Source organism: Carassius carassius, chromosome 22 (genome assembly GCF_963082965.1).
Source record: "Carassius carassius chromosome 22, fCarCar2.1, whole genome shotgun sequence".
Classification (NCBI taxonomy): Eukaryota; Metazoa; Chordata; class Actinopteri; order Cypriniformes; family Cyprinidae; genus Carassius; species Carassius carassius.
In genome coordinates, this window is record NC_081776.1 from 11,179,806 (window position 1) to 11,251,894 (window position 72,089).

Below are 72,089 nucleotides of genomic sequence, written 5' to 3' on the forward strand. Positions count from 1 at the left end.
GCACACAAGTCTACAGAGACGAAAAAAGATACCGTGCAAATTACGCATGGGAGTGTCTCTAAATTCAACTTCTGTCCCATTCTAAAAACTCACCACTTTCTCTAAACTCCCTTATTCGTTTTCATTCTGCAATGCAATCTTTTCTGTTCTGTTAGTAAGTCCCAAAATGATCCAAATTCGAGCCTATTCTAAGAAACGGATGACGTTATTTGACAGGGTGCCCAAAATCCTTAATGAGTAACTTAGCAAGAGGAGAAGGCAAATGCTGCCCCAGCTGTTTCCTGTTGAAAATGTCTCTGTAATGTAGATAAATGTGAGGGATTTTCTCTCCAAATCCGTCTCCTGTTCGCTAAATCTCACTTCTCCACAACGAGCCTGCGCAATGGAACAAAGTCGGAATATTGAGATGTGACATTGCCCGCATCTCATCCTCTTTCTTGCTTTTTAATGACTTCAAATAAGTTCATTTTTGCTGGGCTTTTGCTGGAGACCCAAGGGGATGTCTAGCATTCATTTCTTCCAGGGGCATTGGAGTGATGTCTTTAAGGTAACTTAACCTATTTCCTTTCAAAGGATCCATGGACTAACAATTATTGATTTCTCACTGAAGCAATAGATAATATAGATTATATAGGGACTGAATATTTTAAGACAATTTGCACTCGATTTTAAATAGGATCCATGATCAATCTGCATCTTTAGGCAATTTGCATAACATTAGACTGTGCATGCAAAAGTATTTCACATTAAAGATCTGACAGCTGTAATATGGCAAACTTTTGAGACTTACGACAGATTGCATGATGTGCATGGTGAGTCATATCACCAGGGAGTTCATTTGCGCAGTGCACAAGTCACCAACTTGTATATCACGACCCCCTAAAAGTAAATATTGCTGAGTCGACACGAAAAAGGCTTGGGCAGAAGGTTTTGAAGCACTTGTGCGTTGTGTGGTTGCGCATTACATTATCTTTATTATGTAAAGTGCTTCCTCTTTTGGGTTTGGTGGCTTTGCAGCTTTCCAGTTCCACCTCACGTATCTGTAGGTGAACCACAATGTTTTATCCAAGCAACCCAAAATGCAGGGTTTACAAAAGCGCTCCTCTTTTACCGGACAATGGGTTCAAGCAGCAGTATCCTATTGGCACGGGCAAGAACTAGGCGCTTCAAAGCGCGCGCTGGATACATTTCCACGCGCATTTGTGGAGTAGTGCCTAACAATAACGCGCTCTGGTTTAGCGAGATTGTGTGCGGTGAGAGGAAGGACATTAACTTGTAAAGGCATCACAGAAACGGAGTTCTACATCTGAATGGGAGTAAATATTCAAGTAAATGCACGCGCGCAAAAGTATCCTCGATGTATAGACAGGTGCATTGAACTTATGATTGCATTCTATAGTTTTTTATTTATTTATGTATTTATTTTTGTCAGTTTTCTTGTGTGCAAGTAGAAAATGCTTTTAAGTGTATCCTCACTATCCAGGCACCTGTCTCTGCAGGCTGTTTGATATTCAAAAGAAGATGTTAGAAACATGAATAAGTAAAATCTGTGCAGACAGGCAGATGATAGATAGATAGATAGATAGATAGATAGATAGATAGATAGATAGATAGATAGATAGATAGATAGATAGATAGATAGATAGATAGATAGATAGATAGATAGACGCTCATTTTCATTAGTTATTTTTCTGTGCATAGATGTAATGCATTCTGGTTTCCTTCTCTTTGGGATGCAGTGTACCATGCGCTGTCTCTCGTGCACCCACACCCTCTCACTGTTGCTGTGCGTCCTCGCGTTGACTCCCGCGACACTGGAGGCGGGGCCGGAGACGCTGTGCGGGGCGGAGCTTGTAGACACGCTGCAGTTTGTGTGTGGAGACAGGGGGTTTTATTTCAGTAAGTGCACATTTTATTTATTCATCAACTGCTGCTCTTCCTCTTCCTCTTCCTCTCTCTTTCTTCCTCTCTTTCTCTTTCCCAATGCACTAATGCGCCACTCATAAATAAGAAAAGCACCAGTTTTCATTTAGGCTATTGCTGTGCAATTTTCCAAAATGTTCCCCCCTTTCTGCTTTTGCTTAATTTGTCTCAGTTATATCGGATAGAACGTTTATCATATATGTAATCTAATCGTGCTAAACACTACTTACTTGTCAATGCATGTTTCGGGTCATTTTATGCATGATTGATTGGTGCATGCTATTCTAAATATAACTGCTAATAAGCTTTGTCAAAATGTATGAAATTGCTCTGCCTCTAAAATGACTTCACTTACCAAACCTTCCCTTCAATCACACTGGTCCATTCTGGTATCACATGTAACGCCCACTTGTCATGATCCAATCAATTTTCAAAGGAATTAAAACATCGTATTACATATCCTATTTTGTAAAATAGGCTGAGAATGCCGCTTCACGTTAGAATATTTTAAGGTGAGCTCTTGCAATTCCAAAGAGCCAGCTGAATAAATTCTGTGCCTGATGGTCATGTATTACATTTACAGAAGATAAGCCAATTGCTTTGCCCCCAAAAATGAGGTTGCTGGAATTTGGCAGACACGAGTAGGCAGGGCAAATAAATGTAGTGTACATCCAACTGAAAACGGGGAACTACCCAAAGAAAACCGTTTTGAATCCTAGACTTAAATCTCTCTTTTTCCACAAGCCATGAGAACTGCTGAGTCTGGGGATGTCCCAGTCAGCAGAAGGCAGTAGGTTTGTTCATACACTTTATGGACTAATTTGTCCTTTGTTGAGCATGCAGTTAATTGAAATTTATTCTGTAATGTTTATTTGTCAATTTGTTTGACTGGGTGATCTATTTTGCGTTCTAATAATGACAATATGAATCGTTTTTAATTACCTTTTTTCATATTCAAGGTGAAATCACTCAACCAACCAATCAACCAACCAATCAGTCAATCAATCAATCAATCAATCAATCAATGGATTCATGCAATTTAGGATTAACAGAATTTTTCACCCCAAAATTTAAATTTTTTCATTATTTAATGACCCTCAGGTCACTCAAATCCTATATATATATATATATTTTTTTTTTTCAATTGCAAAAAAATAAGATATTTAGCAAAATGTTCAGACTGCTTATCAGTATAATTGGTAATTTGTACTGTCAAGCTCTAAACAAACAATTAGTTATTAAAATAAAATCTTTTCTTCATCCCAATCACACAGCAGAACTTTCATAGTTGGCATTTCAACTTTTATTCATGAGTGAATCATCGAATAATTTTTGCATATTATCTAGACATTGATATTTCAGAATTGTTTTGAAGTTAATTTTGAAGTATTTTGTTAAGCTTATTACAACTATTTTAATATTAAACGTAATTTCAACAATATAAAATGTTTCATACTGCATGGTTGTACAACTGACATTACTTCATCAACATTTCATTGCAACATGCCAAATAACACATGAGTACCAAACAACACGGGTAAGTAAATGATAAAAAGCCAGGCAGCCTGGACTCAAACAGCATAACTATTTAGCAATGTCAGTAGTAACTGGATCAAAAAAGTTTCTAATCTATTGGTATTTTCCTGAAAAATCAATTGTCCTGTCTATGACATTGGATTTCAGTGTAACAGTTACATCACAATGTGCAGCTATGATGTTTTAAACTTGTGCACATATATTGTTATCTATTTGAATTACCCGATGAGATATTTACAACGTGCAAATGGCTCAAGGAAGTATGAGCGTCTCGGGCCACTGATGATGACATATGAAGTGATTATTTTGACAAGTGGACAGAACCCACTGATTCTGTGGAGACCCATTTTATTCACTTACTTTAAAAGCGAAGCGAGATTGAACTTGAAGTTAGATTTGACATTTTAAGTTTCCAGTCAACAACATTTGAGCTTTTAGTGGTCACAAAGGAGCTGGCTGGATCGCTCATGGCTGTCAATGGCCATGTGTTTGTTTTGTCAGTACAGAGACCAAAATAAATACGTTTATGCTAATCTGAAGTTTCCATGAAATTATTGCATCAGTGTGACAGATTCGGTGAAGAACAAATAGACGATTTTATACAGATCATTTGACTTTGACCTAGTAAGTAGTATTAAACTTAAAGGAATATGTACCCCAATAACCCTGTTTGCTTTTGTTATTCTAAACCTGTGTTTTTGCTTGTTTTGTGGTATAAAAACCTGTGTGGACTGGCCTCAAACACACGTATCCATACACAAATAAACTGAATTCATATATGCGGCAATTAGCATTGTGTTCACTGTCCGTAGCAGTGCAGCCCATCTTGCCAGTGCCCTTACTGCCAGAGGAACTCCACTCACATTTCAAAACTTCAGATTTCATTATGTTGATAGAAAGGCCTACTACTCGGAAAATACTACTTGGTGGAACTTTTTTTTATTTTACTGATTTTTGAACACAGAAGAAAAAGAAACTGATGGTGCAGTCTTTTTTCAGTTGTTAGCCTGACTTCCTTAGTTGTATTTGAAATGACTGTCTCAGTCTCATTCCACATTGTCCTCACTTCTAAAGGGTTATTGGAGAGGGGCTCCGAAACAAGTGATGCAGAGCTAGAGCACATCATTCTGTTTATTCCAAAGGACACCTCATGTTCAGGGGTGTTTGTGTTGACACAAAGCTGCCCTTTCCCTCCGTGGTTGTGTAGTCTTTTCCAGCAAAGAATCCCTGATGTCTGCCAACAGGCTGAGCATGCACCTCATGATGCATTCCCGTTCCCCAGACACAAACACAACTAGAATGCGGGAAGTTTTGGCTCAGTATGCACTGTAAAATCAATTTTGTCCCAACGTGGGTGCAAGTCTCCTCTCACACATTTGGAAGGATGATCTGGCACCTCAGGATGACAGGTGAACCTCTGCTGAAGGTTGCCGCAATCAGAATTATGTGAATCTTGAAAGGAATTATGTTGCATTCACGTCACTTCTGGACATTCTTACTTTGATTTGGGCTGAATAAAATGTACTTTGTGGACTATTTCATATATCGTTTTCACTTCCTGACAAAACAGGAAGCTTTTTAGTGCAAATGCAAGACAATTAAGAGCAAATAATGCACATTAGGTGTGTAATTGATGCTTTTAGCTGTATATTTTATCATTCTTATGCTGCCTTGGAGAATCATAGGAAGTATATTTTGGATGCACAAGCATGTGGCCCAATACATCAGCTAACTGAGTACCATTTCTGGCCAGCTTTATTGCTGTTCTTCTTCAACAGTCCACGAAATGCCTGCAAAGTAAATTGTACTGCCAACATTTACAATTACAGCATATTATGATCAATACCAAGAATATTTGTCCATAATTCTGTAATTGACACCAACTCAACTTGGAAACTCTGGCCATCACAACTCTATCATGGTGTTCATGTGCCCTTAAAATTGCAAATATGATAATTCCAAAATTATTAAGCATTAATAATATCAATGATAAAAGGATTGCAGGTCACCTACTCTCAGTAGCAAAGGCAGCAAAACAAAAGTTCTGTCACAAACATCACTGATAGGGCTTCTTTTCAATGTCGTTTGTCTGGTTTCATTGTGTTTGAAGCAGCTGTAGAGAACAACACATCAACAGCACACAGTCAGGCTTGGCTCTTGTCCTAGAGCAGCACCGGATTAAGGGGGATTACAGGATGATCAGGATGCCCCTGCCCCCTCCCTCCCGCTCCGTTGATCTACTGGACATGAACATGTTGCAGAGGGCACTGGGTGTCCTGGGTTCAGCACTTTTCTGATGAAAAGGTTGCGGGTTTTTTTTTTTTTTTTTACCACAAGGTCTAATATTTAAGATATGTCTGATTTACAGGACACACAAACAAAAAGACTTCTCTCCAAACCCAAGACATTCACATGTCTTAATTTGGTCAGTCCAATTGAGTTTTACCTGTAGATCATTTGCTCTGAAAGGAAACTTCTTTCATCATATTCCCACCTTCATGTTGCTTGACCCTCACATGACTTTTAGAGAATGCAATTTCTTTAACAAAATGTCAAGTTATAAAACTGATGTAAACCTTTTAAATACACTGAACAAAATTATAAATGCAACACTTTGATTTTTGTCCCCATTTTTCATGAGCTGAACTCAAAGATCTAAGCCTTTTTCTATGTACACAAAAGGCCTATTTCTCTCAAATATTGTTCACAAATCTGTCTAAATCTGTGTTAGTGAGCACTTCTCCTTTGCCGAGATAATCCATCCACCTCACAGGTGTGGCATATCAAGATGCTGATTAGACAGCATGATTATTACACAGGTGTGCCTTAGGCTGGCCACAATAAAAGGCAACTCTACAATGTGCAGTTTTACTGTATTGGGGCGTGTGGGGGGTCCGAAATCCAGTCAGTATCTGGTGTGACAACAATTTGCCTCACGCAGTGCAACACATCTCGTTCACATATATTATGTTATTACGGAGCTGTCATGAAATGACATTCAGGAAAAAATAGTAGGTTAAATCGTGTGCACGATTTACTAATTCGTTCCCTCAATGTACTAAAATGTGCACACGATTACTATTGCGTTCCCTCGATTTACTATTGCGTTCATGCGATTTATAAATTGTGCGCACGATTTACTAATACGTTCCCTTGATTTGCTAAATCGTGCGCACAATTTAGCAACTCGACTGAACGCAATAGTAAATCGAGGGAACGCAATAGTAATCGTGTGCACGTTTAAGTACATTGAGGGAACTAATTAGTAAATAGTGCTTACAATTTATTTATTTTTTCTTGCATGTCATATGCGGTGCTATGTATGTTGTTGATTGTGGCCTCTGGAATGTTTGTCCACTCCACTTTAATGGCTTTGTGAAGTTGCTGGATATTGGCAGGAACTGGAACACGCTGTCATATACAGTATGCCGATCCAGAGCATCTCAAACATGCTCAATGGGTGACATGCTCAATGTCCAGGGAGCATACTGTCCATGCAAGAACTTGGATGTTTTCAGCTTCCAGGAATTGTGTACAGATTCTTGCAACATGTGGCTGTGCATTATCGTGCTGCAACATGAGGTGATGGTCGCAGATGAATGGCACAACAATGGGCCACAGGATCTCGTCACGGTATCTCTGTGCATTCAAAATGCCATCAATAAAATGCACCTGTGTTCGTTGTCCATAACAAATGCCTGCCCGTAACATAACCTCATAGCCACCACGGGCCACTCGATTCACAACGTTGATATCAGCATACTGCTCACCCACACAACGCCATACACGCTCTCTGCCATCTTCCTTGTATCCGTGAAGAGGACACCTCCCCAAAGTGCCAGATGCCATCGAATGTGAGCATTTGTCCACTCAAGTTGGTTACGATGACGAACTGCAGTCAGGTCGAGACCCCGATGAAGATGACTAGTATGCAGATGAGCTTCCCTGAGACGGTTTCTGACAGTTTGTGCAGAAATTCTTTGGTTATGCAAACCAATTGTTACAGCAGCTGTCCATCTTGTAGGTGAAGATCCTGGATGTGGAGGTCCTGGGCTGGTGTTGTTACACGTGGTCTGTGGTTGTGAGGCTGGTTGGATGTACTGGCAAATTCTCTGAAATGCCTTTGAAGACAGCTTATGGTAGAGAAATGAACATTCAATTCACGGGCAACAGTCCTTGTAGACATTCTTGTAGTCAGCATGCCAATTCCTTCCTTCCTTCTTTCCTTCCTTCTTTCCTTCCTTCCTTCCTTCCTTCCTTCCTTCTTTCCTTCCTTCTTTCCTTCCTTCTTTCCTTCCTTCTTTCCTTCCTTCCTTCCTTCCTTCCTTCCTTCCTTCCTTCCTTCTATAATCAGTCTAATTATTTATAACAGCAAAACACACTAGTTAAAACATTTCAAAACATTCTTACAAACATCAAACTATTAACTGGCTGTTGCAACATTAAAATACCACAAAGAGTTTCTATTCAGTCATTAATGTCTGCAAGAACCAACATCTCTTTGCATAATAAACAGTGTCAAAAAGAGCCAGGAAACAAAACAAAAAAAGTATTTGGAAGGAATCTTCATCTTACCATAAACTCTTTGTGATACCATTGATAAAGAGGTAGTTTCCACTACTATAGCAGTTTTCATAGTCCCTAGTGCACAGTAAACTTCCTGACACTAGGCAGCGTATTGCAGCAGCTCCAAGAACCTGAGCATGGCTATAAAAGTCAGCTTCTTTCCAGAGGTGTTCCTCATTGGAATGCACATGTTCTGATGTGTGATGATGTTTACTTGGAAGCAAAGTTGTATACCCAAAGGTGCAGGACACAGTTGTGTTTTAACGTTTGCGTTTTTGCAACACTGAATCATGAGGCACATGACCTTAATCACAGAAATGGAGATGTGCATTGCTCAGGTTTCACAGCTCCCTCACAACGTCATGAATAAGTTGATTGTTTTACTATAGGAGGAGATGAAAGACTATCATCTGAGCTGATAGATAATCCATCCTACAATGCAACGATCTTCAATAGATGCATGACCTAATCTGTGGACAATTTATATGGATTATGAAAAAAACTTAAAACTGTTACTAATCTGCCTTTTTTACTGATAAAAGAACAAAACATGAAAACAGGCATGCAGAACAGTGTTGGTCCATAGCTGATCTAACAATAATACCTTATTTTAGGATAACAACTGTGACCTCTTAAAATTCAACAATTCAGATCTCTGAAAAGTCATACGATCTTAAGAGCTATTTTGAAGAAAACAGCAGATCTTAATTTTGGTGATTTTTTTTTTTCTGGATTAGAAAATCATCCAGAAATTTTTTTGACCAGTTTGTAACAAATAGACTGACCGGTTTACTGCAAGATAATTTTTTTTTATGTCACTTGGACTGCTTTTTATGCCAAATACAAATAGACCTGAGATTTAGAAAGAAACATTTTATATTTTTTGTTCATGTCAACATATATGCTACTATGCTAGCATATAGTATATATGGCTTTAGATATGGAATAAAAGCCACAAAACTCTAAATGAATTCTAATTAAGCTCAAATCTATGAGCATCTAAGCAAACTATTTAAATGAGGCATCTTGAAGGCTATCAAAAGTGTCCAAAATGAGTGTTTGAATACAACTCTACAATGACAGTGTCCTACATAAAATTCTCAATTTTATTTAAAGATAACAGCGCCCCCAATCTCCCAGAAGTGTTAGGCACCCAAGAGTCATGCAGTCTGCAGGGATGCATGTTTGTCAGAATAAGAACACCTCTCTTTCCAAAACAATGCTGTCAGAGTGCAGCAAGTGCAAGGCAGAAGTTAATGCATTTTGTCAGCACTGGCAGCCCTGCGAGCCAAGAGCTATTAACTCTGAAAGGGAAAGGCATTTCTTCCTTGTAAATGCCATATTAAATTATTATTGTTATTTCATTTGGTAACAGGGAAAAGCCTATCGGAGCTATATTGCCGTAGGTGAGTGGCGATTTTTTTAAGGCCACCGGGAGATTGGCGACATGGAGAAAGAAACATTAACTTAGTCAGGTGTCTTAGTGCTACCTTAAACATAAATCCATTTGGGATCAGACAACCCAAATCCCAAATTCTACACATGTAAGTAAACAACCTCATCGTTAAATGTAATGTCTATGACATAATAGTGCATTGACCTCATTGACAGCACACAAAATTTATACCCACAAGGCAGTTTCATGTTCTTTCACATGAGTAATTATCACCTAGATCAGCAGCGGCATTAACAAGCACTCTGGGAAAAGCTCATGGTTCATCCCCATTTTCTAGCTACATCATTCTTCTCATCAGTGGTGCTGAGCAGGGTTTTTCTCTATAGGTTAATTTGACCCCCACAAGGAACGAAGGCAGGCTAGTTTAAAGAGATCAGGTTTGAAACTGCAAAACGTGATATTCTCAACATTTGGGACAGAGTGACCTCTATTTAACTGGGGGGGCTTGCCAAGAAGAGTCCGCTCTGTGCAAAGCAATACCCTGTAAATTTCACGCTGAAGAAATTCATGTCATTAACGCGTCCATATATCTGAAGAATCACAGCTACGATCTGGCTGCTATGCTAAGCTATTATATCGCTCATGACCGGGCTTTCAGCCACAGGTTACTACCAAAAAATTTTGAGATTTAGCATTTCAGAGCGTAACCTTGTAGGTTCGTAATTGCTCCTTATGAGCTGGTAGCTTGCCAAGAATAAAATGGATAAAGGGCTTGAACTCAAATGTGATGACAGGGTTTATTTAACATACCCAAGGACAAAATTTGGAGACAAAAATTGCTTTTAAGTGCAGGCCTTTCATCACAGCAGAGAATTAAAAGTGCTTTTGCTTTTTGTATTCATGTCTTGCTATACAAAAGGTTATTTAGAAATGATATTTCTATGCATCCAACAGGCAAACCAACAGGATATGGGCCTAGTTCAAGACGATCGCACAACCGTGGCATCGTGGACGAATGCTGCTTTCAGAGTTGTGAGCTGAGGCGCCTCGAGATGTATTGTGCGCCTGTAAAGCCCGGAAAAAGTCCACGATCCCTAAGAGCGCAACGGCATACAGATACTCCAAAGACACCAAAGGTGTGCAGCCATGCTGCTGATGCCAGAACTAACCCTTTGCTAAGCTCCGCTCTCTTGGTTATTGTCATTTGCACTAAAAAAAATACTATGTGCAAAAAAAAAAAAAAAAATGCGTAACAGTCTCACCAAGATTTACGCAAAGAGTTTCAAAAGAGAAAAAAAAACCTTTATATATTCTTTCTAGGCTACTTGTGTCGATATTATAAGTGTCCCAGCAACAACGTTTACCATATTTTTGAATAGAATTCTGCTAAATACTTTACAATGCACTGGATTTCTTCCAGTTTGGGATTAAAAAAGGGGCAAAAATGGTGGATGGTTGCTAAAGTATCTTCGGTCAATCATGCTTTTAAAGGCGGGGCTTAGTAAAGGGTCAGTTGAATGTTTGACACAATTGTACACCTTGTGACAGATAAAAATTTGTGAATACATAATGGGGATGGCAGTATTAGTTGATTAATTTGGTTGATAAATGTCGTATGAGTTTTATTGATTGTGTTCCCCTGCAGAAACCTTCCTCTGGACATAGCCACTCTTCCTGTAAGGTAAGTCTTCACCAACATAAAAATGTACTTACCCTTATGTCATTTTTAAACCTGTTTGACTGACTTTCTGCTGTAGTACAAATAAAAAAGTTGACTTTTGAGATCCAAAATGACAAAAAGGACCGACGACATACCATAAATGTGGTTTACAACTCATACTCTATGTTCCCGGTCTCCTGAAACCATACAATAGTTTTGTTTGGAAAAAATAGACCAACATTTAAGCCATTATTCACTCAAAATCTTGCCCGTCTGCACTAATTCTCCTAGGAAGGAAATACGGATGTCCAAACAAAGCATTCTTTTTTGGAATATAGCACATAAGTTATATGGACCACTTTTAAGATGCTTAAATATCCTTTTTGAAGCTTGAAAGCTCCAGTCCCCATTGACTGCAATTTTATGGAAAAAACTGACCGGCACAGTGTTCCACTTAAAAAAGAAGGTCATACAGGCTTGAAGCAAGTTAGTAAAAATGATGACAGAATTTACATTTTTGGGTGAGCTGTCCATTTACTTCATCTCATAGCCAAGCAAATAATACTGATACATTGTGCTGTGATACATACGCAAGGAAAAAGCAACTCTTCCCTCACCCCCACTGCTCAAATGTGGGCCATCCTTTTAAGTGCTCTCAGTCGTCCTCTCTCGAAAAAGAAAACCATAAGCAAGTGAACTGCCTAAGTGGTTTTTGTGGTAGACCTGCATGTGCTCTCCACAGACATATTTCTGCACCCATACGTCACGCGCTGGAAGCCGAATCTAAGGTCACCTTAGATGTCTGCACGCTGAGTTTAGAGTTTGGCCCCTCGCACCGGCCTTTCTCCTCCATTCCTTGCATGCGGTTTCATTCCCAGCTCGTGAATTACACTTATTAATCTTTCTATGGTGAAACCTTTGATGTGCTGCTTTGACAGTAGATTTCCTCAGCATTATGAAATAACACTCCGTTCACCAAACAGCTGTGTTGTTATGGGCAGCAACAGCCATTCTACTCTTGTTGGGTCGGCTTACTGCGTTACTTTTCATCGTCTGAACTGAAACTTACTGCCTTGCTCTTTCTTATTTTCAGGAGGTTCATCAGAAGAACTCGAGCAGAGGAAACCCAGGGGGCAGAAACTATCGAAGTTAGAGGACAGTAAGGCGAATGGCTGAGAGAGACAAGTGAAACTGTTGGACAGCGGGAAATAGGATGAAAAAAAGACTGTGGTCTTCCATGGATGTGCTCCACTGTAAAAAAAAAACTAACAAAAAAACGAAATACTAAAAAAATATATAAAAAATAAAACCCAACAGGATACTGGATACTGTTAAAGCCCCATGTTAAGACAAACACAATCTGATGATTTCCATACACTGCTCCATTCCATACTGGGGGAAAATCATAAATTAGCTGCTAAAAAAGTCAAATGATAACTGTTTATCCTCCTTGTGTGAACGGTTGCATGTAATGGATGCCGAAAGCTTTTTATAGTGGTAAAAAACAACATTTTTGCAGGCACAAGAGAGGCACGAGAAAGGAGTTCGCAGTGAGATCACGGACCGCGTTGACAAGAAAGGCTGTCTACAGTTTATACCAGATGGAACCCTTGTAAAACTGAACTACGGCTGCACAGAGAGATGCCATAAAATACAAATCAATCTTTTCTTGTTTGATTCATTGTGCAAGACCAGATCAAGGGGATTATACAAGAACCTTATGCAGATGTGCTGAGGTGCTCTAGAGAACACATCTAGGATCGATGGAACCTGACCTACATTTTGCAAAACACTTTGTGTTTTTTTTTTTTTTTTTTTTTTATTGTGTGAGGGATCTTTGCTTCTCTTTTAATCATTTTAACTGCATGGTTTACCTTCTTTAGAAAATAGGGGGTGAAAGCCATTCACTCGAACAGTTATCCGCATGCATTTACAACCAGTGTATCAGCCAGCAAAGGAAAGACAGAGGGACGACAACAGAAGCAAAGAATTACTAGCAATTGTAACATATAGCATCAAGAAGAACATAATCTGGTTTAGCAGCCACTGTTTATCAAATAGGAAGTTGCTGGTTTGCAATCTTTACAGCGATAGAATGGTGACATGACTGCAACTCACTAGCTGTATTAAAGGGATATTTCGCCCCAAAATTAATATTGTGTCATTTACTCATTGTACTTTACCTTCTCATGGGTTTCCTTAAAATATGACTTTGAAGTCCATTTTTGATGCGTGTTTCTTCTAGGAAAAAAAAGAAAAGGCAATTGCATTGTTATTTTGCATAATACAACCGTCATAAGTGATTATTTTAAACTTTATCAAACAATTACCCTTTTTATTTATTTTCTCTGAAGCAGAAATTGGCTTATGTAATGGCAGAGCACCAGTCATTTGGATTAATGTTTCTATTGCGTTTAAGTTTTGTCCTATTTGAAGCTTTAAAGACCATGGTCATTGTACAGCAAATACTGGAAACAAATTTAATTCTGAAAAAAAAAGAAGAAAATAAATCAATACCAGAAAACAGGTTAAAAATGACAGAGGGGTGCCTAAACAATGACACAATGTCTGTTTTTGGGTGAACTATCCCTCTACACCCCACGTTAAGCTCCTGTCACAGGGGTTGTGAGGTGTGACCCGGCCGTTTCCACAGTTCCTCTGCATGGTGATTTCCTCTTTTCTGACCCCAATGGACCACGTCAAACCCACACTGTTTGCTCTGTATCTATAGTCAACCTATATTAACCTTTGCATTCTCTAATCATAACCATATGTGATGGCATTATATAATGGAACCATATAAAAGATCGACCCACTGTATAATGGTGCTATTTTGTAGTTTGTTACTTGCAGGGGTTGGCTGAAAACATGAAGCTCATTGTTGGAAGTCTTCCCTTTTGCACAGCCTTGTGGCCACTATTGTAATAATATTCTCTTAGTTTTATTTTTAAGCTATTTCAATAAGGTTACAGTGTAAACAAAGCAAAAGTATTTTTGTGAGAGCTGTGAATGCATAAAAAAAAAGAAAAAAAAAAAAATGTGGCCAGAGATGGTTAATTACTTTTTTTTTTCTCTATTGTTTTTAAATTATTCTTTTTGAAACAATAACCTCCCAATGCCAAATAACTTGACAGAGGACTGTAAACTGCAAATCTCCAATATTACCAAAATGTTGCCCATCACAAAATAGCTTTTCATGCACACTACATTCATTTAGACATATTGGCACTGATTCTACAACTAAAGTATTTGTAACTGGCGAGGAAATGGTGCAAAAAAAAGTCTTCAGTGTACTACGGAGATGAGAAAGAAAAGGTTGCAGAACAATTCCAGTTAGTAACAGTGTAATTTGGCTAACACTGTACAGGCCCATTGTTTTGACTGTTTTTACATCTCGATATGTCTAGGGAGGTTTAATAGGAAAATTGCACCAGGATTAAGTAAATTACACCATCAGTGCAATTAAGAAAGGTTATGTTTTAACTAGCAGCACCTTAACTATTAAAAGAAAAAACTTCATCTATAAACAAGAACATGCAGATGTTTAACATTTTCGAAAAGGTAACCATCCATTTATGGACAACCTAAATTCGGGTTTTAGAGTGTTTGTACTTTTGAACTGGGCTGTATGCGTTTTATATAATCTTCTCAATCTGAATCTCAATCTGAAACAGAAAAATGTAGAGTCATATGCAATAGCCACCCATATAATGTGCTCAAGTTCGATGTAATAGATCTCCAGCAAAAGGTCCTCACATAACACCAAAGACTTTTTTTGGTTTGTTGGTTATAGCTTTGTGGCAAATATCATGGGCAGCACTAAAAATAATTATTGAATCTTCAATTAGACACATTAAGGAACACATTTTAACAAAAATATTGTGCTTATTTTGAAGTTGTTCTGTTTCCTATTACACTGAATGTAGGATTATGGCTGCTGTGCAGATTTACGGCACTTTGCTTGAGTTTGATGGTTTTCATCAGAACATAAATCCAGAGACAGAAGCAGCATGGAAGGAAAAATGTTAGAGGATTACGGGCATTGATCATTAAAGCATTCTTTTGATTGTAAGGCTTTCATTAGGCTACTGGTGCTCAATTGCTTTCTGTACAAATATGAAAAAACTGACAGATTGTTCACCGTTCCTGCTGAATAAACCACTTGTCAATATCTGAAGTCTCAAAGAGTGATTATTACAAATACAGGAACTATACTTTTTAGTAGTAACAGCTATGAACAAAGAATTGCTGCTTGCTAGCCCATTTCAGGGGGAGGGGCTTTTTGCTTATTGAGAGCATTTGATTGGAAAAAAATCTGTTAGTACAGGATGAGTCATCTATACTTTTGGTTTGTTTACCCAGAAGAAAAAGGCTGTCAATTCAAAGCTAAAATCCCCAAACTCTCATTCTTTCAAGCAGAGAAGCTATGTTCCTGCCCCTTGCAAAGCAGCTCGAAAACTGAAAAGTAATAAAAGTACAGCATTTGCCAAACTGTACATTAATGCTCTAAGCCTGCACATTCACCGCATGACAAAGTGATACTTCCTAAAATATGACATGTTCCGCCAAGACAAACAAATCAGTCTGTGGCTGTACTGACAAACGAAACTGCACATTCAGCTCTTTCTAGGAGATACTAGTAATCTGTCAGCACTTTTTAATGGATATATAGTGTGAAACAATCAAGCCTTTTAATAGATAAATTGGCCACCTGGCATAGGTTCAGCGGACATTATTTGAAATGTGGAGCATGCGGCTGGCAGGCATTGTCTCTTGTTATTAGTTTTTTTTTTTTTTTATCCACTTTTCCTGTTAATACCAATCAATTATTATGCCCAATTAGATAAATTGCAGTCTGCAAATTATTCTGGATTCTCAGTAAACCTGAAAAATCACTGAATAAACTGTTTAAGAATTATAGTAGATTATTCATGCCTGACTTCAAGCTAATTGGTCAGAACAAAAGATAGATACATACATTACAAATATCTGCTAATTACATAAATTAATATAACACATGTTTGTTAAAAATAATGCTTCTTCAGAGTTTTTTAGGCAGAATGCTCACACTGCTTTTATATATTTTTTTCCATAAGTACTTCAAAGCAAAACAACAGGACTGTGCAAAAAACTGACTAAAATTTAAGTAATTTTTCACTAAAATGATCTTTCTATTTTGCAACACTCGTATCTCAATTTTGTTGTGATTTTAATATGCACACATTAAAATTTGCCAAGACTAGTGTTTTTAATTTGAAACTAAATTATTAGAAATTATTTACATTAATTGAAATAAAATGAAATTCCAAATATTAGATGAAAAACTTACTTTAAAAATAGAAATGTGGCCTTGGAAACTGAAAGAAAAGTTGAAGTTGAAGTAATAAAATAATTATTATTAATAAATTAAAGATAAACAGCAGAAATTTCAAAAGATATGCAAATTCAAAAGTGCCTTAAAACCCACGCTAAGCTCGTGCCAGGCTTCGGCCTTGACTATTCATTCATCAAGATCCTCTAATGCGAACTGGCCTCATAAACTCACTTCAGCAGAGACCAACTGGAGCCCCAAAATGCATCAGGACTCTTTTTCAAACAGGCGAGATGTGCAAGTATCAAATTTAGTCTTATTAATTGGTACATTAAGTATCATATGCACCTTTTACAAAGGTGTGTTTGAACTAAGAAATCTACTGAGGTTTCTTTCAGGCTGTAGATCTGCTGAATATCAAATTGTACCATAGCTTCATGTCTTTATTTCTCTTCTCTTTACTGCTTAAGCGTTAACCACTCTTCCCATGCCAACTGTATGTGTGTGTATGTTAGACTAGTTTAAGTGTTTATGTAGTTAATAAAGTCTTATTTGCATCACACTTGAGGTTGTTCATTGTTTGCTGATAACTGAAGTCCCTAATCATAAAGATTTTAGCTACATGCTCTGAGTATTGTATAGTAAGAAAGTTATTTTCCTTAAACAGGAATGTAACATTCTTAGAATTGACAGACAGTTGACACTGAGAGGTCAAGTAAATACTTACAGCAGATCTAAATATTATAATTGATCATAACTTATAGTTATGATAAACACTGGTCTGTCAGTCAAGTCCAAATCTCCTTTTGTGTTCCCTTAATTACATGTTTGGAACAAAATGACAGTTTTTATTATAATTTTTTTTAATTATTATTATTTTAATAAGGGTCACTATTAAAAAACCTTCTTTTTTGGTAAGTCACTTTTGTAAAGAAAAAAACTAAAACAAAGAACAGGAACAAACAAATCAGATGATGATGCACTTCCAAACCACACTCCACGGAAACACTCAGTGTACTTTCACTCCTAATAAATCTCGCAATGTTCCAATGACCTTTTATTCTATTGTAACAACAGCAATGCACATTTCTCACACATACAACACACCAGTACCACCATTCCATATGCCATCTAGCTAATGGGAACCAAAGACAGCTGTTTGAAGGCAGCAGCTTCCCATCTGCTGGTCAGTTTCAGAGGGATTCTAGCTAAAAACCAAGCTTGTTTTATTTTCCCCAGACTGGGCCTACAGTAGCTCTCTGAGTGCCGAGTGCATCCAAGGACACAGTTCCTGGACCTAACTCTGAAACTGAAGCTTCGAGCCCATTCAACTTACGTGTGCTATTGTCTTCTCAATGACCTTGTGGTCTGATTCAGTTCTTTCTACCATTTCCCAACTTTCCCCACAGTAGTTTCAGAAGAAAAATAATTAATGTAGGGCTGAAAAGCCATGTTTTCACTGCTAATGAATACAAGGAATCAGTTAGCCTGCTGCAACGGATGGTGCATAAAGATTTAGAATAATAAATTATTAATTTAAGCATTCATGAGGGAGCAGCAACTATTTAAACACCATCTTGATAGGTTTCTCTCTCTCTTTCTCTCGCTCACTTCCTTTTTTTTTTTGGACAGGTGCAATGCAACATCTGGCACCTTTACAATACGAGCTTGAACAACCATTGATGAAATGCATTCATTCCAAACACCATGTGTTCAGAAATCATGATCAGATTCAGGTGTTTACTGGAACTTGACTGCTTTCTGTTGTTTTGTTCACTAGACAAATACAAATACAACTGACAGACTGTCAGTTCCACAATCAAGCACAAGCTGTAATAATTTTGAATAAATGCACCTGTGCTGTTGATGAAAGGAGGATGAATATATTGAAAACAGACATTCTGTTGTGTTATCTATAGTCGTACAAGGTGACATGCCCTGGTAAAGACAGCTTATAATACAATGCCTACTGAAATCCTCAAACCACGACAATCCTCCCATATTCTTCCATGGTGTCTCTTACTATTTGATTACCGGTATATACTGTACACAACATATCCAGGCATTTAAAATGACAACATGAAATCAATTCAATTGACTTTCCCAATACCAGTGCTGTTATTGTTAATTAAAACTAAAATTGATTTTTTAAATAGAAATAAATCTGAAATCAAACATTAGATGAACAACAAACTTATTTCAGTTGGAAGCTTTTTTCAGTTTCTAATTTTTTAATTGAAGTAGTAAAATTTATGAAACTGAAATATAAACTAAAAAAAACTACTGTAAAGTAAAAATTAAAAAAAAATCTAAATATTAATAATAATATAACCATGCATAAGTACTAAAATAACACCACATAATGCATGCACCTGATACAACAAACATACAAAATAAATAAAAATAAAAATAAAATATTCATCCAATTTCCTCTGCCTTTGAAATTACTTTGTGCAAGTGGAAGATCAAAACACTCCATCCATTTGTCCAACCAACAAACAGTCCTACAGCAAACTAAATAAATAAGTTCAGTCCGACTCAAACTATTTGCAATAGCATTTTTATGTAATGTAAAAATTACACATTTCTAACTGACTTTTCACAATAGAATCAAATCCTGGTCCTCAAGTGCTACATTATTTCATGCTACATATCGATAAAATTTTATTAACAGCTAAATCAATTCCATGCATTTAAAAATATATGTATGAGTATAAATTAAAGCAAACAAAATACAGATTTCAAAACCAAACTTTTTATGTATGATCTATAAATATCACAATATAACATACATTCAGCATACAACACTACTCATGTACAAGAGTTAGCAGGCAACATCCATGCCCCAACATGCTCCCTTTCACCCTCTACCTCTAGATCACTCCCTCCCTCAGCAGTGGAAATACACTGGGAGCTGATTGTGGCAAGAGAGTGTTGGCTCAGCTGCGAGCTTTAAGAACCCATGATGTCAGACCCATATTTTCCTTGGAGAGTTTCTCATCAGCTGCATTGTTCCTGGAAACCATGGTCTGTTCTCTGGGCAACAAAGAAGCCAACCCCATCTCAGTCCACCATGGTCCCGCTTGAGCCCCCATTGGCCCCTTCTTCCCTGAACCCATCATTTACTACACCACCAAACAACAGACAAGTAAAGAAAATAATCTGGTAATATGATCAATGGGGAGACCATCTTGGAATTGCGACCATAAATTCTCTTGGTTTCCCAAAGGATGATCAAAAGCAGCTTTTTAACATCTTTGGAAAATGGAAACGTATGGTTTGTGATGATGTGTGTAACAAAATAGGACAGAGTAACATGCCCAGTCTTTTTGGCATCAAATAGGGAATATGGTGATGTCATCTAGCCAAGCATCTCTGTTGACCACAAGACACGTTTGACCACTTTACGGCAGTGCCCCCTGATATGAGAAGCAAAGGAACTAAATGTTCCTGCGAGATGCTCCCTGACATACAGTAGTGCTTCGTTCATCAGTCCCACAGCTTAAATCTTTCAGTCCATTTCCGCAGTACTCTTTTTCGTTGCATTGTTTCAAACTTATTACGCAGCTCTAGTTGTTGAAGAATTAATGCTTTTCCTCGAAAGTGAAGCATCCACGTGTGATTTTTAATTCAAACTGGCAATGAGTGGAATATATTCGAGTGAGTGGCCATAACTGTATGTAACTTTAACCCATACACACACACAAAAAAAAAAAAAAAAAAAAAAAACGCTGTCATTCAGACCACTCTCTCTTTTCCATTACTGGGTATTTCAGCTGCCCATTCTGGAGTGGATACATGATCCATCAATGGCAAAGACCGTGAGGTGAGTGATAGGGCAAGATGGGGCCGTGACAGAATCCAGGGCCAAAGCGTGATTTTGTGCAACAGGAAAAATAGCAAGGAGCAAATCAACTGTCCCAGTCAGTCTGTACTCTCAAAGCACATACTACAAACTGCTGAGAGCTTTTGCAGTAGTATGAAAGTGGATAGCGGACATGAGACACTTTTCGAAAGATGACATGTCCTGCAGTGAGATGTGCTAAATGCCATTTAAAACTATTTTGATGGGGGAACTGGTCACAGAACCTATAATATACGCTTTCATTTATTGAAGAAATAAAATGCAATAAACCAACATTAGCATTTTAAATTCTCATTCTCATATGACTGAATCACTCTTCATTCAAAATAATTAAACCGAACCTTTGTGACTTTGAGGAGCTTACATGTACATTAATAAAGCAGTATCTTCCCATCTAGTGGAATATATAGCTAACATGTCAGCTACACAGAGGTGGAAGCTTCAAAAACTTTTAAAAAGCATTTTACCATGGTGGCAATTGAGTCATGAAAGGGGATCTATGATTATTAGTTTGAAATTGCAAATCAAAACATTAGATTATCGTTGTAAGGGTAATCAAAGGTGGTAAGAGGTTGCTCTGGAGGGTGAGACACATCAGAACGTGAAGTGGCAACATAGAGGGGTTACAATAACAAAATGTCAAACTCTGAAGTTCAGTTGCACTCTTGCTGGAACAGTCATGTCTCCATAGACCAGCTGAGTCCTTCAGTAGAAGCTTTCTCACTCCAACACAAATACTCACTAAATAAAGGCTGAGTGTTCCAAGTAAAATCACTTCAGCCGAGTTCAATAAGTATTATTCATGTTCCATTTCTTCTTGCCTGTGCAACAGTCACCATGATATTAATAAGGAAAGTCTTTATGTTTTCATAAGAACTGAAGAGGAGCCTTGAGGAGCACATTTCTGATTTCTTATGAAGTGGCCTACAGGACTCAGGCTGTGACTAGAACAAAAAGGGATTACCTAAAATTGGGGGAAAAAACACCTCTGTGCATCTGCAATGCAGGTTTGTCAGATACCACTTTAGATGCCGTTAGTTAGTTACTTCTTGAGAGTGTGTACTGGTATTTAGTGTGAGCCCTAATCTGTGAGCACATGGCTTTTACGAGCTGGTTCATTTCAATGAATCAGTAAAAAGACTGAAAAAATATAGTCTTGAGTCTGAAATTGTCCTGATATGACACATTTACCACTGCTCTTCTAAATTTCACAGGCCAAATCCTGAAATTTCAATAAGGTCATAACATTTTCCCATGCAAATTTTGCACCGACCTCCAGGAGCACTTGTGACGGATGTGTTGGACAGAGTTAGAACTGAACTCTACAAGTAGGTAGACCTTCAATAACAAGATTGGGCACTCCTGATCTAATGAAATTACTAATAATCCGGCTCTGACCTGCAAACAACAACAGAAAATAAGTACATGAAGATAATAGACAATACGATGATGAGGCGGCACCAAGGGAATAGGAGTCATTTGATGGATGACGATGTATCACAACAGGTATTCTTCCTTCTTTGAGACTCATTACTTTCATATTGTAACCATTTGAACTGGATTACTACTACTGCTTAGACAAAATGTGACCTCAACGTACAAACTTTGACCTTCTGCATGAGCTTGACAAACTAAGTATGGCATGGGGTACGAACACTATATTGAAAGGGCATGCCCTTTTCTCCAGATTCACAATGAAAAGCTCACAGATGTTATTTGGCCTTTTAGAAAAACGAAAACCATTCAAAATATAATCTTCCTGCTTTAAAACATGTCTCAATATCCTCCCTGTGGAATGGCATCCACCTTTTATCAAGGTGAACAACAGGTTTTGCCCAAAGGAGAGCCACGGAAATCATCAAAACCCAAATAATAGATCAAAACGGACAACTCATCATCATCATCATCATCATCAGGCACTATAAAAAAAGCACACATTTGATACTCTGTGGATATGCGAGTGCAAAGGCAGGTTACTGCAAGCAAATCAACCATCACCCTTGATCATGGCATCATCTTACATAGTAATCTTTGCGCTTGCAGTTTTAGTTGAGTTGACTACTCGCACAACAACAGCTTTGCCCAAAGTTAAGATGGATGGAGAAAATACAGACCAAGATAGAGCGGTGTCGACAGAAGGAGAAGATGACTTAAGTGAAATGGGACCCGGGCGGCTCATCTTCAGAAGACAACCCATCATAGAGGGCAGACTGGTAGACGAAGATGGGACAAACCGCATCTTCATACTTGCTGTAAGTGTTTGTATGTTAATTTCTTGACAAAGTAAGTAATCTGTTGTATTTTACATTCTGTTAGATCAGATAAAAACCAGAGATTACATGATTGTAGTTGCCAACATTTACATGCACGCTTTAGTCAGGTTAAAGAAATCATACCAGTCCGACTTCGCTGGTGTGGTAAGAATCAGAGGACCTTTCTATGGGTATCAAACGGAGCTTTCTGAATTTAAGGCTGAATTGTCCTCACATTGCTACAATTATCAGTGCAGTAATGGAACAGTCAGAGAGGACTATGGGAAGGACACGGTCACAAGAGGGAAATGGAATCTATGGATAAAAGGTCCCACGGTGATATTGTGAAAATTGGCTAAGCGAGGCATAGGAAACTTTGTCGCAAATTGACAGATTTCTTCCATGTGGGGCTCCATGCGCCGGCTTTGCTCCAGTAGTTTGGGAGCAGTTATGGAGAGGGATCTTGAGGTTGCCCTTGGGCGTGTGTTGTTTGAATTAACTTAAACATCTCCAAGTGTTGTTTCAGATTTTAATGCAGCAGGAAAAATGCCTGTAGAGGGAGCAGTGTTTTGGGGTGAGCTTGGGCTGCTTCTGTTCAAGTGGCTGTCCCACATTCTGAAGTTCTGACTAAAAATGCCTTTCCCTTTTCCACCAGGACACAGGAATAAAAGGGTCTCTTGGGAGGGAAACAAACCTTGCCTTTTCGAGAACCTTCCCTGTGCTGCCGCCAAGTGGGATGGATCATATTCTGGATGGATTCAACATGAGGGATGAGAGACGTAGCACAGATAATGCCATTCCCATGGGCAGGAGCGACAGTAAGCACTGCAAAGTTTCTCATCTTCTTCAGCAATATTTTTACATAGCCATGAAAGGAGCCTGATATGCTTGAGGAAACTGAAAGACTAAGTTGTAAATAATTTGACATATTTATAGTTTTAGTCATTTTTATAGTTAACATTCTAAAAACAATTTACCCAGTGATGGACTGGTCATCCATCCAGGCCATTTCCCTGCCTATGGCCCAAGATGCTGGGATATGCTCCAGTAATCACTGCAGTTTGAAAAAGGAATGGACAGATAAAAAAATAAAAAATAAAAAAGGCACATTACCATACTGAGAAGAAACTTTATTGGAAAACAAGGGGTTAAAAAACTGACATCCCTATCTTTCTGAAAAACAAAACAGATTACCAGAAATCGAGCCAGACTAAGATGGTTTGCTGGTCTTACATTGTTCAAGCTTGTCTCCCAACTGAAGAGTGTCCAAAGCTCCTCTACAACTGGCAAATCAGACCAGAAAAGCAGCTTAGGTTGATTTAATCTTCGTTTCAGCAGGGAATATACCAGTGAATAAACAAGTAGCCTTCCAGTTACATTTAATGCTAAATTTATTTGCTCTTCCTGTTCTTTTCACAGTACTGAGGTGCATGATAGGGAGAGTATACAGGCCCTGCTGGCAAGCTTGAAAACAGAGCAGCTGACAAAGCACCTGCATGATTTTCCCAGCTCTGATCCTCCAAGACACTCCTAATATAAAAGATAACAAACATACTTGTATGATTTAAAAAGAACTGAAATAAAAATTTATTACAATCTGCAAAGTATGAGTCAAGTTTCAGGGGAACAGAATGCATTCATGAAAGGTACTATGGTCACACAATCCTCAACTAAAATGACAACAGTTCTTTCTCTGCCAACTCATGATCCTTTCCCTTGCATCTCAAACACGCACACACACAAATAGATTCGAACACATGCCGTCTGGAGTAGAGTAACATGACTTGTGTTAAAGAGACAATAAAAAGCATTCAAAGGACTATTTCACCTAAAAATAAAAGGTTTAGAACAACATGAGGGTGAATAAATTACTAATTTCAGGAAAGTTATCACTTTAAATGCATTTAGAGAGTACTAATACATAAAACCTAACTTCGTTGCCAAAGCAGAACATCATAATTGACAAGAGATTGGTCAGTAAATTACAGTCTGAAAAAGCCGGTGAGTTTGCCCTGACCAGCAATAAGCTTCTTGCTGGCAGCTTTAACGTTCCTTTTCCCCATCTCTCCAGCGGGAGTCTTGGTAGGGGGTCTTTTCTGAGGGGGCTGGTTCTCTTCTCTTCCTTGCTCAGTGCACTCTCTATTGGAGAGCTTTCTCTTTGAGGTCCCGGTTGCTCTTCTGAGCTGTTCTGGCTGAGTACCCTTCCCACCTGCTCGGTTCCAAGCATTTCCACTATGTTCCCCCAGAGCGGATTGGCCAGGAACTTCATGCCTTAAGTTAGTGGCCTCTAGATACATATACACAGAAAAACAAGAAAGGAGGGACACAATAAAAGCTTTGGTGAAACATTGAGCAGGAACAAAAAAGGAGGGTGGGCTGAGGACGGGAGTGTAGAAAAGGTTACGATGAAATTGCTGACGTTAGTCTGCACTTTAACAGGCGGTGTGTTTATTTTACAGCCCTGAAACTGAACATTTGTCATGTAACCTGTTAGAGCGAAGCACGCATTCCCACAAAAAGTGAGGGGGGGGGGTGTTGGGGGAACGTGTGTTGCGGGGGCAGCCAGGTTTTACGGGATGGGGAATCATTTAAAGGTTGATCTTAAGTACCAGTCCCCTAGCAGGGACTGGGCAGGGATCAAGCCCTGGGCTGTGGAGGTAGACTTGGGCATCTTTCCGACCATGTGTCATCAGAAAAAGGGAGTACTTCTGCATGTGTGTGCGCAGCGAACAGACCAAGCATGAAGGTTATTCAGTACATTAAGAACTGAGCCCCAAAAGAAGAAGCCAAAAAAACACTTAAGACCCCATGAAATGACTTAATGACCACTGATTTTTTTACGATCGGTTGCAGTGGGTGGGATATTCTCATTCTAGAGAGCCCGTGAAAGGACATTACCTGTGGCATCATCATTAATTAATAAAAGCATTACGTTTCATTCTGTGATCTTTTCAAAGGACACAAGAGCATCTTAAATGGTCTCAAAGCTAATACACAAGGACAACGAGTACCAAAACTACTTTTGGATGGTGTTTTGAAATGTGGCAGAGGCACTACCTTTAAGGCTGATGTCCATCCCACTGGGCTCAGGTTCTTCCTCCAGAGTCACATGTAAAGAGACCGTTTTTTTGGGTGCAGGGTGCACACAGGTAGGAAGTTGGCTGGTGCTGGGAAACTCCAACACCCGGTTGAGGGGCATCTCATCCTTGTATGTACATGCAAACTGAGAGCGGACAGTTGGCCGCGCAACCTTTTAAATGAAAAAAAAAAGAAGTCAATTTGCTTTTAAAATTAATACTTTTCTAAAACTTTATAGCGATTCAGATTTTTAATCCAAATGTATGTTCATAAAACAAAAATAGTATAAAAAAAATGAAGTATTGCACAGTAGCCCTACAGCACTGGTAGAACAGGACAAATGACAATCCAATCAACTGTCCGGAAACTCTCTCACACTGGCCTCAGGACATTAGGCCGTTCTTATTTTTGAGCCCTACTGATAGAACTGGATGGAGATGAAAACATCTAATCTTATGAGAATGACTACAGAAAAATAGGATAAATATTGCGGTCCGGAGGACGCCGTGAGGTGCATGAAAAAGAAATGGTATCTCGCACAGGCGTAGTGAACCTCTAAGGTCTCAAGGGTCTCAGAGAAGTGCTGATCCACCTCTTTCAGGGCCTTTGATCCATCCCTGCTATGGATTATCAGGATTCAACGCTCTCTCCCTCAGGCTAGCTGGCCACAGTAGGAGAGTGGAATTCAGGAAAGTTCAAGAAAAAAAACTGCAGGCATAGTTGGGTGGGACTGCAAAAGTGTAGAGAAAATGGGGTAGTGGGTGTATCAGGGATCAGTGGGTGGGGGTGGGGGGGTGGGGAATCAAAGCTTGAGTGCAGCTTTTTCAAAAGAGCACCTAAAACAACAGTATCACTCAGATTGGGCGCTTTCGTATGGGAGGCTTATACGGTACATTGGGCAGCCCCGACTGTACGCCAATAAAGAGCCCAAGAAAAACTGCGACAGGCTGGGTCCACCAGCTACTTCCTCTGATATGAACGTCATCATTAAGCCCTCAGTAACACGAGGGGGTGTGTCTGGCTGTTTGTAAAGCACACAATGAAATGACGCATGGTTGAATAACACCTGTTTTGGGACAAACCCACTGAGCCAGCTGACACAGCACCAGTAGCAGTGATATTATGACCCCATTTACAGGTGGTATTAACATCAGATCAAATTATAAGTAGCCGGTTGAGACACATTAGTGGTCACGGTTTTCACTTAGTAGTAAATCTGTATCGAATGAGCTGAATCAGAATGAGGGGAGGGTTTCTGATCTTGTATTACTGTCTGTGTCACGGTTTTATTGTACAATGATTAATAACTTATTATCATTATTATTTTAATAATAAATTATAAAAATAGTCATTATGCACACATATCCAAGGTGTTTCCCTGCCTTTTCCAGCCCACATTGGGATAGGCTTCAGGATCTCTGCCACAACATAGAGCCTAAGTGGTTTGGAGAATGGATGGATGGATGGATGATTATTTAAATCATTAGGTTTAAAGGTGCTGTATTGTAGGATTGACACTGAGTGGTTGAACTAGGTATTGCAGTCCAAATAAAAAAATATTGGAGAGGGTTTTTTCACCTGGCCCCTCCTCCCCAGACTTGATGCAAATGCAGGTTGCCAGATTGCTGACACCAAAAGGAAAGAGCACACTTGACAATAAATGAAATGTATGTGCTGTTTTCCACCAACTGGAAACCCGGGGTGATGAAATACAATTGGGTAAACTGGCAGTGGCTGGGTGGGTTTCACAAAGCAAAACAGAAAATGACATTCCGGCCCAGAACGCACATTTTCAAAGGAGAATAACTGACTATAGCATTGTTTTTCAGATAAACGAGTACGTTAACTTAGCATGTTTCTTAAATATCTATACAAAATACCATAACATGTTTGTGTTTTAGTAAAAGTCAAAAATTTACTTACACAACCTTTTAATTTTTATATATATATATATATATATATATATATATATATATATATATATATATATATATATATATATATACACATTATTACAGGTTTATTGTATTTTAAAGGGGTTATATGACATTGCTAAAAATTACTTTATTTTGTGTTTTTGGTGGAATGAAATGCGTTTATGCGGTTTAAGGTTCAAATAACACATTTGTTGATGTATTTCCTCAGCGACCAGCACGGAAGACATGATAAAGCGGATATTGTGTGCTTTTGGAAGGGCAAACAAAGTATTTTCGCTTTCACAATGAAACACACAGCTTCTCCATGACATGGCGCCAGCGAGAATAAAAGGTATGTCTTCATTCTTTGCGTTAACATTTGGGAGGCGTTACGCAAATCTTCCCACATAGTTACGTAGACATATGGGGGCATGTTAAAGCGAGCCATTTCAGGAGGGCGTGGACAATTCGTAACTTTTATAAAGAATATCTCTTTGGGTAAGAGACTTTAGTCTTCACAACTTTACAGATCTTCTTTATGCAACAAGAGCTTGTAACACTCCAAAGAGAATGGAAGAACTGAAATCAGATCATATGACCCCTTTAACAGTTTATAATAAATAAAATTATTCTTTCATATTATTACTATTATTAATAATACTACTAATCCTAATACTAATATTTTTAATCAATTGTTAATACCTAGAATAAACCTTCACTCACTATTAATTAATTTACTTGAATACTTTTCAATAAATAATATTAATATCACATATTTATGACAACCAAAAATAAATATTCTTGGGAATGTGACACTTTGAAATTAAATATAATGTTTTGAGCAGAATTGTGTGTTATTTTAGAGGAGTACCTGTATTAAAAAGAAAAATGCAGTTTTCAGTTCAGTTCGCTGTCTAACATCAACTTGTAGTGACGCTTGTGCTTTCCCCAAATTTCCACATCACAAATTTTGGACCCCATTTAAACCTGTACTTAGGACCATCCACTTAGGATTGCGTTATAAGATACAGACATTAATACCAGAGGCCTGTTTTGAGGGTGTTTTTAAATGAACATTCTTAGCAGGAAATGTACTAACATTATTTAAAAATGTACTACCATCTTTTTATATGTATAATAGTGGCCCTCAGTGTATCAATTGGGGTTCATTACGAGTTCATTAAACCTTACTACATGACCGTTCTCACAATAATCTCTCTCTGCAGTCTTAATGTTGGAGGAACCTCTTGATCTTTCCCCTTGTGCCAATCGACGTCAGTTTGTGATGAAACTATTGGAGTACAACTGGATAAAGTCATTCTGCAGACAACAGGAAACAATAACCTTTCAAGTTCCCCTTGCTAGCTGAGTCACGCCACTGATATGGCATGTTCAAAGTGAAATTGATGCAGAAAGCTTCCGCCCGTCCAGTTCAGGAAGCGGTGAGCTGTCCGGGGACCATTACTGCTCACTAACACAGGAAGGCGGCCAGAGAGTGGAGGTCTAAAGAGACATCTGCTAGAGCAATCAAATAAAGAAACCTTTTAACCAAATGTGCCTAGCATAAATGTTCACAGAGCGCTCACCCTTTCTCGTTGGTGAAGATGCCCAGTACTAAAAAAAATAAACTCATTTCCCATTCTCATTTAAAATGCGCTAGCAATCCAAAGACTAGTTAAGGTTGGTTTCAGAAACAAGCTTCTTGACAAACATCATTTAGCTGCTATTCAGGCCGTCCTTTTTATATTAAGGGATTTATAGCTTTCAGGTATTTTATGACCGAATAGTAAAATAAATCCTTTTAAGGCCAAAAGATAATTAGGACATACAAATGTAATCTTTCTTCTCGCAGCCCAACAGCACATTTTTTTTTTTTTTTAATAAGATAGGCTTTAAGTGTGTAAGCGTGCATCACTGCCAGAGGTTATTGGTTATTGTCTGGAGTGTACTGTGCGACACTAAATTTCACACTCAGTGGTTGTTTTATATAACAGGAAACCTGCTGCACAAGCACAGTGCATTAAAACAAAACAAAACCAGTATAAATTTGTACATTACAAAACAGAGCAAGCAGATGATATAGCTTGTGAATGTGCATTACTTGCTGTCTCAGTGTCACATTAAATTTGTATTTGACCGGTATTTGAGATTGGGGTCTCTGCTTACATCCCCAGTGATTCTTTACCTTGGACTTGATGTGTTCTTGTTGGCTCAAGACACGGTTCCGTAAAGGCTCTGGAGAAGATCCTGTGGGAGCTTCTGGAGATCTATAGACACAAAGTGGAAAACGAGCTGAATATTTAAGGATTAAAACAAGGTGTTTAAATGCAAATCAAAATTAATCGCAACATACAACAGTTTAATTGGGCAAATTAACAAATTAACTGTGTCACACCTTTTAAAGGTAAGTGAATTACAGGAAAATCTACCTTTTTTTTTTTTACAGACTATATTTTTGCATATATATATATATATATATATATATATATATATATATATATATATATATATATATATATATATATATATATATAAAATAAATTATAATACAATATTTGTAGCATTTTAAATTCATAAATTAGGATTTATTTTTGTCCTATGGCAACAGTTACATAAAAAAAAAAATATATATATATATAACACCAAGGTGGAGTTACTTGTAAAGGGCAAGAAGGCAAATGAATTGAGAAAACAGACAACAAAATAAATGTTTCTTACTGACTGTATTAAAGCATTACATTTGTTATTATTATAATTATTATTATTAAAGTGAATGAAATAAATGAAGCATCAAATTAAGCATTGTTATTTTTTTATTTACTTAAATTCATAAAACAAAACAAAAATTAGCATACATTTTTGTCCTATGACAACAGTTAACGGTTTTACATGAAAACACTAATACAGCAATGTGGAGTGACTCACTTGTAAAGGTTAAGCAGACAAGCTCCAGAGCTGCCATTAAGAACTGCATGATCTTCAGAGAGCAGTTCTGCCTTGTTCCTGCAGGGCGGTGCTAGTGCTTCTTCATCCAAAAGAGTCATTAGAACCTTCACGGTCTCTCGGCCCCCATAGGCAGTAGAGTGGTTAATAGCATATGCTTTGGGCTAAAACAGAAACATTGTTTGTCTTACTAATGAGGATGGAAAAAAAGATTTGGAGAAGATAGGGTAAATCCACTAAGTTTTACCCTTGCTGGACTGATTCCTGTGCCAACAGTTGAATGCGTCTGCATGGTGTGTATTTGACTGATTCTTTCCTTGAGACTTTTGGCTGTATCCTCTGCTGCAAGGTACACTGGGTCTCCATTACTGCGGCCTTTGACCAGAGCAGCTCTAATACTAGATACCAGCTTGAATCCAGCTTCTCTGTTGGGAAAAAAAACAATGCAACATACACTTTTAGCAGTTCTAAAGGTGTGGTCACAAACTTTAAATATTCTTCCATTCATACACATGCAAAACATAACAGCAAGTACACAAATACATACATCATGTTTTTTATGTTAAAGGAAAGGTCAAATGCCATTTCATGCATTCTGACTTTACAACGTTAAAGAGTTGGATACTCATGCTAAACAGAGGGTTGTGGGAACTCGCTGATTATTTAACATTCTGAACACATTATTCAGGGATCCCTCCCACACATCTTGACCAATGAATTTCCATGATTTTTCCATAACCACTTGGTGATTACTATATTTTTTTTAAAGATTTGCTAATGAATCATTCAAACCGATTTGTGAACTGCTTTGGCTTTAAAAACAATTATGCACGCACAAATAACTAGCTTGCTAGCATGTTTCCAGATCTCTGCGCATGTTTTTAGATCAAAGTCTATAAATTTCCTACTACTACTACTAACAGATTATAATTATTATTATTATTACTACTATTATTAACAACAATAATATTTCCATAATTGAACTTAATGAATAGCTAATATTTATTTAATATTTACACTGTTTCCAGGTTTCCCATGACTGTCAGACTCCTGATTATTAATTATTTCTTAAAGTGGTTTGTTGCAGAAAAATGGTTTGGCTTGATTAAAATCTAGTGTGATCACTCCATAATTCACATAAAAATGCAGTCTAGGAGGGTCCAAGAGGTTTTCGTGCCAGACCAGCGTTATTGCTGTACTCCACCTCACTCTGTGTGTGAATATATGAAGAGATTAATAAATGTAAACATTTGGGCTGCAGCAGGAAAGAGGCCGCCCTGAATCCCTGACCTTGCTTTTGTGAAAGGGAATTACAGTAACCGAATCATCTGGGAAAACAGATGTTAGCTGTACGAGAGACCCCGATTCCCCCGTAAGGAGTGTTTGTGTGTGGTAATACAGTACTCCATAAGGTGCTGGGAGGTGGAGAACTGCACAGGCAGGGAAGCAGGCCGATGAAAGACCCCTTTTGGCTCAGCGCTCACAGTCTCTCATCAGAGAAAAGAGACGTGGTGGTGAACAGGACCACATGCAGCAGGTTCAAGGCACTTCCATCAAAAATGAAGTTGATGCACATGATGCACTGCGGAAAATAACCTTGCGTCCTCTCTGAATAACTCAATCATCCATTCAATTCAGCTCCATGTGTTGTGCTGCCAAACGTCTAGAGGAGATTTGCTTGGACGGTTTGAAGTGCGAGTTATCATGGCATAAATCTCACCGTTATGACGTTTAATCATAGTTATCAAACTAAGGAGGGACAAAGCCGCCATTTGCTGTTCGGTACAACACACTTTGATGTTCCTCAGATAAACATGCTTGAACAATTCAGGCGATTTCATTAATACTGGTGCAGACGTCATTAAAGGTTGCTTTTGAGAAGAGGACCATACATCGATACATGGCAGCAGGTAAAAGACGAGAGAATTCGTTTTTAAGATAGGACGAGACCAACAGATCTACAAATACAGATAGCAAGTACAATTTCTCTGGGCAAAGCAAGGAGATACAAAATCTTTTGTATAAATCAAAGGCTTCTCTACACTTAGCTGGGGTCGTGCAATAGTCAAGGCTAGGTCATGGCTGTCCTGGCTTTTAACTCAAAGCAATGGCCGTTCATACGATAACATAATACTCATACTACTGCTTAGGTTAATATTTAGCATGTGCAACATACAGTGCGTCAATTTGTTGAATGCATACTTGAATGACCTGCAACATCAGGCAAAGAGAGCAATATACAACAGACATGCATGACTCCAAATGACCTTCCATTTCTAGTGTTATCAATTAGTAGCAATGAATATCAGTGTTTATTTTTGGCTGACCTGACTCAAAAAAAAAAAAAAAAAAAAAAAAAGTTATCTTGGTTTCAAACACAGTTAATTTGTGACCAACAAGAAACTTTTATCAGGACATTAATAATAATAATAATGCCTAAATCTTTACTTAAAAATATTAGAATTTGTTATAAGAGTGCTTAAATAAATGCTTATAGGTACACATCTTTTTTGTGGGGCCAAGCATAAATGAATGAATGAATAAAATCATAGGAAAATACATAAAATAATAAATTACTTTCTAAAAACACTTACTTTTTTTAACCTGTATTGGAACTCTGCTGGAACAACTGCTATGTAGACTTAAGACGTTTGTTGTGTTCAGAATGGAATACTATGGATGATATGTATTTCTAATACAGGATTTTTTTTTTAAAGCATGAAAATGTACCTGGGATTAGAGGTTTCTCCCAAAACTTCTTGACACTGGTCGATAAAATTGAGAAACTCTGATAAGCCCTTTATGTGCTTCCTTAAGGGGTGAGACTCAGGTGGGGCATAGCCCTTTCCTCCCAGCTGTATGGCCCTGACAAATGATGTAACTGTCTGAATAAACAAAATCTGCAATTAATTAGCATTCACATTATGGTTAAAAAGATGAAGACTTGATAATGATAACTCATTTATATTTGAAAAGTATAAGTCATTGTAAAATCACCAGGAAGAGAGATGAGGTGCTGTCGCAGGCAGCATGCCTAAGGTCAGTGAAGGCGATGTGACCCAGAGAGCGATTTGGGTTGTCCAGAGTGTATGCGAGAGCCAAATCATTCTTAGAGTTCACCAGAAGGCCCAAATAAGAACAGAAAACTCTCCTGACAACTCTCTGTATCTGAAAGAAAAGTTGAACAACACGTTAGTGGGATAATTGGACTAAAAACACATTAACAAATGTTAACTGAAAGGGTAAAATCAATGGTTTGTTTTTACTAGGAAAGGTTCATACTCTTCCGTTCTGCAATACTGATGAGTCAAGTTAGCGGACTTGGACGCATATTGTATATTGAGGACGGGCTTTTTCCACAGCCCCTTAAGCTTGAACAGGCCAGGCTCATAAACTTCATCACCAGTATTACAGTGGCAAAGCCCAGCGTCTACTCACACATAAATCAGAACCCAGCAGAGCAGCTGTGAACAGAACTGGGCCAGAGCAGCAGTAGTTTCAACACACTATACAAAGTGCTTTTAAAACATCCCGTTCTCATTCCACGTTTCTGAGAGTATGATATGATTTATATGATATTCACATTCTTCCGAATAAGAGGCACATGCAAGGGGGTGAAATTTAACAGAAAAGGGTAATAAACAGCCAGCAAAAGAAAACTAGAGTAAGATTCCCAACAAATGTCACAGAATCAGATTCTTTGCTTAACTCTACCTTCTTTAGTTACTGTTGCCAGGTGCAATAAGCTTTAAAATGTCACACAGGGCAATGCCTTCAATTAATTATATTATAAATATTTATAGCAAAATTATATCAATAATAAATGCTATACATTAAACACTTTAGCACATTATACAGTACAGACCAAAAGTTTGGAAACATTACTATTTTTAATGTTTTTGAAAGAAGAAGTTTCTTCTGCTCATCAAGCCTGCATTTATTTGATCAAAAATACAGAAAAAAACTGTAATATTGTGAAATATTATTACAACTTAAAATAATAGTTTTCTATTTGAATATACTTTAAAAAAATTATTTATTCCTGTGATGCAAAGCTGAATTTTCAGCATCATTACTCCAGCCTTCAGTGTCACATGTAACATCCGGTCTATCACATGATCATTTAGAAATCATTCTAATATTCTGATTTATTATGAGTGTTGGAAACAGTTCTGCTGTCTAATATATTTGATGAATAAAAGGTTAAAAAGAACTGCATTTTTTCAACAACAAAAAAAATCATTATAATAATATATATTCTAATAATATATTTTCTTTACTATCACTTTTTATCAACTTAACACATCCTTGCTGAATAAAAGTATTGATTTTATTTAAAAAGAAAAAAAAATTACTGACCCCAAATTACTGACCAGTAGTGTATATTGTTATTACAAAATATTTATATTTTAAAAACATAGCTTCTTTTTTTTATTTTTATTTTTTTACTTTTTATTCAAAGTATCTTAAAAAAGTTTCACATGTTCTGAAAAAATATTAAGCAGCAGAACTGTTTCCAACTTTGATAATGAATCATCATATTAGAATGATTTCTAAAGGATATCATGTGATAATGATCCTAAAAATTCAGCTTTGCATCACAGAAATAAATTATAATTTAAGTATAATAAATTTAAAAACAATTATTTTAAATTGTAATAACATATCACAATATTACATTTTTTTCTGTATTTTTGATCAATAAATGCAGGCTCGATGAGCAGAAGAAACTTCTTTCAAAAACATTAAAAATAGTAATGTTTCCAAACTTATATATAATATATATATATATATATATATATATATATAATATATATATAATATATATATAATATATATATAATATATATATAATATATATATATATATATAATATATATATATATATATATATATATATAATATATATATATATATATATATATATATATATATATATATATATATATATATATATATATATATATATATATATATATATATAGAATTAAGGGTCATTAACTTAAAGTAAAAAATTTAAATTGTTTACACATATGTTATTCAGTACATACAGTAAAAGTGTTAAGTGCTTTGTTGAAATGTTTGCGTCCATCCCATTTGCTGTCATTAAATTGTATGGTCATTAAGAGCCACACAACAATAAAAAAAACGTATTCCAGTCTCATGCTAATCCATCATCATTTACCTGTGGACTGCAGATTCCAGCCTTGTTGGATGGAGTTGCGGGACACACAGTAAGTGGATCCATTTTCTCTAAACTCTCCTTTTCACCAATGAAAAACTGAAAAAGTTGCATCTAGATAGAGAGAAGACCGAGAATATGCCACAGATTAAATATCTTTCAGATGGATAACTGAAAGAAAAACCAAATCTGAGGCCCTCTGGCAGCACTCACCGCGGTTAGGGGCTCCTCAGGGTGCTCATTTATCCGAAGCTCCTTGAACGTAATGAAGACGTCAATCAAGTCCACAGTATTGGTGCGTTTCAAAAAGCAGTCATACTCTTTTCGGATGAGGTCATAGTTTTGTGGAAGCGGGATATCGTTGTGGGATAGCTGGAGCTTATCCAGAAGGAAGTATTTCCAGGCAGCCAAGACTTCACTCAAAGCAACACCAAAGTCCCCATGTTCCTGTCAGGAGCGGAGCAAACACAGGGACGAGCATATTACGCACAACTGTTCCACAGAAAATGTACAGATATGGAACAAAATGAATGATTCAAACTTGCGTGACTCATTCTTTTTCCTACCACTGCATGTATAAACTGCAAGCAAGCATGTATATTGAAATTCAAAGTGGAGATCCTACAGGTTTAAATAACGGTAATGTGAATTTAAAATGCTGTTCAGAAGTCCACCTGTGAAAATGTGTTTTTCATCCTATTTTTTTTAAATAAAATTATCAGCAGAAGAATTACAGTAAAAATGTGGAGGAAAAAATCTTCTAAAGATCAGTTGACCATCTGTACAAAGTTCACATGATCAGTGTCACATATTTGACTTTTAATTAGTGCTTTTAAACCATGCTTTGCATATTTATGACGTCCAAAAAAATAAAAAAAATAAAAAAAAAATAATGAAATTTAAAAGTGTCATTTTTGATGTACCAGAAAATAAATAAATAAATAAAATGTAATTTATCCATATGATGGCAAAGCTGTATTTTCAGCAGCCATTACTCCAGTCTTCAATGTCACATGATCCTACAGAAATCATTATAATATGCTGATTTTGTGCTTCAGGAACTCTTTTTTTTTTATTATCAATGTTGAAAATGTTTTGTGGAAACTGTGATAATGTGGCTGTGGTTGTTTTCAGGTTACTTTGATTAATAAGAAGTTTAAAAGTGCAGCATTTATTTCAAATAGAAAATGTTTTAATTAATTATATTGTGGAATAAGTCTTAAGCAACATTACCTGCTTGTTGACCCCAGCCATAGCAAGTTGTAGGACCATTAGCATCCCATCAGCCCCTTGGATGGTGGTCCTCTCAGAGTCTAACACCCTGTGACATTCTCTCCTGAAGACTCCGATCATTGTTCTCAGGCTTTCCTCCATAACCACCATTATTCAACCCTACAAAATGAACAGCAGGGCCAGATAATAAGCAGATCAGCACTGAAATGATTTTGAGCAGACAGTAGTTCATACATGCAACCCAGCCAGCATCACATATACCTTTCCAAGTCTACCACTGAGCCAGAACAGAAAGTCCGAAGACATCAAGCAAAATCACAATAATAGGAACAAGAAGCCCTTTGCACTTTATTAGGAACAGAACCTTCAAACTTCTTATGTCAACTTACCAACACTGATATTTAGACGCGTACTAGATCTCTAATGTGAAACACATGGGAAAACAGACGCCAGTAGATGTAAGTTATTATAAACTGAACCGACCGCTGCCTGTAAATTTAAATCCACATGCCAGGACGCCTGGACCAATCACAGGGGGCGATTTGTTAGCCACGCCCCCACCAAAACGGGAAGTCAATAGTGCAAACAGAAGGGTCCCGTTTTGTTTCAAACCACAACGCGTTTCACGATTGTTGACATGAAAAGAAATAAAACTCATGCGGTGATTTAAAGAAATATGAGAGGTATACCATCCGTTTTTAAAAATCAGTTTATATGACTGCAGGGGCAGTACATTTGCCCAGGACTATAATTTGTTTCAGTTCATCTAGGAAAATTAGCTCTAAACTAAACCATTAATTAGTGTATTTTACAATTGTTTATAGTGTTTACATATTATTATGTATATCCCCCATTATAATAAGAAACAATACTCAGTATCTCCGAATTTATGTGTTTTCATAGCTCACAAACGATAAAATATATATAAAAAATTGTTCCGAAAATTAAAATTTACAATAAATTAAAGAACTGCATCAATGCGTATTAAGTTTTTTGTTTTTTTGGCCTCTCTTCTTTACTGATATTCCTTTTTGCTAGCATCATGATTGCGTCACTCACCTGGAAGTAAACAAACGCGATCACGTGATCAGAGCGCGCTGAGAACAACCACCAGAACCCAGACGATCTCAACGAGTTCACAAAATTATCATATATTCGTCATTTAAAGTTTGTATGCATTTTTTTATATGCATTACTCGTTGCACATCAGCCTGATGTCTGTGATCTAAGTGTAACGTTAGTTGTTCATTCATAACTTCGAACTGTTTATAAATATAAACAGTTATATATTTATTATATCATAACACGTGAGTTACAGTAGTTATAGGGTTTATTTTATTTAAAAAAAATTACATTCTCTGAACATGAAACTTTCTTCATGTAACCAAATCAATTTCAATTTTTGTAACCAAGTCTGGACAGCACACATCCTATTATCATGTCAGAACATTTTTGCACTTTTGTTAACCATTATGATGGCATTCTCCTCCACTAAAATGCATTTCGATTGCTATTTAGGATATTTTGGAGGGTATGTGAATTGGGATGCCTTGTGGACTGAGTTCTCTCTGGCAGGCTAAAGTAATCACACTTTTTATCAACAAAACATCCATTCTTACATGAAACTCAAGGACTGTGTTCGGAAAGGATTACTAGCATAGGTAATGTGCAGTATACACTTTAAATTCATTCAGAAGTGGTTTGTAAAACCAAGGGGTCAAGGTTTGTCTTGTTAGCCATACCAGAACACTTTCGGGTTCCTAAAAGAATTGTTTCCTATTGAACACCATACAAAATTAGTTGTATATATATATACAACTAATTGAAACACATTTGGACAAACTCCCTCCGTTAATACAGCTTTTAGCATGTTCTGCTTTTAAATGCAGGGGAGTAACCATATCAAACTGATGGATTATGATGTGACTTTATGTGTGTAACAGAAGATGTGGAATTATGATGACGCATGGAAGGAACACAGGTCTTGATGCCAGACGGCGCCATACAGTTCTTCATCTAAGACCGGGTTCCTACTCTTAATGCTCAGACACAGTATATGATAAGTGATTTATTTCACTGCACAAATTGTGATATTCTTTTAAATGTTAGATAAATATGCTTTTTTCCCCATATTGCACTATTGAATTTCCCTCCCTAATTGATGTCTGAGTCAATTGGGATATTTGAGAGTTGAGATATTTTACCACACACGTACAAACATACCCATTTCTGTTCAAACAAATGTGCTTTCTCAGAACTTGTTTTTATCACTGAGAGACCCCTTTTCCAGGGATCGATTCATTACCAAGATTTGTATGTTCATGTCAAGAAGTGGAAAGTGTCTGTCACTGCTGTAGTTGGATCTGGTTTGTATCAAAAGTCTAATAAGATGTTGTCATTCTGACATATTCTTCATTAAGCTGTGAACTTGGGAGGGTTCTGCTGCCCGTAGGGAAGTTTCCTGTAGGTTTAGCAGCATGGGAAGGGCAGAGTTATTTCCTGGCCATGCTGTGGTCAGGGAGGGAAGGTGTAGCATGCTCAATTGTGTGTGCTGCCCTTAATTTGGGTTTATTTCTTCTTCACTGTAGGTGTACCTTTTGGGAACAGAGTACTAGAGATCTTATTAAGGTTTCCTCGGCATGTGGGTTGACATGAAGTCAGAGGTTATTGACAGGTTGACTCGTTGCCTGCTGGTACTGCTGGCATGTAAATCGTTGGAACTGTTGTGGTGTTATGCCATCCGCGCAACAATCTAGCCAAAGACAACTCACAAATGAACATGTTGATAGAACTGTGTGGTGGTAATTGGACCTTTTGTGGCAAGAACTTTTGTGATTTTTTTTTTTTTGTTTTGTTATCAGATGGAAGATGATTTTGTGTCTGTGTGTGGTATGGTAACATAAAAATGTGCGTGCGACTCTCTAACTAAAAGTGTTTTTCTTGTCAGAGGTGAGCTAGTGTAATTGTGTGAATAATTGCTGCTGCTGATTAGTGGCACAGCTGTTTTATGAGGCTGGTTGGATTTTGATCAGAAAATGTGAAAATGGCATGATGAAATTCTGACTTTGGTTGTTCGTGTTTAACGTTTGTTGGCATGATGGTGACTAAATGCATTTTTTTTATTTTCACTTTTTTTGTTTTGCTCTTTTCAGGTTTTGCACTGCAGCCGCTGACAGAAAAATCAGGCTGTGGACATCTGATCTTCAAAACAATTATGATGCAAAGGTAACTGTCTCTTCTCCGGTATACTCACAAAATATTTGCTATGATTTTGCTGGTGTTATAAAATTAAGCAATGTGTAAATATCAAAATGATCTGAAAATTGATGCTGTAATCGGGTCCCGCTGCATCTACCAACCCAGGAAACGTAAACAAGATTAACCCAGTAACTTTGTTTTGGTAAGCCTTTTTCTCCAAGCATCTTAAAAAACGAGCGTTTCAGATTTCGCTCATTTTGTGACATGGCAAAAGGATCTTAATATAATAACACCTCCAGCCCCTCTGCATGTTTCCACCCACTGCACACCATTCTGTTTTCGCACAGCCCTATTCTGGAAAAGGGGGCGGGGAGCAGCAGCTCATTTGCATTTAAAGATACTACATGCACTTAAACGGTGCTGTTTCTGCTTCCTCTCAAAATAGGCATTTTCAAAATGATATAATAAATTATCTGTTGGATATTTTGAGCTGAAACTTACCAGACACATTCTGGGGACACCTGAGACTTATATTATACTTATATTAATAGCATAATAGGTCACTTTTAATGTGCTTTTAATTGGCTGTTCAAAAATGGCGATGGAGGAAAATTTTGTGAATCAGTTTAAAAGGTCCAAATCAATTCAAATTATGTTTGATCGGACTGTCCATGAGCATCATTCACTTTAAAAAGGTTAAAAAATATTGGGAACATCTGTATAATAACATTTCTTTTTGTCCTTGGCTGACTTGTATGAACGTGTTCGATGAATGTATTCGATTTCTTGTGTTGCCTAGCCTAGGTCACACTAACTACATCAATCATCGAGTGTTTGAGCCTGCAGAAGGAAAGCAAATAGCCTCTGTCAGCGATGACCACACTTGCAGGTTAGTTGCACTGCAGTCCGAGTGAATGAGTGTGAGAAAGTGAAATATATGTGTGTGTGTTCTGTTCTCTGTTAATGATGCATAAAGTCTTGACCAAATTTCCACACTGAAACTCGACACTAAACAAAACACGGTTCGCCGTTGCTCTGCGTCAACCGCCACTTGCTCGCAGAGTTTTTCTAAGTAATTGGTTAAATGTGGAAATCCAATCAGAAGCCTTGGCTTTTCCTCTTCACGGCCACAGTTAACGAGCTTCTCGACTGTGGCTCCACCAATCAGCCACTGAGGTAAGTGCGGTTTCCTGGCAGTCAGAGGTAATGTAAGAGAGCACTCCTGGAGTCTCGGGTCTTCCCTTTTGCGTCAGAACCGTGTAACTGACACACCTGGATGTTGCAGTGCTGTGGCCTGCCACAACTCAATGTCCCGGCCTTTCTCTTCCATCTTGCAAACCCTAATGGCTTCAAGGTGGATGAGGACCAAGACAGTAGTTTTCCTTATAGACATCCAAAATTCAGCAATTTGATCCTTTATGCAGACCATGCCATGACAGTTTTATGATAAACTTCTCAAAATTCGGATAGTGTAACCATGTTTTCTCAACATGATCAGGTGCAGGTCCTTTTCTGTGCCATTCATTGGCGTATAGATATTAAATCCCTTTCTTGATATTGACCTTCATCTTTCACATAATACCACATTTGCACCAGATTCTGCTTTGAATCCAGTGCATTTCTTTGTGCACACCTCTCCAGTGTCAGCATGTGACCTAAGGCCAGTGTTTTTTATTGATGTTGGTGAAACCTAAGGCTGGGATTAAAGGAGGAATCACAGATCTTTATCATAGTCGGGGGAGAGTTTCAGTTTGCAGCTGCTGCAATAATGGGCTTCTTCTCTGCTGGAACCTGGATGTGCTGAAACCCCTTTTGTCATCCCTAATACCCCTAATACTGGCCCTGAAGCAGCCTATTATTTTTATTAAGTAATAACCATCTCTTATGAATAAATCATGGGCTATCCGACAGCACAGTAAGGTGCAAACCACTGCAGTTACCATATATTACTAATCCTGAACTGCCAGCTCAAATGAGAGATTTGATATCATGATTTGAGATTTGGTGTCTCGCTGTGGTCGTGCTCATAAGGAATACAGCCAAAGGTAACCCAGAGTGCCCGCCAAAACCATAGTTTACACATGCCCATCAGAATTTAGAGACAGATAGTTGATATATGTAGCTTTGGTCAGTGGATTTTGTGTCAGAGATAGTTTGTTGGGTGGGAGAGCAGAGGGGCCACTGCAGGGATTGAAGCAGGAAACATCCGCCATAAGCCTCAGTCTCCCTCTCCTGTGGAGCCAGAGAAAACAGTAGAGCGCTCCATCTGCAGAAAGATTTAAATTCTGTCACGTTGAGAAAATATGGGACGCAGGAGCAACAGCGAGGTGGAACAAGAGAAAGATCAGGTTAGTGTTAAAGAAAGAGAGTGAACCTTTTCCAGTCAGGCCACACAAACTGAGCTTTTGATACAAACATGGATCACAGCTGGATGCACAGTTTATGCATGTGTGACACACCTTCCCTGTTTAAAAGACCACCTGTTCTGGTCAGCAGCATATGTTAAGGATTTTGATCCGCAGCAGGGGATGCTTGTATGGTTGTGCCCCTATACTAGACTTCTTATCATGCAGCCTCTGTTAGCAGACCAGTTGAAATTTATGCTGTTCTTTTCAGCAGGGTTGCCTGCCTTTTAAGATATCGCCACTGAGGGTTTGATCAACCACCTCAATCACAGAATCGCCTTGATTTCAAACTGTTTCAGATCTCCTCTAGTGTTACGTAATTCTGTGTGTGTGTGTGTGTGTGTGCCGGAGAAAGAGTGCAACCTATTTCCTTTGAAGATCAGAGCAGGGTTTTGCTGTAGTAGTGTTACAGGCCTCAGTGCCACCTGCAGATTAATGTAGGGAGTGCAGGTCACACAAGGAAATGCTGAGTTGACAAGAGTTCATACAAGGAGAATGAGGCATACCTGCAGTTTCTGAGGATGACATGTACATGGACAGTTGTCTTTTTTTCTTTCCTTTTTTCTCGGCCAACAGTTATGTAGGATAGAAAAGGGGCTGACCCAAAAGAGAACACAACATAAGTTACTGAAACATACGTAAAACTCCATCTGTTAAACAAATAGCACTCCTCATGTAATTGCAATGCCTTAAAAGGTTGTTTACATAAAAATTTTACCTTTAGAGATACACTACTTGTCACTGGGGCAGCACCCTCAAAGGGACACCTTAGTACCTTCTTTATCCCTAAAGGGTGCATATTAGTACCTTAGTTGAACCTCAAAGGTAGTAATATGTACTCTTATAGTACTACTATGAACCAGCTCACTAGGTTTTAAAACCGAGCCATTATGTCTTGTAAAGTGAGTCGGGTGACGATAGCTGTTTTCGGGTTGGTTTTGCCTGCCTCACATCTGTTTCTGTGTGAGGTTTGAAACTTTTTATTCTCTTCATGATTGATAAATTACACTAGACCACAAAAAAAAGTGTCATTTTGGCTGCTGAGAGCACCTGAATGTAAACACCACCGCTAGCACTATTGGTTTAAACAGGTCAGGTCAGAACAGTTATTCACACCATCTCTGTCAAGAAATTAGCTCCTGACCCGGTCGCCACCATAGATGTTTGTTTCAACAGTTCTTAACTCAATCTCAGCATTTCTCGCCCCTGCCGCATCTGAAAAATCACATTGAATGCTCAGGTCAGCTTCCCGGTTGTGCAGTGTAGGAAAACACAGACAAACCAGACAGACCCTCCCCTTGTTTTCTCTCTTAGGTCTTTCGTGACTTCAAACACTTCCCTCTCTTTTAACTCATATTGTACATGGCTGCCGCATGCTATTCAATAATGCGGTGTCAGTCATTGAAGAGCCTTATGCAATAGCAGTAGCACATCGTCTGTGATGGTTCCCACTGTGTTTGTGTGCTTAGTGTCCTAATCCTCATTTGGCTTTGTCAGGATTGTAGAGAGCTAACTTTTCGCCCTCTTGAATACCCTAGTGGTTGTCAAGACTGGTGGTTTTGGTTTTGCGTGCCATTGAACTCTTGCTTGGCAAGGGGTTTTAAGTAAAGGGGTTTTAACCATGTTTTTGTGGTGTGGTCTGAAACCTCACTCATGCTCAGCAAAGAAGCTTGATCAGAGCAGAGATGCCCCAGACAAGAGGAGACAGTTCAGGAGTTTCTGGCAACTGTTGGGCAGGGCTTAGGTCTTACAAAGACCCTCGTCTGGGAGCTGTTGAGCATGGGGCATGTCCTCCAAGTACCGCCCAGATGCAGATATTAATCTACCCAACTGGATGGTTGACATTCACACAGGCCTTGGAGTGCTTTTGGCAATCATTTGATGAAGACTTCTCAATGACCTCATCAACCAAGCAGTTGTGCGTCTTATTAATGGAGGGCTTCTTCCCCCTCCCCCCTCCTTCTCTTCTCCCACACTTTCCCAGAAAACCTCCACAGTTTCAACTCATTTGACAGAACTTGTGGTTCTCTTCACTCGGGCCTCTGTGATGTGGTAAACCCAAGATCTGATCTCCAGTGAAACCATCCAGAATCTGATTTGTCCAAATGATTTATTGCATCTGCTTGCAGGCCTCTTGCTGTATCTGTACTTGCCCTAATGTGCCTTCACAAACTTCCTTGAGGCCAGATTTGAGTGTGTTCCTGAGAAGAAATGGCTGGGAGGTATTGGCAGTCTTGCTTCTCAGTTGAGCTCCAGGTCAGCTTTAGGGATGCCGTGATAACTGCGAAATCTCAATTGCACACTATTGATGAGCCAACCGAATGCAAGAAACGCAGCAACCCTGATATTTTTCTTTTTTTCTAAGGTTATGCCCTAAATATTAATTAAGTTAGCCATGATGTTTACCATGCTGATTTGTATAGAAGCTTCATAGATTTGCACTTACAAGCCTAAACAGACAGCAAATGAAAGAGAGATCGACTTGAGCGTGTGTGATTACCTGTGTCTGTCCTTCAGGCAGAGTCATATATATTTGTGAATATAGCTTGTCATATTCAAGGAAAGCCAAATCTCTGTTTTTTCGTCAACGCATTGCTTGTCAGCTAAGACTTCTAAAGTTGCACTCAAAGTTAAAATGATTTCAACAGCATGTTTCATTACATCTCTCTTTGAATGAATCTGCATTTTTGAATGTGTACAGTTGAATGAACGGTTTAAAGACTCGCTCAAAGACAGTCCCTTGCCACCACTTTGTGGTGAAACAATGTAACTGCACTGACTGAGAGACTGCCTAGAATGCACAGGTGAAATATCAGCCAAAAGTCTCTTGTCCAGTCAGATTTGAGGATCAGAATCAACTGTTATACATATAGGCTAACAATAGCCCAACAATCCTATTGTCAGGTTTATATTCTGTTATGTGGACCCTTATTTGGACATTCTCTTCTGTTTACTTGACTTGCTGTTTAAATGTTCTATTTTTTATTTTTGGTTTCTGAATATAACCTTGTTACACCGAAGCGCGCACACACACACACACACACACACACACACACACACAAAGAGATTTTATATATATATATATATATATTTATATATATATATATATATATATATATATATATATATATATATATATATATATATATACATACATATACATACATATACATATATATACATATATGTCTTCCCATCTATAGCTTGAAATCTGTATCTTTCTCTCTCTTTCGGCTGATCCGCTCAGCTGATTTGGCAGATTTTACGTCGGATGCCCTTCCTGCCACAATCTTGTGCAACCCCAGTGCTGGGACACACTCACTCACCCATTTACACACACACACCCTCACTCACTACGGCCAATTTACTTTGTCCAATTCACCTATGCGTCATGTATTTGGATTGTGGATGAAACCGGAGCACCCAGACACGAAATGCAAACTCCACACAGAAAGGCGTTCTCCTGGCTCAGCCAGTACTCGAACCAGGGGCCTTCTTGCTGTGAGGTGACAGTGCAAGCTTGAAATCTTTATCTATTTAAGTTGTATTTAAAACTCTGTAGTGTTCTGTCATCCTTTTGTTTTATTTTAGGTGAGTGGTTTATGGTTTTTCATCCACAAGAAGTTATTTTTAGTAAACCTACTTTCCTCTGTGTGTCTAATTGAGTTCTTATTATGAATATCCTGCTTTTGATTAGTGCCAAGTTCCTGAAAGTGCGTCTTTTAGCAAACATTTAATTTGATTTTTACTCACAGACTTCATCTCTGTGTGTGGTGTGTGTATGTGTTAAAGGGTAAGAACACATGGGGACAGGGGTGATGTAATAACCCATTCATGGCCTCATTATTTTTTTTCTGTTGCTGGCATATTTGCTTTGTCACCGTGACCTCCAACTTTATTGCACAAGTTATAATTTGGATTAAATTGTGAATTTCACAGGAAACATGAGATAAAGAACATCCCCACATTTAAAAGTGCACATCTTGATTCAATCCCTAGTAGCTTCAGAGATTTTCTCCCTGTTTATCTGGTACAATTAACCTACCCAATGTTTTGATCAAAGTATCAATCTTTTGGCCAATGCAGGATAGATGTTGTGGGTGAACGCATTACAGCTGTCCTCATGCTTAAAGGGACAGTTCACCCAAAAATCTAAATTATGTCATTAATAACTCTTATGTCGTTCCAAACCCTCGAAACCTCATTTTATCTTCGGAACACAGTTTAAGATATTTTAGATTTAGTCTGAGAGTTCTTAGTCCCTCCATTGAAAGTGTTTGTACGGTATACTGTCCATGTCCAAAAAGGTAAGAAAAACATCATCAAAGTAGTCCATGTGACATCAGAGGGTCAGTTAGAATTTTTTGAAACATCGAAAAAAAAAGGAAGGATGTTTCAAAAAATTCTAACTGACCCTCTGATGTCACATGGACTACTTTGATGATGTTTTTCTTACCTTTTTGGCCATGGACAGTATACCGTGCACAGTTTCAATGAAGGGACTGAGAGCTCTCGGACTAAATCTAAAATATCTTAAACTGTGTTTCCCGAAGATGAACGGAGATCTCACGGGTTTGGATGACATGAGGGTGAGTTATTAATGACATACTTTTCATTTTTGGGTGAACTATCCATTTAATGTCTGTATTTTATATTGAATTTCCCTGAAGATTATATTGTTGCTTTCCTTCTTAAAGAGTGTGGGACCTTGATGGTAATGAAAGCATTTCATTCCGACTGTGTTCCCATGGTGTAAGTGTCTGTTGGCACCCTGAGGACAACTGTAAGGTTAGTAACAAAAGTCTGACAGAACTAATGGTCATATAGGATGTAGATTATGATGTGAACTTTCAATAGGATATATTAGTTTATACTATTTTGTACAGTAACAGTTGATGGTGACGGAAAAGAAAAGGCACTATACGGTTCTATGACCTTCTACACAACATGTCATTCTGTCTCTGGACAGCGGGCAGGTGCCGCTCATGTCAGCTGACTGGTGGCTAACAAACACTATTAAAACTGGAGCTGTGGTGGCCAACGATTGGATGACCTGGGACATTACCAGCCCCAGGTAAACACATCCTTATCTCGGTGGTCAAAATCATAGCTCGTGGTGTGTTATGTTTTTGCAGTGAGGTGCTTTTAAAGCAGAACTGTTGTGTGGTCAACATGACCCAGGCACACTGTACACTATCTCCCCTGTTCCATTTAATTTAGTTTATCTTTCAGAGAATCAAGAATGTGTCCATAATGTGCAAAACACATCTGCTTCATAGAGAATCAAGCCTTTAAACCTTATGACAAAATACATGAACTCCTCCACATTAAATCACCATTACGACATATAACTAAGCAGTTTTGTTGAACATGACGTAAAGGTGGAGTGAATAAAACTGTCGGTAAATGATACTGATGTGTTTTTCCTGTAGTTATCCACTCGAGAAGAGACCATGTTGACAAGGCAAGACATTTCAGTTACATTTTTTTCTAATCATCAGATTATTCAGTATTTGCTAAAGACTGCGTCAATGACTGTAATGCAAGTGATCTCTCTGTTACAGATGGTCAAGGGCAAATGAGAATCTTTTCACTACCACAGGCTATCCAGGACAAATCAACAGTCAGTTATTGTTGCATCATCTGGGCCACCCACAGGTTTGTAAAATTACATTGCTGTTTGTGTTTGACGTAGATTTGAATTTTGCATCTACTTCAGGTCTCATGGTATACAGCTGTCATTGCAGCCTGTGATCATTGGTTCTGCATCTGTGGAGGCTGTTCTAAGCTGGCATAGGACCCTGCCTCTGTGTGTTACCGGTGGGGACCGAAAGCTGTTCTTCTGGATGACAGAGTTGTAACCTGGATTGAAGTCAGCTGGAGAGTGTTTCTGTTTTCCTTTTTGAATAAATAAAGTCATATTTTCATGCGTTGTCACTGTACGTACTCCACTGTGTCTTTATTTTATAGGTCACTTGGGTTAGAACTCAGACTAACAATTGTGGGAAACAAGACTCTCTTTCTCCCTAGTTTTTTCCCTTTTTCTGCGAAGCACTGTATCAGTGTTTTTGGTGTGGTGTTCTGCCAAGCTGGCTTAAAGTTGAGCCAAAGGTCGCCTAACGGCAGGAGCTGACAGTTTTCATTGCAAAGTGCTTAAATGTGTGAGAGAAAAAAACTGTACAGGTGCTCATATAGACCGTCTCATTGACTCCAACAGGATAATAATCTGCAGTCCCATTCCTAACGCTACAGGGGAACTTCCTCCGCTTGACCGTGACGCATGTGTGGTGGGGGAGACGAACGCAATGCAATTTGTGCTTTAACAGTTGAACCCTGAAGATGAAGACAAGCATGGGAAACTAAAGTGCAAGGAGAACACAAGACAGCGTGAGATGTTTTTTTTCCAAGAAAAGCACAGGAGACTCTCTAAAGGGGGAACAAGGGTCCTCTCAGGTCAATTGTGCTGTGTTTGGGCAGGAAGGTAGGAGGCCAAAAGGTAGAATAGTTGGCTCGTTGACAAATAAAAACTTTCACAATCTAAAAACTTTTTTAAGAAGTTGTTTAAAACATACTATAAGTTGAGATTTTTTTTCTTGGGTTTAACAAATATGCTGTCTGTATTTATGTTGATTTCATGATATAAAAAATATTGTTTACTAATTAATTTATAAATCGTTACATTTTTCGGGAATGGCATCACATGACGAGTGGATGCGTTGAAAAGTTGTGAAATATTAACACGTCAAGAAGTGCAGCAACCCTTGGAGAAGATTTCCTGCCGTTTCTGAGGCTTTTGCGTGTGCTCCATGTGTAAAGTAGGGCATATTGTGCCTTGGTGTTAAGTTGAGACTGATATGCATAGGGAAGGAGGGGGGGAATGAACCCACACTCTTTCAAGCCCGAAAGACAAGCCTGTATGATTCTTGGAGACCAGTAGCATACCACCATCTGCAATCATTACATGCTATTGGTCTGCTGGCTTGCTTTGAATAAGTTCAATGTGGTCTGAAATGAGGCTTTGGTAGCACTGAACGTGGCTGGGTCTTGGACGAACTGCATATAGCTTAGAGAAATCAATGTCAGCCTTTTTCTATTATCAATATTTGGTTGGGCATGATTTTAATCCAAGACTGCCATCTGGTGGCTTGATTACATTTAGTAGTGGTGCTGTGCCAGAGTCCTGTCAATATGCCTTTTATAAAGAACCAGTTCATGATTAGGATATGCATCATATAGGAAGGATATGGTGGTTTTTACTTTTAATATTTCAGTCATCCAGTGTCAGCCTGGTAGGAAAGATGGAAGTGTTGTGATTGAAAACGCTTATGCATTTCTTGCAGCAGATGCTCTCTGTCATGATGAAGAAAGACTATGCAATCCTTCCTTCAAAGGCCTAATGCCTTAAGCCTTCAAAGTTGGCGAGTAGTTTTAATGACTGAAAAAAAAACCTTCATGATCAAAGCAGTTCTTAGCAGGTTGAGAGCTTCCGCACTGCTTACAGGCCTAATCATATTCACTGCTTAAGACAAAGTGAAAAGAACAAAAGGAAGGAGTGCACTTTTTGATTCCAGGAGATAATGCATTTTCATGAGGGCTCTCCTGGATAAGTAAAAGTCTTTTGAGAACCAAGACTTGAACTTGAATGACCAGTATACCTCGTTATAGGTGGGAATCGTTAAGATTAAAACAATCCTGGATCCAGTTCCTCCTAATGATTCCAGTTCTTTCACAGTTTTAATAATGACTCTTTTAGTACTTTAAGAAATAAATATTTGGAAAAAAGAAATGCAATTTCAGTACATTCAAGTCAACACAAAGAAAAATCTGTTTTATAAATTTATTTACTTGTAATTTTTTATTAAAATATTATAACTGGATCTTTCAGTGAAAAAGACTTATCTCTGGTGAAGTATGCAGAGTTCTTCAATAATTTAGTCTGCTTAAACCCCATCCCTCTACAATCGATTGCAAGTTCACATCTGTTTTAATGACTTTAATATCTTTAAATATCAATACTAAAAGGTTCACTCTATTTTATACTCAGCGCTTCATGGGAGTGGTGCTAAGATTTTCTGTTTGTGCAATTGGTTGAGATTTCTCTGAATCATGGGTAATACATTATGCTGTTGAACACAGTTATTTAAAAATAAATTGAAATAATATGGGCCAATAGCTTGAACAAAAGCTTATCATTAGCTCAAAGTTAGTGTGTTTTTAAAGGTTTTGAAGTTGTTGAAAATCAGTTCCCCTATGGAGAAAATAAATGTGATTTTCACCTCCGGAACCTGATTGTTGCTCTCCACAATGGCCAAAATACCAAAAGGCAATGCTTATGTTCTGATGATGTGATAACCCACATGGAAAAAACCTATATAAACATATATGTTCCAATATAGGTTTTGATATAGGTTTTTAATATATGTGACATATATAAAATTGGACGTTTTCCTATATTATATGTTCATATATGCACACACACACACACACACATACATTTACACATATATATACACACACATATATGTACATATATGTGCATACATATACATATATACTATATGTATATGCACGTATATATGCACCTATATGTTCACCTATAATAGTAAAATTAATATCCATAGCTGCTAGGCAACATAAATAAAAGTCCAAAATGTAGAAATGTACATTATTTATTTACTCAAGATCAATGAAATAATACAAAACAAAAAATATAGTACAAGAACAAAAATAAGACAAAAAACCTGCAAGGCAACATAAATAAAAGTCCAAAATATAGAAATTTACATTATGTATTTACAAGAACAATCAAATAGTACAAGAACAAAAATAAGACAAAAACTGAACAGAACAAAAATATCTTTATTATTCTTTGAATGTCTGTCATGACGCGCCTCATCATCCTCCTCCTCTTCCTTCCTGCACTATCCAATGACGTTTGATAGGGTGTCCGAGATTTTTATTTTTTCCTCTTTTTTTTCGGCGAACACATTTTTTAGCGGATAGGCATTTTCGTCCACACGGATCTGGCGTTTAGGAAGAGTGAAACCGATGTTTTGAAACCGGGTCCTAGAGTGGATCTATTTGAAAACGTCGCCTTTGCCTTTCGTCTGGACGGTGAATCCGTACATTTTCTGAAAATATGACATCAGCCCACGTCTCGCCCCTAGTCAAACATCACTACATCACGTAACAGCAACAAAAACATGAACAAACACTGAACGATTGAATTTTTTAATAACTAACATTACCACGGATTAATAAATGTATTGTTCCATGGTCGTTTGTGTACCACGCGCAAGGTTTATCAGCAAATCCATGTCTTCTTCTCCGTTTTAAGTCTATCTCTGTGGCAGAATTACAGCGCCACATGCTGGTCTGGCATGTATACTACATCGGTTTCGTGTGGACGCGGATATTTCTTGAGACGAGGGAAAAAAAGATCGGGGGTAAGCTCCGTCTCCGTGTGGACGGGGCCGAAGAAGTAACGGGTACTTACGGTTATGGATAGAAATGCAGCGGAGTAAAGAGTACAATATTTGCCTCTCAAATGTACTTGAGTAAAGTCATGAGTACTCCCCAAAAATGATACTGGAGTAAAGTACAGATCCCTCAAAATTGTACTTAGGGTACTGTACTCAAGTAAATGTACTCCGTTACTGTCCGGGTCTGTATATCATGTTATTGCCATAGTTAAATTCCATAAGATGCCAATTACATGTGATTATTGTGATACCAATTTCACGTGTTCGGACATACATAAGTTCTTGCATAATTTTTTTCGTTAATTCTTAGTTTTTGCCTTGATAATAGAAAATACGAGCTAGGCATCATGTATGACAGTCAAAAATGAGATATGAGCTACAAAATGACCTATATGACCTATATTTCCTGTATATGCGCATATATGCAGCATACATATTATCATATATGTGCATATATGCAGATACACTGTATATAGGTTTCATATATGCGCATATATATCCACATATAGGTTCTTTCCATGTGGGAAGTTTGGGATTTGTTGGTAGAATTACACAGGACCGATCAGTGGTTATCATATTGTTATGGCAACACCCATTTGTTTTGAATGTGATGGATTCGGATCCAAGCTATGGCTTTCATGGCATTTGTGGGTTGGGTTGAGCGCAGTGTAAAATGAGATAAGAGAGACGATTAAGTGTACACATCTGTAGTGCAACCACAAGCTGTAAATCTGTTAAAAGTTGGGCTAATCCACTAAACTCCAGGTCTCCTTTCCTGCTGGAGCCAAAGCAGGAAAGATGATTCATTTATGATGCATTTAAGCAATAGTATACTAGCAAGAATGCTGTATTCCGAATATTAGCATGGCTGACATTGGCCCATGGCCACGAGGTGACAGGTGATTACAGCAACAGCAAAAATTGTATTGTATAAAGTATCCAAACATCATATTTCATCCATCCATCCATCCATCCAGTACATTTATGGAAATTGACTCAAGTAGCCTAAAAGTTAAAGTTGCTCATAAGAAAAACGCTTAAGTAAAAGTATTTAGGTAAATTATAATAAAACTACTTAAGTATCACCTTTTTTTTTACTGTAGACTAGACACAATGGGGCCACTCACCTTATCTCTTTTCGCTTTGCCAGCGAAAATAGTTCCAATCGAAGCCTCGGATGAATTTAGCCTTTGGCATCTCCGAGTAAACATGCAGGCTTTTCTGAATGAATCAGTGTTTCGAACGAATCGGTTATAGGTTAAAGTAAATGATTCAATGAATCATTTATAAAGACAGGCACTTGAGGCCACCTGCTGGATGTAACCCGCAGAAAGAGTCAAAATGTAAAATCCCTCTCGATAACATATCAAATAATGAATATGTTGTGTATTTATAATAAATATAAATTTCTAAATTATTTTCTTGTCATTGTTTGTATATATGTGAAACAGAAATGCTGACTGATGAATTTTGCAGACATTTATGTGTTACTGTCTTTCCCCCAGAAACATCTGCATTTGATCCATTTCTGCTGAACTGGAAAACTGTGGCATGAGGTTTGAGAGTTGGTTTAAAGCATTTCTCTTTCACCTCTTTATATTTACCACAGTCTCTGTCTCAACCTCACCAGTGTCACAAAGCACAGACTTCTTCTTTCTTTGGCAGCCATGTCTGTGTCTGACTTTTTCCTTTGCCAGACTGGGGCAGAACAGTGTAGAGAAATTTATATATATATAATTATTTACATCATATTTACATTTATTCATTTAGCAGACGCTTTTATCCAAAAATAATGTTTATGTTTTTGATTGGAAGCAATCAAAAACAACAAAAAGAGCAATGATATATAAGTGCTATAACAAGTCTCAGTTAGGTAAACACAGTACACGTAGCATGGGCTTTTAAATAATATAATAACTAAAAGAAAAACAGGTTTTTAACAGAATAAAAAAAGAAAAGAGCAAGCTAGTGTTAGAGGTCTTTACACACACACACACACACATATACACAATTGCATAATAAATGAAAAGAAAATAGAATACAAAAAGATTAGAAAGGAAGTTAGATTTTTTTAAGAAGAGAATTAGAATAGTGAGTGTTAAAGTTAGAGGGTCAAATAAAGATGGAAGAGATGGGTTTTAAGCCGATTCTTGAAGATGGCTAAGGACTCAGCAGCTCGGATTGAGTTGGGCAGGTCATTCCACCAGGAGGGAACAGTTAATTTAAAAGTCTGTAAAAGTGACTTTGTGCTTCTTTGGGAATGCACATTCAAGCGACGTTCACTTGCAGAACGCAAGCTTCTAGAGGGCACATAAGTCTGAAGTAACAAATTTAGGTAAATGGGTGCAGAGCCAGTGGTAGTTTTGTAGGCAAACATCAATGCCTTGAATTTTATGCGAGCAGCTATTGGAAGCCAGTGCAAATTGATAAACAGAAGTGTGACGTGTATTCTTTTTGGATAATTAAAAATTATTCTTGCTGCCGCGTTCTGCATTAATTGTAAAGGTTTGATAGAACTGGCTGCCAAGAGGGCATTGCAATAGTCCAGCCTGGACAGAACAAGAGCTTGAACAAGGAGTTGTGCAGCATGTTCTGAAAGAAAGGGCTTGATCTTCTTGATGTTGAATAAAGCAAATCTGCAGGATCGGACAGTTTTAGCAATGTGGTCTGAGAAAGTCAGCTGATCATCAATCATAACTCCAAGGCTTCTAGCTGTTTTTGAAGGAGTTATGGTTGATGTGCCTAACTTGATGGTGAAATTGTGATGAAACGATGGGTTTGCTGGAATCACAAGCAGTTCTGTCTTGGCAAGGTTGAGCTGAAGGTGATGATCCATCATCCAGGAAGAAATGTCTGTTAGACAAGCTGAGATGCGAATAGCTACCGTCGGATCATCAGGATGGAATGAGAGGAAGAGTTGAGTGTCATCAGCATAGCAGTGGTATGAAAAGCCATGTTTCTGAATGACAGAACATAATGATGCCATATAGACAGAGAAGAGAAGTGGTCCAAGTCTGAGCCCTGAGGCACCCCAGTAGTTAGATGTTGTGACTTGGACACCTCACCTCTCCAATATACTTTGAAGGACCTATCTGATAGGTAAGACTCAAACCATTGAAGTGTGGTTCCTGAAATGCCTTTTGCCAGTAGGGTTGATGGGAGGATCTGGTGGTTAACCGGGTCAAAAGCAGCCGACAGATCAAGCAGGATAAGTACTGAAGTTTGGATTCCGCTCTTGCCAGTCTTAGAGCTTCAACAACTGAGAGCAAGGCAGTCTCAGTTGAATGTCCACTTCTGAAGACAGATTGGTTGCTGTCAAGGAGGTTGTTGTGTGTGAGAAATGTAGAGACTTGGTTGAACACAGCTGGTTCAAGTGTTTTTGCAATGAAAGGAAGAAGGGAAACATCTCTAAAAGAGATGGGTTGAGGGTGGGTTTCACTGTTGGTTTATATATATATATATATATATATATATATATATATATATATATATATATATATATATATATATTTTATTGGCATCTATGGTTCCATGAAGAACCTTTCATTTTAACTTTCCATTCAAAAGGTTCTTTATAGTGGAAAAAGTTTCTCTAGATTTTTTAAATGTTCTTCACACCAAGAAAAATAAAATATTTTAAGAACTGTTCACTGAAAGGTTCTTTGGGGAACCAAAAATTCTGCAAAATTCAGCATGCAGGCATACTGTGGGGTGTTTGTCCCAACTCCCTTTAGTTTAATGTTGCATTAAAAGTCATGATTCAGAAACAGGCTTGCAGACTTGTCAAACATTACATGTACACTACACTAGAAACTACAATTTAAGATAAAATGCAATGTTGGTTAAAATAAAGATATTTATTATTTTGGTAAACAGAACTCTTCATTACATATTTGAAGCTGATACAATGCCCCATATACACACATATGCTGTACACATTTCAGCATCATACCTCATGCAATGTAATCTGCAATATTCATATTCATAGAGAAAGGCGTTCTTTAAATAAATAGTTGTTATCAATTATACTGTATCTCACACTCAGGTTTATTTTTGTCCCAGCCTCACCAGGGCTTTATGTAAGATCTTCAGGTCATCTCTCATCTGCCCTAAAGCATTCTGGACCTTAGAAAGCTCATCGAGAACCTCCATGTGTAGGGATCATATCTAATAGAGAAGGGCTTCTGTATTCTGGATGAATATTGCCTGTGGAGCAACAGCAATAGCAGTCACTAATAAGGCTTTCTGATCATTTGTACAAAAAACCTCGGTGAAAATTTTTCTGCAGATCATTTGAGAAAACACCCAATAGCTTATGTTTGGTGTCCTCAAAACTTTCAGACACAAAGTAAACAGGTCCTGGTATGACTGGACCGAAGTCTCAGCTGGGTTGAATGGTTTGTAAGGTGTATTGGAAAAAAGATACAATCAGTTTCCTTAACAATATTAAGTATACACACACACACACACACACACACACACACACACACACACACACACATATTTATATATATATATATATATATATATTTTTTTTTTTTTACTTTGTAATATGAATGAAACAACACAAGGTGGCACTAAAGACTTGCTTTAATACACTATTCTTCAGTGAAGTATTCTCCAGCAGAATATTTCCACAAGGATGCACTCACTGTAGACAGTTTCACAATATCCTCATCCAGTGATCGAAGTGAGGCAAGTCCAATCTCCTGCATGTCTTTCAGTATTTCACTACATGACTTAGTTGACGTTTTAAATAAGATCAATCTGAATTGAACTAGCATCCATTATAAATGTCAGTCCAAATTCACACATTTCTCATTTGAACTGTAAATTTCAAGCTGTTTTTGAGGCATAGAAATCAAACTTGTACTTCTGGGAAAAAAACACACCTGTGAAAACTGAGCAAATTCTTTGTCTGTTAGCATGGCAATACAGTATGTCCAAGTAGTTCATGACAGCAGTACAATAAAAAGATCTGTGAAATTCAATGTACTTTTATGGGTCTGTGTCACTCTACATATGGTTCAGGGGAATGCATGGGAGCTTAAACGGTGTACGATTGTACTGAGTACACTGGAACACCTGGAACGCTAGACTGGCAAGGAAAAGCAGAAACTTCTCCTAGCTGAACGATCTTGTCATCCCCATACAAACATTCACTCTCCAGCTGGCCTAGGGCTTCGAGAAACTGATGTCAACTCACGGAGCTGACCCCTCGGCGCGAGGGACCCGGAGATGACGAGCCGCTCTCTCTGTCTCGCCGCACGTTCTCGATCAGATTGCGCTTTCTGACGCTCAGCGCAATATTCTACACTACTGTCCGTCTTCATCGATTCCTAGGGGGAAAATAGTCCACTATATCTAAAACAATTGTATCCAATTTATCTTTGTGTCGACACCAAACTCCAACTCTTCCTAAATAAGGAAACAACTCTTATGTTCACTGTGGGGCTACAGCCCTGTAATTTATAGACAGACGTGCTGGAGTTTATTCAAATGTATTGCGTAAATGCAAGTCTAAATTTAAGCTCAGATGCGTCACGAGTTTATGTTTTTCTTCTCCAGACACCAAATAAATGCAGTGACACGTGACATTTCACTGGCGCATCACAGACAAAAGCGACACATTACATAAGCTAAATACCAATCTTTTTTTCTTTCTTTCTATTTTTTTTTTTTGCTAAAAGTCAGCACTACATGAGTCTTTATTGGAAATATTTAAATAAATTAGTGTCTTTTTTATTTTTTAGGGTTGTAAATGATACAAAAAATACGGCTTTGAGACTGAGCTGCTCTCCAAGGTAGGCTACTGAAACCCACTTCTGCTGTACGCATGCGGTTTACGCGATAATTATTATTATTAGAATTAGTACAAGTACTAGTATTCTAAAAATAATAAATATGAACAATAAAGGATGATAATAAAAAAGTTTTAATAATAATATCTTTATTTTTTGAAGTACATGTGACAATGCATGCATAACATCTCAGTCTTCAGTACAAGCCACAGATGAAGGATATATGCAGTTTTCTGAACTGCATTCACAGTGAAGCGAAGCTTATAACTATCTTTCGTTAGCCTACATGTAAATATTTTAATCTCTAAGCTTTAGTTTGCGTATGAGTGCATGTTTAAACGAGCAGTTGATCCCGCGATTCACTGATTGCGGGTTGGTTGGGAAACTTACAGCAACATTGTGCGACATCAAGCAGCATCGGCTGAAGCAAATGGTGGACAGTAGGCAACCTATATTTTTGTACGATTAAACTACCAAGAAAAATGCAATATATAATGTATAAAATAACAAATATTGCGGCAGTGTGCCTGATAATGCCGAAGCTTTTTGGTATTTACATGCGGTTTGTTTTGCATAGGTATTTATGTTATTTCGTTATATGTAATTTAAATACGCACTGACTAAATATATTTGGACTAGCAAAATGTATCTATAAATATGTTCTACATGTAATATATAAGGACTAATTTAATATTTAATATGCTCTCTCTATCACAGCTTGATTAGAAAATGTTGTATGTGAGACTAAAAAGCAATATAGACGATGGTTATGAAGCATCAGTGATTTTCTAGATTGCATTTCTTATTTTCCCTCGAAAGTCCTACAACATCTTTCGCAGGGCAGTGCACAGGATAGACATCTCACCTAGAAAGATAAAAAAAAATAAAAAATCAAATTGTGATCCACTTGGAATTAAATTACTCCGAAATCTGAATTTAATTATAAAATAAAAATGAGTAGAAATAACTACAAGCTAACCTAATGGAAACAAAGTATTAAATAATGCTAAAAACTATTTTACAGTGCTTATATGATCCGTAAACATTACTTGTGAGTGTACATGAACATATGAAGTTTTACTTTTAGATAGTAAACAGTATTATCTGACTTGAATTGTACCAGTTCATTTCTTTGTAACCACAAAAAGTACATTTTTAGGTTACCTGATAATCCCTTTTTACAGTGTACTTTTCCAAAATCCTTTATATAACTATCAAATCATATTTTTCTCCCCTGCTCATTCTGCTCATTCTCATTCTCATTTCTACTTTCAGCAGAAAATTCTCCTATCTGATTTTTTTTTTCTTCTGAAAATGCTGATATTTCATTCTTAATTCTTGTATAATATAGGGAAAATTCAGTTTAAGTGTTACATAATACTGAAGACACACCGCTGATGTCGTCAGCCAGGTTCTTCAGCTGCTGTGTGTTATCCAGCACCTCAATTCTCTGTGTGTAGGCATTGTAGTGTACAGAGAAAGGTCTTGGAATGAAGGAAGCAAATTTCCTAAAAAAACATAAAAGCTCATATAGATAACTGGAAAAAATGCTGAGGGAAAGAACGATTTTGGAGATGGTTTAATTGCGGTCACTGTACCTGACTTTTTCTTTGGCATCCTCGAAACTTTCAGCCACAAAGTAAACTGGCTGAAACTCTGTAATGGGATACTTCTGCTGGCAGGTCTTCTCTGGATCGAAGGGCAGAAGTTTGGGCTTGTCCGTCAAACAATACTGCAAGGCATCAGAATAACATCAAATTTTCAGTCTGTTCTCCACTTTAGCCATGCTTTTGTGCATCAGTTTCACATTTCTGTGTATCACTCCACTAATAACATAATAAACTCAACTGTGCTGCTGAAAGCTCACAGCAAAAAGCCAGTTTACTTTGTTGGGTTAGAGCACAGGGCATGAACCAGAAGGAAGTATTCTGAGAGGTACCACATACAGTACACACCTGCAGTTCGCCAAAAGATGAGAGCAGACCAGCACCGTAAGCCTTTACTTCATTTCCTTCCTTGCACAAACCAAATTCCACAGTGAACCAGTAGACCTGCAAAAAAATATATATATTACAATCATGCAGCCCTTCTAAGAGAGACAAATATACCTTGTGGTCTTATATAACATGGCTTCAGTTAAAATGTGTAAAATGATTCTTACTGTAACTTAAAGCTATACTCACTGTAGCCAGCTTCTCTATGAACTCATCAGGGGCGCCCAAAGAAGCAAGTCCAATTTCCTGATCAAGCATAAAACATCATCATATTTGGATATTACGTCACTGATAAATGCACATTAGAGATTTAAAGTCTGAAGCAGATGTTTTCTAGATACCTGCACAATACTACGGAAGCTTATTTCTGAATTTCAGAATTTTACATTTTTCTCACAATATATATATATATATATATATATATATATATATATATCATAATTCATTCAAAAATGTCAGAATTGTGAGAATAAAAGTCAAAATTACACATGCATACCATAAATTTCACTTGTTTTGTTCAAACTAGCATTATATATATATATATATATATATATATATATATATATATATATATATATATATATATATATATATATATAATAACATAACATATCATATCATATCATATTATATTTTATTATCAAACCTGTGAGAACTGGGCAAAACTTGGGTCAGCAAACAGTGGGACATGACCCAGCAGCTCATGACAGATGTCCCTGAGGAAACAAATACACTTTTTTCCCCCTTTAATCCTTTTTCACAGTTATGACATATATTTCAAACAAAGCTGTAACATCGTTTTGGTCTGTATACTCACGGTTCAGGTGTGTACATGGGTTTGGAGCTATGGCGAATGTACTGTGTCGAGTGAAACACTCGGAAGGCGAGACCAGCTAAGAAGTCACGCGAGGAGAGCAGACCGGCCACAGGACGCAGACGGAAACCTGTGCATGCTGAGAGATCAAGGAAGTGTGAGATATGTAGTGTAGAAGTTTCCTTTTCTTTATTACACACTAAACATTTCATTTTACTGCCCCTTCACCTGACTGTATATTTATTTAAGCAGCTCTACTGGAGAACAGTCTTACTCTGCAGGTAGTGTGAGATGTCCTCTAGCTGTGGGATGTTGTCCTCATGGTATCCACAGTACTTCTCCAGAAGGGGAAAAACACGGTTGTGTTCATGACAGGCATGCGTTGCGTACAGAGTCTTCAGCTCTCTGAAAACTGTTCCCCATGTGGCCTTCTCTTCAGCAGTATATTCCACACGTGGAATAACCTGTCCACTAAAAGAGAAGGGAGATTTGTCTCATTTTATCTCAGGAGGGAGGTTAAGCTCATTTTTAGGAGACAATGTGTTCAAATACATTTGTCTAAACAGTATACAACAAACCTAACAATCATTATTTTGAGAATCATTTTTTCTTGAAAAACATGTTTGTGCTATATTTCTTTAAAATAAATTCCACTGTGATATTTTGTTTTATAACACAAAGACATTTAGACTACCTGTCAAAACTTTGGAATAATTAAGATTTTTACAAGGTTTTATTTTTTTGTAAAGAAGACACACTGAAGACACACTGGACTTCTTAACTATGTCATATCAGTGATGAGTGGTGTTATTATTGATGGAGCGTGTATGCAAATGTGAGATTCCTCATGGGGCATAGCATTCAATGCTCCTGCCCTTTGTAGTGGCCATGTGAATAATGCATCTCACTTATGATGACAAAGCTCCCAGCACTCCGGACTGTGCTGGGACCCTGCAATTTAGCCCTTTTGTTAGGCAGCAGGAGTAATTTTCCATAGACTGCACAACAAAACAACAGGGAAAGTGCTAGAGTTGGGGATGGTCCCTGAAGCCCATGGGAAAGTTGGGGAGAAAGAGAAAACACTGAGGGCAATAGTTACTGTCTGTAGTTGTAGGCAATGTCAGCAAATTCCTTTCTTCTGGCACGGTACATGGGGTCAGTAAAGCCCTGTGAATGACAGCAATGTTAGAGTGGGAAAGAAAGTGGGTCTACAGCTAGTTCTGATCTCTCAGCAGCCTTTGACAGTATTTCTCAGTCTCATCAAGGAGACTCGTTCAAATCAAGCCTTTGTAGAGTGTTTGCTGCTCATGATGAATGCATTTCAGTTTAATAACGGCTGGAAAGGGGCAATTATTTATAATTACAGGGTCTCAATTAAAGCGCTGACATCATTTTGAGAGCCCCCGTCCGTTTCTATTAGTATAGTGAGTGATGCAGACTGTGGGCTTTTAGTGTTGCAAGGACCAACTACGCATCTTTCTGAATAGACCCACACACACATGCATTTGAAATAAAAATGAAGAAGTTTCCTCTCACTCTCACTATCACTCTTTTCTCTGATCATACAGACAGTCACTTCAAACACACACACACACACACACACACACACACACACACACACACACACACACACACACACACACATACACACACACACACACACACACACACACACACACACACACACACACACACACACACACACAATGTCTTACAGGATGGTCTGAATCCAGCTCGGACCCATAACTGAGAATCTGATTGGCAAAACGGTCTAAGTCCTGGATGTCATTTGGGAACCATGGAACTTTGGATGAGAGGGAAAGAAGTAAGAATGTGGTTAATGACTGAATAATATATTATATAATCAATGCAATTTATATTCTGTTGACAAAATATTTGTCAAGGTGAGTCTATCCTTGTGAAAAATAAATAAATAAATAAATAAAAATATCTAAACAGCAATAATATATGGAACACAATGCTTCCAGACACTTAATTGCAATTTAATTAAATGAAAATGTACTATAGATCAAATTTATATGAAATACAATGTTTTTTGACCCATTTAAGTAGGACTAAAGTATATCTTTATATGTAATTTCGGAATTACTTATATTGAGTTTGAAATATGGTTAATGTGTACTAATGAATGTATTGACAAGCATTTATGCTAAACTAAAATAAACTTTATTAAAATATATGTAATTTATATGCAATTTCTTTTGAAACTGAATGGCGTGTTTTTAAATGCATTTATAATTGCACATGTAAATATGAAGAAGCAATTTAGTACATTTAAAAAAAATTCCAAATATTAACTTGAAATTTAATTCTGAATAACATGCTACAGTTAAAATTATCAAGTAAGCTAATTTATTTAAGTAATGCATGTACAATGGAAATCTATGGGGCAAGGCAAGACTTTTATAGACAACTTTACAACTCATATAATACATTTCTGAATAAAATAAATTATATAAGTGCTTTAAAAACAACAACAACAACAAAAAAACAAAAAACAAAGCCGCCTTCCTCATTTAAACCTATCAAAATTGCTTGACCCTATAGAGTTTCCTGATTTAGATTTGAATGAGATCTATAGTGTTTCCATTCTCTTTATTGAATATAAATTAAAGTACTTAGAAATTAAAGTATTCTAGATATGTGAACTATGTAATATCGAATACTGTGGTCGGTAACGTTGGCATTGACAGTGATGGATGACACAGTAGTAAACAGAAAGCATTGTGAGGCAAACGAGCCAGAGGGTGACAACGCAGCCCAGGCTATGAGGCTAAATCTTATTCTACATCAGCTAGATTTATGACAGTTAAACTCTTTGGGGGTCCAGTCATTGGTATACGAGCCTGAGGCTGTCTGAACAAAAGGCTAAGAACTGGAGACCCTGACTGGCTTTCCTCATCAGCCATAAATATCCATAAATGTCCCCTGCTCTGTGTTTTCTTATTGTATAACGGGGGAAATTGTTGGTCTGACTGTTGTGTATTGAACTTTGACCCCCACCCTGCTGAACTGACTTTTGAATAGAAACAAGACATTTCAGTCCATCTCTACGAGTGTGTTTGTCCTCAAAAACTAAACTAATGTGATTCTGGAAAGAACCATAAGAGAGGCTGAGAGCAAGGGTCTTTGTCATCCATCTCCGCAATGACATTTATGAACGATTACAGCATGTGTTCTATTTCTGTTCATCATATCTTTACTATCCTATTCTCGCTATCTTGGTGTATTTCTGTCTGACCTTGAAATGTTGTAACAGTTTTATTTCTTTTCTCATGAGTTCTTCACCAGACATTTGCCCTGTGCCTCACCTGTGTCCTTCTGTTTGTTGCGAGACAGCTCATGAACTTGGCCAGTGATTTGCGTGCGCAGACCATCAACAACCTCGTCAAGAGCATTAGAAGAGGCTTGATCCACACTGATGAAGAACTCATATTCTTCTTTGTTGTTGCGTGATGGGCGGGACTCAATGTGGGTCAGATTAATGCCTTTCTCCTGCAAAGTACATACATGTAACACAAGTACATGATGCTGCAAAATATTACATAACTTACAATAATTAAACACTATATATTACAAGATATTTATGTATTAGTAAAATGTATATAATGCATTTATTAAGTTGCTATGCTATCTCTCTCTCTCTCTCTTTGTCTACACACACACACACACACACACACACACACACACACTTATATATATATATATATATATATATATATATATATATATATATATACTGTATATATAAGAGAGAAAATGTATTTGTTTTTTCATAATATATGTATCTATATCTATATCTTGAACCTATATATTGACCATCTGACAATCATTTATATATTGATCATCTGACAATCATATTTTAATTTGCTTAATACATCCAGCATTAGTTTGATGTTTAGATATAGTCTATATGCGTATAGTGAATAAACACAAGGTGGCACTCCAGGCCAATCCATCTAACATAAAAACAAATTCAATATACAACTCTGTGGAGAAAGTTTTAAGGTTGTCCAGCTGCATTCTAAACTGAGTATTTCATTTATGTATCTAAGTATAGGGTTTCTGTACCTTGACCACTTTAATAAAAAAGGTTTTACAATAAATTAAAAAAGATGTGTAAGATGTACCGCAAACATGAATGATTAGACTCACATGTGCAGCTTTTCTTCAGCCAATAGGAGAGTGGGTGTTTTTTCGCATAATTAAGTTTAACTGCAGTGTTCAAGCCAAAACCTGTTTGTATTTATGTGTTTTTTTAATCACAGAGAGGGAGGACACCCATTGCTGTTTGCTATAGGCCTGTAGAGAAGGCGGATAGGGTTTACAATGCCTTGGACCTTATTTGGTACTTTTTCAACATTTCCCCTCCATGCGGTAATGATTGAGTCCATATGAATCTGCATCCTTTGACACTCAAAAAACAACACAGCAGAGAATTACTGAATTTTTGTTCAGTGCTGGATTAATTTAGTGCTGGATTAATTTAATTGCGTTCAGTCACAACATTCGTTGTTTCCAAATTTAAGATCACTGTCAAGTGTCTGCATATGTTTTATAATATGTATCATTTGCAATTATATGTTTTAAATTGCCCTAAAAATATCTAATATCCAAAGATACTATGCATATTAATTAGTGGTATTATATTAATTAATTGCATTATATTAATAATTAATTCATTTAAAGTTCTATTTAAATTGTTGGAACTGGATAGTTCATTCAGAATAATAGCCATTATTCACTATAACTATAATCAGTCATTATGTATATATCCGTGGTGAAGGTTGGAGTAGGGGGTGTTTTAAAGGGGGTGGAGTAGGATGGTACGAAAGAGCCAATCAGAATCCACAGGCCGAGCTTTTATTTTTATAGTAGCATTAGGGGGTGAGTAATTGGCACATATACATTAATGACTTGCAAAAAAGCACCAGAGAAGAATTTAGGCTCATTAGTTTGGATGCTGGATTTCAGGAAAGCACAACATATATTAGTATGCAACCTGTTGTGCTTGTGTAATAGTTTCTTTATAATCAGTGAATGAAACCCGTCGTCTACTTGGGAGAACGTTTCATTGCACGTAGACAGTAGAAAAGTCAACATCCCAAAACAAAATATACTGAACTTTGATACAAGAACTTTGTAGATGATTCAAGAAATCTTGGCATTACTACAAGACATGTCTATAATATCCTGTTATCTCAAAACACAGTTCTGGTTGATGTTATTGATTGACACAATGTTGTGTTTTCAGCAGCCTAAAGCTTTGTCTCTGCTTTTCATTGCTTTTTTATTTTATTTATATTTACTGAATTTATTCCAGAACGTATATTATGCAAAATAAAACTTAAGGTTCAGTAAGATGCATTTAAAAAATGAAACAGTTTCATAATATTTTGAAATATTGTGAAACTGTTTTCAATTTTAATACATTTTAAAATTTTATTTTTAAAGCTGTTTTTTTTATCAGTCATTATATTCTTCAGTGTCATATGATTCTTAAAAATTCTATAATATGCTGATTACTTAAATTTTCTTTAAATAATTTAATGCATCCTTGCTAAATAAAAGTACACACATCTTTCTTTTCCCCCCCTTGAAGCTCTCTTTCCCGAGGTATTATTTTTCAGCATTCATGTCTTAGATTAAATAAATACACCATGTTTTTATAAGTGACAGAAGCTTTCATTTGCAATTAATTTATTTATTTGTGGCACAAAATCACCATTTAAGGCAAGTTCAGTGATTTTCAACCAGCTTTGTGTTGCAACAATGCTGATAGTATATGTATATGAAAAATGTGTACTCTTTCTCAATATTACTAAATGCGTCATCCAGCGTACTCTTTCTCAATATTACTAAATGCGTCATCCAGCAAACTTCATTGAAGTTACATCATGTGCACAGTATTTCCTAATCCCCTTCAAATACAAATATAGTCCTGTTTTGCATTTCTACAAATCTACCACTATCATCTGCTGTCCTTGACCCTCATGTTTTGGCTTTAGATAAATGTAAGTGTATATTAGAGAGAGAGAAAGAGTGAGAGAGAAAAATAGACATACAACCATACAAAAAGAGAGTGTGAAAAGGGACAAATGATGGAATACAAATGTTTTGTGTCCAGACACTAACCTCAAAGAGTCTTAGAGCTTTTACAAGTGCGCCAACTTCCTGCTTCAAAGAGAAGATGCAGGACACCACTCCTGTTTTATTTAATGGTTCTTCCAGGTAGGATGAGGTCAGAGAGCCCTGTTAAATGAACAAATGTCAAGATACTCACACAGTTGCACTCATCGTCGTCAACATGCATCAAATGAGGGCAGAACTGTCATTTTAAAATTTAATTTTCATTGCTTTGCACTTTTTATTTAATTAGTGTCCACGTTTCTTTGTTTGAAATGGTATTTATGTCATTTGTCTGTTACACATTAGCAAAACTAAGCCACCGATAAGTAACGTTCAAGGAAAGTAAGTAGTTTCCCTCTATGGAAGTTAATTTAAATATAAATGCCCATAAATCACAAAATGGTCATATTTTGCTTCAAACTGAATTATGTCAGCAGGTTTGTGTAGGTTTAGGACTCTAATAAATATCATTAACTTGGTATGAAAACTTTTGCAAGATCTTAAAGTAGCTTCAAAAAAATCTGTGTGTGACTGAGCATAAGGACTTCAAAACTCATGACCAAAGTCACACTCACATTCCTGTGAACCCACATTCCTGTGAATCAGGTGCCAGTGACATAACTTTCACCCCTACTTTTCCATAATACTTTTCAAAAAAAAAAAAAAAAAAAAAAAAAAACAACGAAAAAAACCAAAACATTCAGCAATTATTGTATTATTGACCACTTAGACATCGTCAGTTAAACATTTCTGATTGCATACAGTAAATATAGTTCTATCAGAATCAGAATCAGAAATCAGAATCAGAAAGAGCTTTATTGCCAAGTATGCTTGCGCATACAAGGAATTTGTTTTAGTGACATAAGCTTCCAGTACACAGAGACAACAACACACAGACCACAAAAAAAAAAAAACACATTACGAAAAAGGAGAATTACAAATTGGCAAATAAATAAGTGTATAAACAATTGTGCTATATAAATGATAATGGAATAGGATTGAGTGAGATGCAGGAATGTTTTAGGATGGAGGGTTAACAAATAAATATAAGGATATTGCACATTTATAAGCATAATTGGGGAGCATTTAACTGTTATATAATTTCTAACAAATTATATAACTGGAGTATTTCAGTTGATGCTATAGCTAGTATGTTGAACTTCGTTTTGTGGTCTGGAGAGAAATTTCCAGTCAGGTTTAACAATAATAAGAATGAGCTGGATTGTCATTGAACAATTGCAGGTTCACACAAAATTGTCACTTTGATTTTTCTGCATTACATAACCAATTCTACTTTACACCCTAGTCTGCATGTCTTTACTCATGTTATCTAGTGTTGGGGTAAATTCTATACAATATTTTAAAATATATTTAAAATAATCTAAACTGTTATACTAATAAAATCACATTATATATATATATATATATATATATATATATATATATATATATATATATATATATATATATATATATATATATATATATATATATATATAGTAAAACATTTAAAATTGAGAATAATTCACCTTTCTCTCCAGATTCCCGTTCATCTGTCTGAAACCTGCGTCCATTCTTGCTTCTTAGGCGATTTGTTGAATGCTTGTGTGCACTTTGTGTTGCCCATCCAAAACTCCAGTCGTTTAAAAGCACCTCGTGACACCACACCCCCTGAACGGCCCGTGTGGATGTCACGCGACGAGATGCCCTTAAACCTCTGGGATATTTGGAAGCTGCGCCACAGTGCATCTGGTTTGAGTTGTCCGGTGGGGGAAAGAGTTTGCAGGGATGGGGGGGGGGGGGGGGGGTGAAGATGGAGGAGTTAAAAGTCAGCATTTCGTAATGATTACTTCGCTGTTTTGTTTTTCTTCTACTTTGTGCAATATTTTTGTTATTAGATTAATTAATTTTATATTTTTATAATTTAAGTAGAAGGGATTGAGTGTTCAAGATTGGAAAAACAGATGCAGGATCCCGTTATAAATAATAATCGTAACTATCCGTTTATGACCACACGATGGCGCCAAAGTTAACTGGGAGCGAGTCCAAGTGTGCGACTGTGTCAGACACATACAGTCTATGGTCAGACAGTGTCAAAATTATACACTGATACACTGATTTAATAGAAAGGTGTACTTTTAAGATTATTTTTATTTATATTATTTCCCCTTGCGTAATCTGTTGAAATTTGTCTCGCAGGGCGCAAAATGCGCGCCTCTAGCACAGTTAGCTAACCGTTAATTAGGTCAAATAATTTCCAAACAAACATAACATTTTGTTATTTCAGCAGGTTTTGTTTGTCGTCAGGTACAAATAAGTTTCTTACTTTCTAATTTAACTTTTGTGTTTAACGAAACGTTATTCAAACACCAGCGAAGTGTAGTCCTACTTGTATATATACTTTACAACTTTGCTTTTAATTTTGACGAACTGTGGTTCAAGTCTTAATTAGGAGGACTAACACACTTGAAAAGGTTATTAACATACATACATACAACAGTCAAGTTATAGCCTACATTTAGCTCATAGAATCAGCAAATGTAATCATCAAACCAATCAAATCAAAATGTAATCATTTAACTTTGTGTTAAGTTAAATCAATGTATTTACGCCAGTCTGTAGTGCAACACACCTTTACAAACCATTCGTGACTTCACCACTAGATGGCAGTTGGTGTCTATACATTATTAATTATTAACCATCTATTGCGTTAGCTCCACTATCCAAAAACATTTTTTTCTTTAATGCATTGAACAAAGGCTCACCATTTAAATTGCTATAGATAAGTAGGACAATAGTAAACGTACAAAAATGCCATAAACTGAAGAGAGAGAAAAAACCCTATGCATTTAATTAATACTAGCCTACTGAAAAGGCCTAATAGAAACGTATAAAATGAATGCATAGGGCCAAGGGAGAAGTTCTGGTCATTTGTCATTTGCGTTGTTTTAAAGTACAATAGCCTAGCCCGTAAAACACTTAAAAATAGCTACTTTATTGGCCATCGATGGATCCATTCATGGGATTTTTCCACTGCACTAACCGCTCTTTATAGTAGAAAAAGAGTTCGTGGTCATTTGGTCATTTGAATTGTTCTTCAAAATAAAGAAAATCTAGAAGCCAAAATGGTTATCCACGGCAACAATGGGAAAATCCTCTTTTGGAGCACAGTTGTAGCAAACCCCGTAAATCATCCAGTGTTTGTTTGTGTATAATTATGTGTAAATATAGAAATTGTGTTTTATATACGATATATGTGCAGTAAATGTATGCTTGTAGCCCAAATTGTCTTGTAGCCTACTGTTACTGCATGATTGCAGTGGATCACGCGCCTTAGGCTTTTACTCACTTCTATGCTCGTGCATGATGTAAAAGTAAGTTTACGCAATTAAGGAATCATCGGTGTTCGGTTCATCAATTAATATGATCTGTTCATCTGCGCAAACGCGCTCTCATCCACTAACGTTCAGAAACAGCAGTGCATAAACGCCACACACCTGCTTTCGAAAGCTCTCCCATGAATAGTCATTGAATTGATCAAAACAACAACAACTAAAAACCTTTACAATGTAGTTTTAACAGCTAACGAACTGAAACATGTAATGCCAAATATGCCATTTTAATTATTACAATCAGGAATGAATGGAACCTTCCCTCAGCAAAAAGAAAAAGGGCTTACACAACGCTAATTGGACTCTGCAAATGCACTGACAGAGCACGGTGTATGTTTCAGGGAGTCCAAGCCGGAGTGAATAGAACCCACGCTTCTTTTCTATACGCCCTCGCTGCGCTAAAAGAGGAGAAGGGGGGAAAGAAAGGGAGCGAAAAAAAAAGTTAGCGGGGGCTGGGTGCTTGAATGTTGGCCCGATCTTGAATGCTTCAGCCAACCAAGAGAAATTACACAATTTATTGCCCACCTCCCTCTCCACTCCACATGCATAGCGCGCGCACACAAAACTTGCGCATGCAATGTCATTCAAACAAAGTTGGTTGAAAGCAATGTGCCATTATCGTGCGCTATGAAAGAGTCGAAATTAATCGAGAGAAATATGTAAATAGAGTGAATAAGGTGTCTGGAGCTTTTCTTAATGCGCGTCCTCAAAATAACCCATCGTTCCGCCTTTCCAACTGTGATGATTTCTAATAATGACTGGCCAAATTCATCTTGCCCTGACAAAGATTCCCTATATGGAACTATGTTATATGGCTGTAACACGTTAACAGTATAACAGTCGTGACAAATGTTAATTCATTACCAAACTACACCTGAATCCAATGAAAGCAAAGTTCTTTGAATGAGTTTATTTACCTTTGAATGGATTCATCTTAACCACAATAGCGGCTGCAAATTACTTGCTATTTGCATCTGATCTGATTTATTTGATACGATGATGTTCGACATTTTAAAAAGCTTAGTATAGCAGGGGCATGTTGTCACAAACAAACTGTTTTGATTTCAAACACTCAAAACCCTCTGTCCTCAAAACTACACCTCTTTTTTTCATAAATGCCAAGTTGGGGAAAGTTGTCACGTTTTAAATATTGTCAATGACGTTATTGGTTGGCAAACAGTGGTTAGATATTTAATCTTACCATTTTTTTTATTTCTATTAATTGTTTTGCGTTTATAAACTCTTTTGTTTATTTTTTTTAATTAATGCTGTTTAATGGCAGATTTAAGCCTGCCAATTGTGAAAACTAGTCTTCTGTATTCATGACACTGCCATTATCATAAACACCTAACATTTGAATAATTTAATGATATATATATATATATATATATATATATATATATATATATATATATATATATATATATATATATATAGCTGCAAATACAGTCAACGTGCATCATTCTTATATTTTAGCTATTCAAGTTTTTTCCGCGTTTTAAAATGATTAATCTCAAGATTAATTACTCGTTACATTTTACAAGGTCACAGGATGCCTTTAATGCAGCTCGAAGTTGAGTGTGTGCGTGTGTTTGTTCTCCGACAAACACTTGTCATAACCGAAAAACACCTCTAGTCATTCTTTACGAGAAGTTGTTTACTCAGTGGCTGGAGCGGCACGCGCCCGGCGTACGCAAAGCAAGCGCATCTCAGGGGGCGTGGTCAGGGGGGACGCGCGGCGGGCCGCCGGCGTATTGAAAAGGCCACGCTGTTTCCATCTCACAACTCAGAACAGGTCGAGAGTCCGCAGCAGCCCTGCCCATTGAAGCCACACGTGAACGCCACGAGCAAGACGCACGGCCACTGGGCATTCCAAAGAAAACTTTTGTGCGTTTCCTCCGCGAAATGAACATCACTGCCAAGATGGAAATAAGCGTAAACCAGCAGCAGTTCATGCCACCTGCTTGCTTTTTTGCCTCTCAGACCTTCCAA

At 37.4% G+C, this 72,089-nt stretch overlaps 5 protein-coding genes and 1 long non-coding RNA gene across 8 annotated transcripts in view; 4 read left to right on the plus strand and 2 right to left on the minus strand.

Moving 5' to 3' along the window:
• The first annotated feature begins 265 nt into the window (after window positions 1-265).
• Window positions 266-12,747, plus strand: LOC132098941 (insulin-like growth factor I, adult form). 2 transcript variants are annotated; one of them, XM_059505250.1, is made up of 5 exons: window positions 266-547; window positions 1,740-1,899; window positions 10,376-10,557; window positions 11,067-11,102; window positions 12,175-12,747. In XM_059505250.1, the coding sequence occupies exons 1-5, from the start codon at window positions 500-502 to the stop codon at window positions 12,232-12,234; spliced, it is 486 nt and encodes a 161-aa protein (XP_059361233.1). In that variant the 5' UTR covers window positions 266-499; the 3' UTR covers window positions 12,235-12,747. The 2 variants fall into 2 exon arrangements, with proteins under 2 accessions (XP_059361233.1, XP_059361234.1); XM_059505251.1 differs by lacking the exon at window positions 266-547 and adding an exon at window positions 1,039-1,328.
• A 9,447-nt stretch (window positions 12,748-22,194) lies between these two features.
• Window positions 22,195-24,064, plus strand: LOC132098943 (pro-MCH 2-like). The gene is made up of 3 exons (XM_059505253.1): window positions 22,195-22,509; window positions 23,165-23,327; window positions 23,929-24,064. Exons 1-3 carry the CDS (start codon window positions 22,264-22,266, stop codon window positions 23,976-23,978), a joined length of 459 nt encoding a protein of 152 aa, XP_059361236.1. The 5' UTR covers window positions 22,195-22,263; the 3' UTR covers window positions 23,979-24,064.
• LOC132098942 (PCNA-interacting partner-like) lies at window positions 23,883-37,407 on the minus strand. Its single transcript, XM_059505252.1, has 11 exons — window positions 37,251-37,407; window positions 36,862-37,020; window positions 35,842-36,075; window positions 35,632-35,742; window positions 33,444-33,614; window positions 33,177-33,331; window positions 30,694-30,871; window positions 30,429-30,610; window positions 29,689-29,770; window positions 25,567-25,759; window positions 23,883-24,796 (listed from the first exon to the last, which is right to left on the minus strand). The coding sequence occupies exons 2-11, from the start codon at window positions 37,009-37,011 to the stop codon at window positions 24,492-24,494; spliced, it is 1,761 nt and encodes a 586-aa protein (XP_059361235.1). The 5' UTR covers window positions 37,012-37,020; window positions 37,251-37,407; the 3' UTR covers window positions 23,883-24,491.
• Window positions 37,408-37,921: 514 nt separating this feature from the next.
• LOC132098375 (uncharacterized) lies at window positions 37,922-47,934 on the plus strand. Its single transcript, XR_009422895.1, has 6 exons — window positions 37,922-38,028; window positions 38,380-38,522; window positions 40,014-40,086; window positions 47,162-47,252; window positions 47,434-47,538; window positions 47,897-47,934. It is a non-coding gene; the product is annotated as an uncharacterized LOC132098375 (long non-coding RNA).
• Window positions 47,935-58,084: 10,150 nt separating this feature from the next.
• Window positions 58,085-68,395, minus strand: LOC132098944 (phenylalanine-4-hydroxylase-like). Its single transcript, XM_059505255.1, has 13 exons — window positions 68,235-68,395; window positions 66,712-66,828; window positions 63,888-64,071; window positions 62,271-62,359; window positions 61,655-61,722; window positions 60,830-61,026; window positions 60,559-60,694; window positions 60,388-60,457; window positions 59,931-59,987; window positions 59,703-59,798; window positions 59,346-59,479; window positions 59,140-59,255; window positions 58,085-58,612 (listed from the first exon to the last, which is right to left on the minus strand). The coding sequence occupies exons 1-13, from the start codon at window positions 68,277-68,279 to the stop codon at window positions 58,569-58,571; spliced, it is 1,353 nt and encodes a 450-aa protein (XP_059361238.1). The 5' UTR covers window positions 68,280-68,395; the 3' UTR covers window positions 58,085-58,568.
• Window positions 68,396-71,779: 3,384 nt separating this feature from the next.
• Window positions 71,780-72,089, plus strand: part of LOC132098376 (achaete-scute homolog 1a-like) — a 1,729-nt gene continuing 1,419 nt past the window's right edge. Inside the window, exon 1 of one of the 2 annotated variants that reach the window (XM_059504507.1) lies at window positions 71,780-72,089. This exon is cut by the window's right edge and continues 506 nt beyond it. In XM_059504507.1, coding sequence (XP_059360490.1) covers window positions 72,003-72,089 — 87 coding nt within the window. In that variant the 5' untranslated portion in view covers window positions 71,780-72,002. The other variant, XM_059504506.1, reaches the window with a different exon arrangement.

Bases quoted from the DNA above. Each gene is read 5' to 3' on its own strand.
- LOC132098941 (XM_059505250.1), top strand. From the start codon at position 500: ATGTCTAGCATTCATTTCTTCCAGGGGCATTGGAGTGATGTCTTTAAG. The intron at 548-1,739 runs GTAACTTAACCT...TTTGGGATGCAG, and splicing joins ATTGGAGTGATGTCTTTAAG to TGTACCATGCGCTGTCTCTC. The intron at 10,558-11,066 runs GTGTGCAGCCAT...GTTCCCCTGCAG, and splicing joins ATACTCCAAAGACACCAAAG to AAACCTTCCTCTGGACATAG.
- LOC132098944 (XM_059505255.1), bottom strand. From the start codon at position 68,279: ATGGACGCAGGTTTCAGACAGATGAACGGGAATCTGGAGAGAAAG. The intron at 59,256-59,345 runs GTACAGTGACCG...ATGTTTTTTTAG, and splicing joins GATGCCAAAGAAAAAGTCAG to GAAATTTGCTTCCTTCATTC. The intron at 58,613-59,139 runs GTGTGTCTTCAG...TTATCTTTCTAG, and splicing joins CCTGGCTGACGACATCAGCG to GTGAGATGTCTATCCTGTGC.
- LOC132098942 (XM_059505252.1), bottom strand. From the start codon at position 37,011: ATGGTGGTTATGGAGGAAAGCCTGAGAACAATGATCGGAGTCTTCAGG. The intron at 35,743-35,841 runs GTGAGTGCTGCC...CTCTCTATCTAG, and splicing joins CTGAGGAGCCCCTAACCGCG to ATGCAACTTTTTCAGTTTTT. The intron at 29,771-30,428 runs GTGAGTCACTCC...TTGTGTCTATAG, and splicing joins TGTCTGCTTAACCTTTACAA to ATCTCCAGAAGCTCCCACAG.
- LOC132098943 (XM_059505253.1), top strand. From the start codon at position 22,264: ATGGCATCATCTTACATAGTAATCTTTGCGCTTGCAGTTTTAGTTGAG. The intron at 22,510-23,164 runs GTAAGTGTTTGT...CTTTTCCACCAG, and splicing joins ACCGCATCTTCATACTTGCT to GACACAGGAATAAAAGGGTC. The intron at 23,328-23,928 runs GTAAGCACTGCA...TTCTTTTCACAG, and splicing joins TCCCATGGGCAGGAGCGACA to TACTGAGGTGCATGATAGGG.